This window comes from Ipomoea nil, unplaced genomic scaffold (genome assembly GCF_001879475.1).
Source record: "Ipomoea nil cultivar Tokyo-kokei standard unplaced genomic scaffold, Asagao_1.1 scaffold3192, whole genome shotgun sequence".
Classification (NCBI taxonomy): domain Eukaryota; kingdom Viridiplantae; phylum Streptophyta; class Magnoliopsida; order Solanales; family Convolvulaceae; genus Ipomoea; species Ipomoea nil.
Window position 1 is genome coordinate 119,656 of NW_017619620.1, and position 72,089 is coordinate 191,744.

At 40.9% G+C, this 72,089-nt stretch overlaps 1 long non-coding RNA gene across 1 annotated transcript; it reads right to left on the minus strand.

The window, feature by feature from the left end:
- Window positions 1-45,469: 45,469 nt before the first annotated feature.
- On the minus strand, window positions 45,470-47,717 carry LOC109168181. The gene is made up of 5 exons (XR_002052007.1): window positions 47,601-47,717; window positions 46,396-46,503; window positions 46,185-46,260; window positions 45,998-46,108; window positions 45,470-45,494 (listed from the first exon to the last, which is right to left on the minus strand). It is a non-coding gene; the product is annotated as an uncharacterized LOC109168181 (long non-coding RNA).
- Between the last annotated feature and the right edge of the window lie 24,372 nt (window positions 47,718-72,089).

A 72,089-nucleotide genomic window follows, 5' to 3' on the forward strand; every position in this document is an offset into this window, starting at 1 on the left:
TTATCTCTTAGCCTTAATTAATTCCTTGGCTATGAAGGGTCTTTCTTTAAGCTTTCTTGCTTTCTTGATTTCTTCTAAGGGAATTCTTGGAACTCTTTGGGTGGTGAGAGATTATTGTGGTGGGGATTCTAGGTGCCTTCTAGGTTCCCTATTTATATATCTAAGGGTCTTATTTAGGATCTAATCCTTTTAGGACTAGGGGTTGGGTTTAGAGATGAGGGCCCACGGACTATGGTGGGCCTTTTTCCCTAATTAATTATTGTAATTTATTCTTTCTCTTGGGCCATTGGTTACATAATTAATTGGTTTTAGGGGTCGTAACACTGGGTGTTACAGGAAGGCCTTGTGTCCTTCCTCCCCGCAGTTGAAGCATCGCCAGGGATTGCCCATGCAATCCTTGCCTCTATGGCTTTTGTTGCATTTCGGGCAAGGGAAGCTTCCTGTGTTAGCTCCTCCATTGTTCCCTAGGGGTGGCCTTTGGCCATCCAGGTTGCTCGGTCTTATGTTGGTGTCGTTTCTTGTCCTTTTTATGGGTGGTGTTCCACCCCCGGTGCTTCTTTTCCGTATCTGTTCTTGGACCTCGCGTTGTAGTAGTTGGATTCAATAGAGATTTGCGGAACTGGAGTAAGCCTCGTTGAGGGTCCGGGGTCTGCTTACCACTAGTGCTTTTCGAGCTTCGAAGTTGAGGCCCAATACGAATCTCTCTATTTTGGTCACCTCTGTGGGGACTAGTTCCGATGCGAAGTGCACTAGTTCTAGGAATCGTTTGTGGTATTCCATGACGGTGGTCGTTCCTTGTTTCAAATGGAGAAACTCTTCGTGCATAGATGTTTTTACATGTTTTGGATAGAATCGCTCTCGTAGGCGTGTTTTGAGGTTTTCCCAGTCGAACCCTGGTTCTTGTCGGTAAGCGGGTCCCTCGTGGATCCACCAAAGGTCTGCCTCGTGTCCGAAGTAGAACGAGGCGATCTCCACGCGACGTTCCTCTGGGCATTCTACTATCCCTAGAATTTTGTTGAGGGTCCGGATCCATTCCTCCAGGATTACGGGGTCTTCTTCCCCTAAAAACGTGGGGGGTCGATGCTTTGAAACTTGTTGGGCGACGTCCGAGTTTGTGTTTGATGGAGGTGGTGGGGGTCTGTTATTGCGAAGAGCCACGTCTCTTAGTGCTTAGGCGACTTGTGTCAGTTGCTGCAGGGTTTGGGTTAGGGGGTCGTGTACGTTGGGTTCTGGTGTCCTTGATTGCCTTTTGTTGGGTGCCATGTTGTCGTCCTTCTGGGTCAATGTTTATAGGGATGTTAGGTGAGAGTTTTGTATCCCCACTTTGGCGTGATAAGCGGAGAGAAAGTTCCCTTTTGATAAGTGAAGGGTAAGGTGAGGGAGAGTTATGTGTAGGTTTCACAGTCTCACCGCGCGTCCTAAGGTTCCTGAGTCCTATGTCCCTAAGTACCTAAAGTTCAAGCCTATTGTCTTAAAAGTCTGGTCTTAAGAGTCTTATCCAAGGGTCAAAATTAGGCTCTGATACCAACTGTAACACCCCGAAATTTTTAAACTTTTGAATCTTATATAATAAAGGTAAATTCTCATTAAATCCAAAAACATAATATAAAGAGTACGGGGTGCTATGCGACACCTGAGCTAGAGAACTCAGGTGCACAGGCTAACTAACTAGTATCCTCAATAATGTAAATGCATAAGCATGGCACGCAGCCCGAAAGGAAACTATCTACTACTATGCTCCAAGACTCTAGCGCGCTCCAGTGTCTACTCCTCTGTGCCTGAAAGCCAAATATATCTGTTTAGCGAGAGATGCTAGTAACCCACTCCAACGCGTTGAAATACAATACATATAGATATATGAAAAACCATTTCGAAGCATGAAGATATATCCTAAGAGACTCTAGCTTTCAAAACAGGGAATAGACTCGACAGATAGGGATAGGCGCAACCAACAGTCATAATCAAGCATACACAATTCACAAACGTAGGGAACAGACTCGACAGATAGAGATAAGCATAGTCAATAGTCATAACCAAGCATATGCGGTTTACTAGCATGTATCCTATGGTCACGATTCCATAGCGTTTATAACCTCAAACCATCCATATCTCATCACATAGCACACTTTGTTGGCGCCACAGGACCAATCGCATGCCCATACATGAGGGTCAGCGCATATAGCTCTGACACGGCCCCGCAGCACCCTGTCCCGTATCGCAACACGGAGGGGTCGATCGCAACCGACCGATGAACTGCAGCTCATCATAATGTTTGATCGCAACCAAACAGTGGACCGCAGCCCAAGAGTAGTCATCTAACCGCAGCCAGGAATATGAACCGCAGCTCATGTAAAACGTTTGATCGAAACCAACGGTGGACCGCAGCCCGAGAGTGTAAATCTGACCGCAGCTCAGGAATAACCAATTTGATCGCAACCAAATTGGGGTATCATGCACACATAACACATAGCAAACACATGCAACCCACATTGACACATTGGGAAGGGGGAGAAATTGTATAACGAAACCTATGCGTGATCATCCACATACTAAGAATAATCTTAAGGGATTCATACTTCTTACATCTAGGCCAACGGGATACCAATTCAACTAGCATGTAATATATAAGACTTATTCAACCTACGAATGGTACCCGAACATCAAACTAGACATAGGCACGATAGACGGAGTCCGTTGGGACACCACAGGGGTCGGGGGAACATCAAACGGGAAAGCCGGGATCTCGAAGTGGGAGAATTTCCAGCGGGTAGCCGGTGGGTGAAGGGTCACCCGCCGGCGACGTGATTCCGGGCAGCGGGTGCCCGGCGGGCAGTCGCCTGCCCACCGGCTGCCCGCTGCCGGTGATGTCCGAACTTGGCCGCGGGTAGGTGGCGGGTCCCCTACCCCCCCCCCCCCCCCCCACTGACTCTTTTTCACAACTAACGCCCTGGGAACCTTTGTGAAACCCCGAAACCATGCTTAGACACCTTCAAACGTTATTGACGATAACACGTAGACAGTTAACGGATCAAAAGCAAGAAACATACGGCACATATCCTATCATGCTTTCTAAACATAATTAACACCCAAACATTTGAATTCCCACCCAATATATCAAGAATAACACCATACGAGTTTTACGATACATCCTAGAGCTGTAATTATATTTAAATCATCAAGAACATAATTCATCTTTTAACACTAAGAAACAATACGATTTATCAAGAATATCACACAATCATTAGGAATCTAGGTTTATCAAGAATATCACCCAATCATCAAGAATCTCTTTCCATCATCAAGATTATCAAGATTACCCAAGAAAGCATAACATCAATTATCAAGATCACACCATCAATATCATAAACGAATCATCAATACACAAGGATATAGAGGGATGCCTAGAGGGAGATCATAGCTAAGAAAATAGGTTTTGTTGAGACATGGGTTACCTCTTAGCCTTAATTAATTTCCTTGGCTATGAAGGATCTTTCTCTAAGTCTTTCTTCTTTCTTGATTTCTCCTAGGGGAATTCTTGGAGCTCCTTGTGTGGTGAGAGATTATTGTGGTGTGGGTTCTAGGTGCCTCCTATGTCCCCTATTTATATATCTAAGAGTCCTAGTTAGGGCCCAATTACTATAGGCTTGCTAACTCTATTCCTTTTGGGACTAGGGGTTGGGTTTTAGGGGTGAGGCCCACGGACTATGGTGGGCCTTTTCCTAATTAATTATTGTAATTTAATTCTTTCTTTGGATAATTGGTTAAATGATTAATTGGTTTTAGGGGGCGTAACACGGGGTGTTACATTCCGGGTCAAAATCTTTACTTTCAAGAACGAGATAATGGGCATCCACTCATTCCGCTTACCTTGCCAAACTTGACCTCATAGGCATGATTGAAGATGACCCAAAGCTCAACAAAAAGGACCCAAGGATTTTCTCTTCTTTTTCTTCTTCACTATCGCTGTCTCTCACTCTCTCGCTGCTCTCTCGGCTTCGCGGCAACACAAAAGGTCGACGGCGAAGCTCTGGCGACGGCGGCGACGGGCGGTAGGTGGTGGCGACGGGTGGAGGGAGGGGGGTTGGTCGGCTGAGCTCCACGGGTAAAGAAGGGAGAGAAAAAGGGAAATTTAGGAATTTAGTGATTTGGGAAAAATTGGGGAAAAGAGATGATTTAATTTGGGGATTTGGGTAAAGTGAGAATTTATGGTTTTAGATGCAATTAAAATTGGATAGGTTTAAAGAAGTTTAATTAAATCACATGGTTAAAGGGTTGGTGTAACACCCCCATTTCTTAAACTACATAAACTGTCAAAAATACGTACAATTTTTTTTTTTTTTTTGAAAACATATATAATTGCGGAAGCAAAATAAAACCAAAAGCAACGGAGAGTGCTACCGCCACGTTCAGGAATATCTCTTATACCCAAACGCTAAGGCTAAAAACAGCTAACTAAAACAACTCAAGGTATGAACTAGTACATGAACAACTAACAATTCAACTGTCTAACTTATAAATGATATCTCTGGGTGGTTCGCTAATTCTCATGCCCAATGCTCATGCAAGAGTTCCTGCAAAAACAATTAAAGAATAGAAAACAAAGAAACACACAAATTCAGCATTAAGCTTGTAAGATCTACTTCACCCCGTAAAATATTTTGCACATAGCATGCAACACATAGGAGGAGATAGTTTGCATCTAGAATGACCCCTTAAACATTTTTATTCTCATCAACAAACCAATAATCTTTAACTTTAACCATTTAAAATACATATTGAGGAAATCACACATCCAAATACAAAAATATCCATAACAACTTCTAGTAAAACCACTAAGGCATTGCCTATCCATAATCCGAAAATCATTCAACCATTATTCTTTCCTCAAGATTCCCATATAACCTTTATCAACATTTCCATACACCCATAACCTCAAAACATTTCATAACATCCTCATTACTCAATTCCTTAAATCATAATCATAATATAATCACCAAAATAATTTCCAATAATAACCAAATAAAGTTTCCAAACTCTCAAAATAATAACCAAAGAGATCATTTCAATCTCTCAACATAATATCAAAATAGTATTACCAAAGAGAGAATTTCAATCTCTCAATTTATCTCTTTCCAAGAGAACATCTTCAAATAATACATTTAAATTTCTCAAAATCAATCACACTTGATATATATAAATTGCCAAGAAGAAATGGGTACCAAATGGAGGATTTTCAAATTCTCAAAAAAATAGATTTTCATAAACAGGGAGTTTTCACGGCTCCCTAGTGAGTCAGCTTTTACATCACTGCTCACTCCTCAAAACAACAGGGAAGTTAATATAAAACCCCCTAGTGAGTCAGTATATCTCAACTGCTCACTCCACTAAAACAGAGAGTTTTTAGGCTCCCTAGTGAGTCGATATATTCCAACCGCTCACTTCACAAAAACACCAGATGGCACTACTTTCCATTGAAAAAATATATATATATAAAACCTCAAAAGTTCACCACGTAAAGCAAAATCTTTCCACCCAAATAATACTTTCAACTTTACACCTGAATCTATAACCTTTGTACCAATATTTCCAAACATTCTATTAACCTCATAGGTATAACACAGATTAGCATATTCCACACCTAATTATTATGAACACAACTCTCCATATTTATAAGAATGATAACAGTAATGATATTTCACAAGCAAGCAACTTCTCAATATCTCAAATAAGAAACTGACAAAATTTCAGAAACTATGACCTGAATTGCAGAATTTACTGAGAAAAATTGGTAACATATTTTCATATGAAATTTTCCAGATAAGTGGTAAAAAGAGTCTAGATTACACACAAAAATTTTCAAGCTAATCCAAGGCATAGAATTACTTTTCCCGAAATATTTCCCAACACTGCGCCAAACAGAAATTAAACTGGCAGTACACTGCCTCAACTTTACGAAATTTTTCTGGAAAAACCAAAACGTATTTTTAACCAAAACTTTTTACAAACATCAATAATAGCAAGTCTAGGTTCTCCATAAAAACTTTCAAGCAAAAATAAGTTTAGGAAGCAATTTTCACGAATTTTTCTTTCCAGCTGCGCCAGTCAGAATTTTCACAGGCAATGATCAAATTGAGTAAAATTAATCATTTTTAATCACCACAAAATCACCATATAACATATGCAGAAATCTCAAAACATCTAAACTCATATATCTACTCACATAATATAATCAAATAAATTTCCACGTTAAGTATCACAAATTCATTAAAATCATGAATCACATAAACACATAGGAAAAGTGATTTTTGATTTGGGGAAAAAGAAATTTTAGTGAACATAAATCTTACCTGGATTCTAAAATCAACAAAGCTCTTTAATCTCTACGTGGAATCTGATGATGAGTGCGGGAAAAGACCAATGATAATTGAAGAAGAAAGCTACGTATATTTTTCCCTTTTGTGCTCGGTGATATTAGGGGAACGGGAAACGATGAAAGTGATATGGTTTAAGTTTAGGGAAATTGTTAGGATAAGGATTATAGTAATTAGTATATAATAGGACTCTACAGTAATATATATATCTGTTTCCAGCCACTAAGTTAGGAAGTAACATAGCTAATAATAACTAATTACTTTAGGTTTATTTAATATATATAATAAAAACATATTAGTTTTAGAATTTCAAGATTAGTTATTATATTATATTAGTAATTAGTAATATGAGTTTAGGAAAATATTTAAACTATCTTCATTATTAGGAAAAGTATATGCCTTTACATATTATATCAGGATTAGGAAGATATTAGGCTCAAAGAGTAATATTTCTACAATAATATGGATTAGGAGACTCTAAATAATTTAGCCACGTACGCACGTACGATCTTCGTACAGTGCCCATAAAATATGGGGTATCACAGTTGGGTTGGCAAAAGGTACACCCGGGTTTGAAACTCAAAGTTTATAATAATCTAAAAGCTACTTGTTCTTTTAGGCTTCACAAGGAAGGATTTTATGGATTTTCCATTCCAAATTCAAAGAATTGCTTGGGGGGTTTTAAGTGACTCACAAGAAGGAAAGGTTGCAATTTGTACATGTGCAAAGGTTAAGAAATTACTCGAACATGGCTCATTTCAGGGTAAACAACTATATCCAGGAAAAGCTTGCACTTATAACTAAAAAGAATTGTCCAACAAGAAAGGCTTGCATTAAAGTACGCAAGAATCATTCATCAAGGAGGAAAACATAACATCGATAACAAGGTAACTTTGAACAACAATGAAGGAACAAGACAGCACACAAAGGCAACAAAGAACAAGATGCGTTCTAGAGACAAGGGTAGGCTAGAAAAGATTACCTGCTAGCTCCTCCCCCACAAAGCCCTCGGTTTATGCTTGCTATCGCCCCATCACAAAGACTCTCCCCGATGGCCTGGCCCCGGCTACTCCACGGCTCGAGCTACCTCCTGCTCCTCCGACTCCTGGGGGTGGTGGCAACGCCCTTTGGTTGGCTTGTTGAGGGCACTCGGCGACCTTGTGACCCCTATCTCTACAACAAAAACATCGAAACGCAAAGCCATTGCAATCCTGGCCTACATGCACCTTCCCACACTTACGACAAGGAAACGTCTTGGCTTGATTTCCATGCTCCGCTCGATTGGGTCCTTGGGTTGGAGATGATGCATTCTTCGCTTGAAAACTCAGTCGCGGCTTCTTGTAGTTGGAAGAACCCCCACTCTCGGTCCTTTTTCTTGCAAGCTCATAAGACCCTCGCTGCAGCTGCTGAACACAGTACTAATCCGCGGCACTCAGGTAAGCTTCTTTCAAAGAACTTGGCCTACCCACGGTTAGAGCCTACCGTGCCTCGTAGTTCAAGCCAGCTACGAACTTCTCAACCTTGGCGAGCTCGGTGGGCACGATTATCCGGGCGAAACGCGCAAGCTCTAGAAACTTATTGTGGTACTCAACCACCGATAGAGATCCTTGCTGAAGATGAAGGAATTCCTCATACATATCAGCTCTAACATGCGCCGAATAAAACCTCTCGCGCATCCGATTCTTCAGGACAGTACAAGCAAACTCAGGTTCCTCAAGGCAAGCTGGGCCCTCATGTATCCACCATAAATCGGCCTCTTGACTAAAGTAGAACGTTGCAAGCTCTACTCTTCGCTCTTACGGACAACCAACAACCGAAAAGATCTTATCAAACGTTCTCATTCACTCTTCCAAGACAACCGGGTCTTCCTCACCCGCGAAGGTCGGTGGCCTGTGACCCGACACGAGACGCCCCATGTCCCTATGCCCGGCAGGCTGAGGAGGTGGCACGGGATGGTTGTTGTTCAGCAACGCCTCACTAAGAGTCTACATAGTCTGCGTCAACTACTGTAGGTTTTGGGCAAGCTGCTCATTCGTCGGGGTCTCCGGCGTACGCGCATGAGGACGAGGAGGCATCGCAAGCTTCTACAACAACAACACGGTTACCAACAAGACAACAGACAAGCAAACAACTATAAACAACGCTCAGCTCACCGCGCATCCTAAGAAATCCTAAGTCTACACACTTAGATTCTTATGGTCACCCTAAGGTCTCAAACCACACTTTGCCACTTAGAAGTCTAGACTCTATCATCCTAGGCTCAAACCTAGGCTCTGATACCAACTGTAACACCCCCGATTTCCATACCAATTTAAACCTTAGACGTGCAGATAATTCTAACCATAAAAGCATACACAACGGAAGACTTAAGCATGAAATATATGGAAAACGTAGAGTGCTATGTCACGCTCACTCAACAGTGAACGCACAGGCGTAAACATCTGCATCATAATCCAGCTATCTCAAAAACAAAGTCAAAGACAAGAAGTCTAAAGTCTAACATAGGCACGCAGGCCCAAACCATCATAAGGTTCAAGGGATCTACACTAACTGTCTCTAGACTGCGCCCTCGTCTACTCAGCACCTGAAAGAACACAAATATATATATGGGACGACGCCCGGTTAGCGAATGATGCTGGTAACCCACCAATACATGTGAAATATCATATGTAGATAGTATATATGTATACAAAATCATTTGTGAAACGGGATATAGTATATATTAATTTCAAAAGCCGAGATAGAGATCAACACAAGACTCTATGCACTCACAATAAAGATAAGGGAACACATCCCAATACGAAAAGAAGCAATAACGACTCACAAGAACGGCTCATGGCATAATCTACCATCACACTGTAGATTAACACCCGACGTGCATAACACAAGAGAATAAGGACACAACCATTGGCAACACATGCCTTTGTGACAACACTTGTCACAAATAGAGAATTACATAACAATGGCAACACATGCCTTCGTGACATCACCCATCACGAATTGAGATGCCTTCCTTATGCCCGGTTCCAACCTTATGGCTACCGCCCACCTTATGTCTAGTTCTAACCTTTACCTCCAGGACCCCTGTACACCAAGTCCAACCTTTTCCCTCCGAGGACCGTCGTCCCCATACACCAACAATTCACCAACGAAATTTCACCAATTCACAGTACACGAGGGTAACAATCACACACATGGCAACACATGCCTCTCCAGAACACGTGAACCCATCACTCGGGTCACATCCTCCATAATCACTTCATGGCCACCACGAGGACCACTACTGTACCTTGGTGACTAATGTCCCATACCATTAATCGTGCAATCCAGGTACAGCCACACACACCACACCATAATAGGAATCAATCAACGGATCACAACGAAGATATGAAACCATACTCAATCAAGGAATGGATCACAATCCGACAACAACGATGATTAACACAAGTCATCATCCACAATAGGAAGGGACAAACAACACACACGCGAGCATTTAAACACCGAACTAGCATGCTTATCAAACGGGTAAACCGAAAGTAGTTCTGAAGAACACACAAGACTCGTCATGGTTCAACGAAAAACAAGGTTGAACACTTAGCACGATTCAAGACATCAAAACCTACATGGAATCCTACCATATAGTTCTAGACATACAAAACTTCAAGAAGACACTCAAATAGTTCCACAAAAGAACATCGGGAAGTCAAAAGACCAAATACCGAGTCAAAAGAATCACGGGGAACAAATCCCCGAACAACAACACATATGTACCCCGTGGGTGGAGCCACGGGTGGACCGCCACCCGTCGTTCCGCCCGCGGGAACGACTCCCACGAGGCCTTATACCCCGCGGGTGGTGCTTCGCCCGCCGTTCCGCCCGCGGGTACACACCTTGCACCAAAAACAATCCCTTCGGGGATTTTCAACTCCAAGCTCAAATTCAAGTGCAAAACATGCCAAATCTCACCAAATACAACAAAATGACTTGAATCAAAGGAATAGCCAAGCAATGGCATACATGAACCCTAATAACAAGCTCTAGATATGCATTTTCACAAGACAATGCATCAACACTAACATTTCATAGCAAAATCACATGTAGAATTCAAGAAATCATTATATAGGTAAGCAAAATAGATTTTGTAAAGCATGGGTTACCTCTTGTAGACAAAAACCATCACTTAATACTTCACCAAGCTTCTAATAGGTTTCACCTTCCACACCCACTTCAAGAACACACCAAAAGATCATAAAGATTCTATCTTTAAGGAAAGACACCTTAGAAAACACTAAAAACACAAGACAAACATAGATCTTACCCTCCTAGATGCTCAAAGGTAGGAAAGGTGGAATCATGAAGACAAACTTTGAGGATTTGGTAAAGCTCCAACTTGGCTTGGAAGAAAAGCTATCTAACTTTTAGAGAGAAGGAGGAGCTCAAGTTTAGAAAGTGTAAGGGTAAAGAATGAGGAGTGTCCTCTAGGTTAGCTTGCAATTCTAACATAGGGTGAAATGTCTTTATTACCCTTACTAAAATGAAGAGGTGTAAGGGAACAAGGGAACTACTCACAAAGCTTTAGGTACAACACTTGACTTTGGGTTGACTAGTCAATTACTAGTCCCCGAATATTGAATTTTCAGGAATTTAAGGAATTATATTATCAATTGGATTAGGATTATTTACTCAATTAATCCCATCATTGAATTTGGATTACGGGGTGTCACATTTAACACTCACGCCTCTCTTGGCGAGAATCTAGCTCAAAACCATCCCATAAGGTTGGCTCTTCCGGTTGTTATCTCGACAGAAAACCATATGTTGCAACTTTACTTTGTTCTTCAGACAAAAAGCGAAGGTACACTCTAGCTTTCCCAACAACCGGCTTTTGTTGTTATTAGGCAACAAACAATCTGACACCAGCATCACCAAGATCCTTTGCTCGACAGACAACCACTTCTTCTCTGGTCTTGAGGCTTGAGTGAAACCACTCGTGCGACCCAACAAGTAACTCAAATAGTCCCGGTACCCCATGGTATCCGTACTAATCCAAGATTTACCACTGTATAGAGAAACTCCCGTGGCGGTTAAACTTAAGAGTTGAGCTAGCCTCTTTTCAGACTGAACCACTTTCATACCCATCACCTTAGAGGTGATTTCAAGCTTTCCTCCATCATTTGTGACAACCATATAACGGTAAAACTCTTTAACCAAGCTTGGGTATGTCTCGGCCCTTATGGCGAGAAACCCATCTAACAAGCCTTGATATCTAAGCATATCCAACAAAGAACTAGGAAAAGATTCTGGGTCGAAAGCTTTACCTTCAAGAACGAGATAATGGGCATCCACCCATTCCACTTTCCTTGCCAAAATTGATCTTCTAGGCATGGTTGAAAGGTGATCCAATGTTCAACAAAAAGACCAAGGCTTTCCTCCTCTTTTCTTCTTCTCTTCCTCACTCTCGCTGCTCTCTCTCTCCCTCTCACTGTACGGCTTCGACGAAACAGACCGGCGGCGACACGGTGGCTCCGATCGACGGCGGTAGCGGCAGGTCGGCGACGGGCAGGTGGTGGCAGGTGGCAGGGGGTGTTCTCGGCTATCTCACGGGTAGGGAGAGGGAGGGAAGGAAATAAGGGTTTTGGAATTTGGGGAAAAATTGGGGAAAGAAGATGATTTAATTTGGGGATTTTGGGTAAAGTGAGAAATTATGGGTTAGATAGAATTAAAATTGGATAAGTTGTAAGAAATATAATTAGTTCAAGTGGTTTAAGGGTTGGGTTGGTAAATGGCACACTCGAGTTCGAAACTCAAGGCTTGCAATTTAAAAGCTATTTGGTCTTTGGAGAAATTTAGGCAATTCATAAGAGGGAAAGGTTGCAAATTATACTTCATGTGCAAATATTATGAAATTATTTAAGTATTACTCATTTTAGGGTAAACAACTATCTAAACAGACAACGAAGGAGACAAGGCAACAAGGAACAAGATGTGTTCTAAAGACAAGGGTAGGCTATGAAAGGGATTACATGCTACCTCCTCCTCAACCAAGCCCTCGGTCTCCGCCTGCGACCGTTCCATCACGAACACCCTTCCTGACGGCCTAGCCCCGACTCGAGCTACCTCTTGCTGCTCCTCCGGATCCTGGGGGTGGTGCCAACGCCCTTTGGTTGGCTTGCTGAGGGCACTCGGAGATCTTGTGTCCTCTATCTCCGCAACGGAAACACCGGAATGCTTGACCAGGGCACTCCTTGTTCGCATGCTCTCTCCCACACCTACGGCACGGGAACATCCTGGCTTGATTTCCATACTCCGCTCGATTGGGCCCTTGGGTTGGAGATGATGCATTCTTGGCTTGGAAGCTCGGCTTGGGCCTCTTGAAGTTGGAAGAGCCTCCACTCTCGGTCCTCTTTCTTGCAAGCTCATAAGATCCACGTTGAAGCTGCTGAACACGATAAAAATCCGCAGCACTTAGGTATGCTTCCTTCAAAGAACTCGGCCTAGTTACGGTTCAAGCTTTTCGTGCCTCGTAGTTCAAGCCAGCTACGAACTTCTCAACTTTGGCGAGCTCGGTAGGGACAAGCATCCGGGCGAAGCGAGCAAGCTCAAGAAACTTCTTGTGGTACTCAACCACCGATGAAGAACCTTGTTGAAGGTGTAGGAATTCCTCGTACATTGCGGCTCGCACATGCGCTGGGTAGAACCTCTCACGCATTAAATCCTTCAAGGCAGTCCAATCAAAACCAGGCTCCTCAAGGCAAGCTGGGCCCTCGTGTACCCACCACAAGTCGGCCTCGTGGCTGAAGTAGAACGTCGCAAGCTCTAATCTCATCTCCTCTGGGCATCCAACAACCGAAAAGATCTTATCAAACGTCCTTACCCACTCTTCGAGAACAACGGCGTCTTCCTCGCCCGCGAACGTCGGAGGTCTAAGGCTCGACACCAAGCGCCCTATATCCATATGCCCGGCAGGCTGCGGAGGTGGCACGGGGGGGGGTTGTTGTGCAACACATGCCTCTCCAGAACACGTGAGCCCATCACTCGGGTCGCATCCTCCATAATCACGTCATGGCCACCACGAGGACCACTACCGTACCTTAGTGAATAATGTCCCATATCATTAATCGTGCAATCCTGGTACAGCCACACACACCACACCACAATAGGAATCAATCAACGGATCACAACGAAGATATGAAACCATACTCAATCAAGGAATGGATCACAATCCGACAACAACGATGATTAACACAAGTCATCATCCACAATAGGAAGGGACAAACAACACATACGCTAGCATTTAAACACCGAACTAGCATGCTTATCAAACGGGTAAACCGAAAGTAGTTCCGAAAAACACACAAGACTCATCATGGTTCAACGAATCACAAGGTTGAATACTTAGCACGATTCAAGACATCAAAACCTACATGGAATCCTACCATATAGTTCTAGACATACGAAACTTCAAGAAGACACTCAAATAGTTCCACAAAAGAACATCGGGAAGTCAAAAGACCAAATACCGAGTCAAAAGAAACACGAGGAACAAATCCCCGCACAAGCCAAATATGTTCCCCGCGGGTGGGCCCACGGGTGGACCCCCACCCGTGCTTCCGCCTGCGGGAACCCAAGCCCACCAACCATCGGCGGGTGGAGCTTTACTCGCCGTTTCGCCCGCGAGTACACAACCCTGTACCAAATAATCCCTTCGGGGATTTTCAACTCCAACCTCATATTCAAGTCCAAACCATGGCAAATCTCACCAAATATAACAAAATGACTTGAATCAAAGGAATAGCCCAACAATGGCATACAAGAACCCTAATAACAAGCTCTAGATATGCATTTTCACAAGACAATGCATCAACACCCACATTTCATAGCAAAATCACATGTAGAATCCAATAAATCATCATATAGGTAAGCAAAATAGATTTTGTAGAGCATGGGTTACCTCTTGTAGACAAAAACCTTCACTTAACACTTCTCAAAGCCCCTAACAAGGTTCACCTTCCACACCCACTTCAAGAACACACCAAAAGATCATAAAGATTTTCAACTTTAAGAAAAAACACCTTAGAAAATACTAAAAACACAAAAGGAACATAGATCTTACCCTCCTAGATGCTCAAAGGTAGGAAAGGTGGAATCTTGGAGACAAACTTTGAAGATCTTGGAAAGTCTAAACTTAGCTTGGAGAGAAAGTTAGCTAGGTTTTTAGAGAGGAGGAAGAGCTCTTTGCTTTGAAAGTGTAAGGAAAGAAATGAAAGATATCTTCTAGGTTAGCTTGGAATGCAATCGTAAAGGAAGTGTCCAATTTACCCTTACTAAAATGAAGAGGTGTAAGGGAACAAGGGAACTATTCACAAAGCTTTAGGTACTACACTTGACTTTGGGTTGACTAGTCAATTACTAGTCCCCGACTATTGAATTTTCAGGAATTTAAGGAATTAAATTATCAATTGGATTAGGGTTAATTACTTAATTAATCCCAAATTGAATTTGGATTACGAAGTGTCACAGCAATGGTCCTCGTGGTGGCCTTGACGCGAATATGGAGTTTGTGACCCGTGTGATGGGTTCACGTATTTCTTGGGAGGCATGTGTTGCCATGTGTGTGATCGATACCCTTGTGTACTATAAAATTGGTGGAAATTGTTGGTGGTTTGTTGGTGGATGGGGACGACGGTCCTCGGAGGAATAAGGTTGGACTTGTATGTACAGGGGTCCTGGAGGTAAAGGTTGGTACTAGCTATAAGGTTGGGGGTAGCCATAAGGTTAGAACCGAGTATAAGGAAGGATTATGATTCGTGATGTGTGATGTCACGAAGGCATGTGTTACCGTTGTGTGTTTCTCTATTCATGATGAGTGATGTCACGAAGGCATGTGTTGCCAATGTGTATCTTTATTCTCTTGTGTTGAGTATGTCGAGTGATATTCTACTGAGTGATGGTAGAATACGCCTTGAGCCTTACTCGGGTTGTCGTTGTTGCTTCTTGATGTCTTGGGATGTGTTCCCTTATTCTTGTTGTGAGTGATATAGAGTCTTGTGGTTAACTTTTATCTTTGGTTTTGAACTTATATATACAGTATTCCGTTTCTAAATGATTTTGTATATACTATCTATGTATGATACTTAACATGTATTGGTGGGTTACCAGCATTATTCGCTGACCGGGCGTCGTCCCATTTATTTATGTGCTTTTCAGGTCTCGAGTAGTGGCGAGCGCGATATAAACATGGGTAGTGTAGTTCCCCAAACTCTTTTAGTTATGTTTGGGCCTGTGTGCCTATTTTGATAGACTTCTTAGATTGATGTTGATGATGTTCTTGCCTGTGGGTTCACTATAGTATGGACGTGGCATAACACTCTTCATTTTCCAGTTTTATATAGTTAGACTTCCGATGTGTTTGCTTATATTGTGGAGATTATCTGCATATTTATGTTTAAATTGGCATGGAATCAGGGGTGTTACAGTTGGTATCAGAGCCTTGGTTTGAGCCTAGGATGTTAAGAGTTGGACTTTTATGACCTAAGTTGAGCTTAAGTTAGTGTTTGTAAGTTGGGACCTTAAGATGTTTAGTGGAGCCTCTAAGTGTTTAAGTACCTAATTGTAGGATTCTTAGGACGCGCGGTGAGGTTTTGCTGTGTAGTTCTTTTATCTTGTTCTGTTGTTAGCGTTAGTAGTTGTAGCTGTTGTTCTCGGATGGTGTGAACCTTCCCGGTAAGTCGCCTCGTTCTGGGTTCGTTGAAAACTTGACGAAGACGATGGCTAAGAGGAAGAAGACTCGAAGGCTTGCTGTTACAAGGTAGTCAAGTCGTGGTGATTGCAGCTGGGCACGTGGTCAACGCAAAGAAGATAGACCACTTTTCTCGCAACCAGGAGTTAGCTACAACAATCTCCGTTCAAGCAAGTGACGCCGTCTCTCGTAGGACATCGTCATCAGTTCTATGTTAATCCTAGAGTTGAAGTCTCAGTTTCGTGCAACCGTAGTCCGATAAGAAGCAAGACGTCGTTTAGAGTTCGAAGATCAAGTTTAGAAGACCCTCAATCGCGAGGGGAAGTCAAGAGCGGTCCCAGACGCTCTAAGAAGAAGTCAACTCATGCTAAGTGGCCGCCTTCGGATCAACGCGTTTGAAGTCCCCCAGAGTTAATGGGCTAAGAGTCAACCTTGAACCTTTCTAAAGCACGAAGAGTTGAAGTGTAAGATCGAAATGTTCAACATAGAAGTAGTCCTACCCACCTTCGAAGAAACCGGGAGTGGGCAAATCGAAGCAATGAACCTGGGAGTAGTAAAGACCAAGATGGCTATACAAGAAAGCTTAGACCTTTAAAGGTACACGGGGAAGATGAACATCGTTGTTGACAAGTCGCCTGATCCTGTGGAACGTGAAGAGGTTGAGTAGTAGTTGGTGAAAGAGGGTAACGTTTATCCTAGTCGGCGCGCCTAGAGAGTTATGATTAACATGAAGACTTTTGGTAAGAAGGTTTGGCAACAAGAAGAAAAGAAGACGTAACTGAGTTGCAATCAAACGTTGGGGCAGCCAGAAGACTCAAACCGACAAGAGCGAATCAAAAGACGGATTTGATCACCGAGTGCTCCTAAGTTGCAAATAAGACACTGTGCCGATGATTTCTGGTAAGAGACCTATCCGTGACTAAAACCAGGAAGGGACGAGAAGTAGTTAATCTTGTATGGGAAGTTTGAACAGTAAAAGGAAGGACAGACCGATTCTACCGTTGGACCTTCATAAGTAAGACAAGTTCGTGCGGCAACAAAGTTTTCATGGGAGACCTACCGTTAATCAAGACAAGAAAAGACCAAGTTGTTGTAACCGACTACCTTATGAAGATTGCAAGATTGTCAACGGTGAACAAGACTCGACCTTCTGAGCTTCTAGTAAGGACAGGAGCAAATCTTTGAGTAACGAACCATGTAAGGCCTCCAGATGTTGACTTTGGTAAAGACTACAGTTTACAAAAAGTTCTATCGTTTGTGTTTGGTTTAAGGTTGCAGTGAGCTCTACGATTCAACCAGCTTCAGATGGTTAACGGGAAAAGGATCATACAGATCAAGAAGGAAAGTCGGAGACTTGCGCTATGGATTTACGAAGGCCGTGGGTTGTGCTCTAACAATGGACCAAGTTTCCTTTCAGTGGTGGTTGTTGTCAAGCATTCAAAGGACTCCTTACAAGATTTTGTGAAATTTAGAGTGCCAACGGCCACGACGCTTAGGAAGGTGCGAGGAATACGTGGGTGCTTAGACCTCGATGATCGTCAGGTGCAATAAAGAAGGAAGTTTGGCTTGTAAATCACCGAAGTCTTGAGATGGCAAGAACAGACAACCGGGTGCACTCAAAGAAAGAGGAAAGAGATAGTCAACGCTCTAACCGATAATGGCCTAGCAAGAACGGACAACAAGCCGAATCTCTAAGAAGATCAAGGAAGGTTGCTAAGAGTTTCGTTTCTAATGCAATGATGAAGACCGATAAGGGAAGCAAGTCAACTCACAGTTGCCTGGTTCGTGTGGGTTTCGCTCGGCTATAACAAAGTTGAAGGGCAAACGGTGTTTGAAGAAGAGTTTGAGGTGAAAATGTTTGTGATCTCAGCTTATGAAGAAGGTCCGGTAAAGATCTTAGCGTCAGAACGAGTCAGCATCGCGGTAAGGCATCTTCAGCTCGTCAAAAGTGCAGTGATCAAAGCGTCAAGTCGAAGAAGTCGCCTGGAGCCGAGAATCCCTAACCCTTTTTAAGCCATTTTTCTCCTCTTCTTGTCAAACCAAATGTTGTTTCCCGAGAAATCCTTCCAATCTCTTCGAGCCTCGTTCCTGTTTCTTTCTTAATTTGATTCTATAACAGGGTGCCAACCTCGTTTTCCTAAGTTGTAACCTTGAAAATCTTGATTTCCTTTCTAATCTACGCTATCCTTGAGCCTAAATCTAGTACCCTTCCGTTAGGAAATCCTTTCAATTCTTTCAAACCTCGTTCTTGACCCTTCACTTCAAACGATTCTGTGCAAGGTGGCAACATTATTTCCTAAGTTGCAACTTTGATGACTTTGATCCTAATCCAAATTAACTTTGTCCTCAAGTTTGGAACCTAAAACTTTCATCCTCTTTTCCATACCAAACCGAACCTTTCCAAAACCTAGTATATATATATGCCCGTAAATATTTTCTCTATATATTATCGTATTTTTGTGACACTCTTATCCCCAAAATGATTTTTCAGCTTCGGGGACGAAGCTTCTTTTAAGGGGGTGAGGATGTGACACCCTGTATTTTCCTAAAATAAATTATAGTCCCGATATTAAATGTTTTTATTAAAAATATTTATATAGTTATTTATTTTGTAAAATGGGCTCGAGTCTATTTAGTATTATGAACTCATATTCTTGTATCCTAATGCCTTAAGCCCGAAAATTATTTTTTATCCTAAAGGCTTATTATTTATTCCTAAGCCCAAAATATATGATTACTTATTTTATAAGTCCTGAACCCAACTAGTCAAGCCCATATATATGTAAATATATATAGTGTAGTCTTGCACCTTAACCGAACCCATGCTTTTGATCTAATTTTATCCTAAGCCCAACCCAACCTATAATTAGATATCTACCCTATCCCAATATAGATGAACTATACATATTATTGTTGATTGCGGCACCCATTTTCAGACCTAGCATGAAAACACACCTCTGTCTCTCTCGTTCACCTTCACCTTCACCTTCAGCCAACAACAACGCATCACCTTCCTTCTAGACCAAACAATCCCCCTCTGTATCTCGATTTTCCCTCTCGCAGGGCTTTGTCTCTCCCTAAAGCTCAAAAGGAGATCAGCTACAGTTCTAATTCTCTCCGGCGCAGTAAGAGGCCGAGCGGTTCCACGACGGCAGCGGCGGATGGCATTCCGGCGAGTTCGGCAGCGATCTGCGGTGAGAGTCGGTGGACCAAGCAGCAGCTCCTCCTCTCTGTTTCGCAGTGGCAAGCCAAGTAACCCGTAGAATGAAGTTTAGAGTGTAGTTGGAGTGTAGTTTTGTTGAGCGTTGAAGTAGGTTTGGCAGTGGGCGGTGTTGGTTATGTTTGAAGCTGACGGTAGGCGGCAGTAGGTGTGAAGCTTCGTCAAACAACAACAAGGCCGTAGCTTTCTCCGGCTTAGGCTTCGATCTCAGTTCGACGGCGGCGAAGCGGCGGTGGTTTCCCTTCCCGGTGTCCTCCTTTGTGGTGGCGTCCCCTTTCCCCCCGGCGGTGGAGTCGTCTCCGGTGAAGCAGAGCTAGCCACAGGTGGTGGCGCGAGTGGGAGTGTTGCCGTGGCTGCACCCGCGGCCTCAAGTCGCCTGAAGAAGGAGAAGATGGTGAGTTGTTGGTTCCTTTTTGGTTGAGGTTGTTTAGTTTAGTATTAGATAGTTTGTTGTTGATTAAGATCACTATGTGGTTAATTAGTGTAGTGGTAAGAGGTGTTTTGGTTGGATGTTGGCTAGGGGTCGAATCCCATAAGTTTAAGTAGTTTGGTTTATTTATTAGTCTTTTAATGCTTAGTTATTTAGCTTAGCTTTTAGTTTAATATTTGTGATTAATTTATAATAGGATGCCTAGCTTAGATGGTTGAGTTTGTGGTTAATCTTGAGATAAGCTAGGGTTCAGATCCCCTTAGTGACATATATATATGTTTTTATAGCTTGTTTTAATAAGTGAAGGATCGGTTTGATTCACAGGTTCCCGGTAGCTTGGCTGTGACACCCCGTATTTTCCTAAAATAAATTACATTCCCGATAGTAAATATTTTGATTAAAAATATTTATATAGCATTTCTTTTAATGGGGCTCGAGTCTACCTATTACGGTGAGCCAATATTTCTATACCAAATATTCCTAGCCCCACAATGGTTTTAATCCCTAAAGCCTATTAACCATCCTTGAGCCCAAACGTATTTTTCTATATGAGTCTTGAACCCAAATAGTCAAGCCCAAAAGTAAAAATAAATAAATAAATATATATATATATATATATATATGTATATATATATATGTGTGTGTGTGTGTGTGTGTGTGTGTGTTATTATTTAATGAGTCCAAAATGTTTAACCCAAAACCAATATCTTGTCTAATTCCCAATCTTAAGCCCAAGAGTATCTAAGCTTGACCCATCTAGTCTATCCCACACCTCAAATATAACCCCTTTAGCCAAGATGTTAAATCCTATCCTCCATGAGATGAGTATATGATCATGCAGTAGTAAGGGAATCGGGTCACCGTCTCCGGCATTCTCCTTCCTCCGACGAGCTATGGTGATGATAGATGGTTGCGACGGCGGCAGAAGCATCTTCCCTCTCCGGCGTCCAAGTTGATCGGCGACAAAGTTTGAGTGTTAGGAAAACCGTCACCTTTAGCTAGGTAGGGGTGGGCGGTGGTTCCAGTGTGTTTTAGACGTCAACGAAAGGCCAAGCTGCGATCTTTTTCTCTGTTTCTGACGCGACGATGATCCGGGAAGAGCTCCGACGAATAAGCTACGGTGGTATCGTCTCCGGCGACCTTTTCCTTGGTTTTCTAGCACGAGTAGAGCGGCAGTGTTTCCTCTCCGGCAAGCCGCAACTCTGGCAAGTAGACGACAATGATGGGTTGAAGTTTTGCTGGGCAGTGGATGGCGAAAGTGGCGGTGGCGGTGGCGGTTTGGGCGAAGCTACGGCAAACAGGTCCTTCCCCGGCGAGGACGTGACGGTGAGGCTCCGGTGGTGATGGCGGTGCTCCCTGGTGATGCAAACCGCTGGTAGTGGCGCGGGTGGAGGTACTCACCGTGTTCCACCCACGGGTCCTGTTGCGTGAAGAGGAAGAAGATGGCAGAGGTGAGCCTTGGTTTGGGTTCTTGTTGTTGTTTAGATGTTAAATACTTTGTTGTTGATTAGGATCACCAAGTGGTTAATTAGTGTGGTGGTAAGGGGGTGTTTAATGTAGCAGTTTTGCCAAAGTTTGAATCCCACAAGCTTAAGTATTTTGGTTTATTAGTCTTTTAATGCTTAGTTGTCTAGCTTAGCTTTTGGTTTAATAATCAAACCCACTTCAAGAACACACCAATAGATCTTAAAGATTCATCTTTAAGGAAAGACACCTTAGAAAACACAAAAAACACAAGATAAACATAGATTTTACCCTCCTAGATGCTCAAATGTATGAAAGGTGGAATCTTGAAGACAAACTTTGAAGATTGGGTAAAGTTTCAACTTGGCTTGGAAGAAATGCTATCTAACTTTTAAAGAGAGGGAGGAGCTCAAGTTTCGAAAGTGTAAGGGAAAAAGTGAAGGGTGTCTTCTAGGTTAGCTTGCATTACTAACATAAGGTGAAATGTCTTGATTACCCTTACTAAAATGAAGAGAACACTAGACTTTGGGTTGACTAGTCAATTACTAGTCTCCGACTATTGAATTTTCAGGAATTTAAGGAATTAAATTATCAATTGGATTAGGATTAATTACTTAATTAATCCCATAATTGAATTTGGATTACGGGGTGTCACACCGGGCATAAGGAAGGATTATGATTCGTGATGTGTGATGTCACGAAGGCATGTCTTGACATTGTGTGTTTCTCTATTCGTGATGAGTGATGTCACGAAGGCATGTGTTGCTAATGTGTGTCTTTATTCTCTTGTGTTGAGTATATCGGGTGATATTCAACTGACTGATGGTAGAATACGCCTTGAGCCTTACTCGTGTTGTCGTTGTTGCTTCTTGATGTCTTGGGATGTGTTCCCTTATTCTTGTTGTGAGTTATATAGAATCTTGTGGTTGACTTCTATCTTTGGTTTTGAACTTATATGTAAAGTATTTTGTTTCAAAATGATTTTGTATATACTATCTATGTATGATACTTAACAAGTATTGGTGGGTTACCAGCATTATTCGCTGACCGGGCGTCATCCCATTTATTTATGTGTTTTTCAGGTCTCGAGTAGTGGCGAACGCAATATAGAGATGGCTAGTGTAGTTCCCCCCAGACTCTTTTAGATATGTTTGGGCATGTGTGCCTATTTTGATAGACTTCTTAGATTGATGTTGATGATGTTCTTGCATGTGCGTTCACTATAGTGTGGACGTGGCATAACACTCTTCGTTTTCCAGTTTTATATAGTTAGACTTCCGATGTGTTTGCTTATATTGTGGTTAGATTATCTGCATATTTAAGTTTAAATTGGCATGGAAATTGGGGGTGTTACACACGACTCCAACGTAGTGGCTTTATTTGACACAACTGGACAGGATTGTAAAACAACACGGCTTTGGTCGTTTACATGTGGATTGCCAAGCCTTCGGTGCCACACAGCAGAAGTTGCACGAGAAGTGAGATAGGCAAAGTGAGACTGTGACACCGGGAGTATATACAGGGCACCCGAAGTGGGCTCCTTAAGCAGCACTGCCCGAGTTGTTGAATCCTTCACAAAAAAACTGTTCTTGTGAAATTCAAAAAAGCAATTATTGTCGTTAGTAAACCGCTGAACAGAGAGCAATAAAACTGAAAATTCGGGAACAAACAAGACATTAGATAATTTCAATGATTTAGACGCAGATGGTATAGACGCGTGACCACCGGTGTCTGGGAACCATCCGGTAGTTGATCCCACCGCTACATCCTCGCTGGAGACGGCAACATGAGCCTGTGCCGGAGGCTGCCCCGTGTAACGTTGGTAGCAGTTCACGGCGATATGGCCTTGCGCCCGGTAAATTTGGAAGCGAGGAACACCATTCCGGCCACATCCTCGGCCCTATCCTCCTCGACCACGGTTCCGTCCTTGGCTATTGGAGCCACCCCGTCCTCCGTCGCCACTGTTCTGGTGACCACGACCAGCAAAATGTGTTGACGGAGCAGCCCCGAAACCGACATCCGATCTCGCCGGAAAATCTTCTGCATGGATAAATTCCTGGGCCTGCAAATAATTTGAGATTTGGGAGATGGTAACTGGGGTACCTGCCGTTGTGAGAGAGGATGCCATGGCACGGTACTTTGGATGTAACCCTCTGAAGACGAACAAGTTTTGCTCATCTAACGAAATTGGCCGGCCAGCCAACGCAATGTTCTCCACCAATAATTGGGCACGGCCCAGATACTCGGTGGTGGAGCTGTTCCCCTGACGGAGCAAGTGGAATTGTCCGAGGAGACTCAGACATGGGGCTCGGGTGGAACTGCTCAGCGCCGTCGTGATCGATACCCACACCTCCCGGGACGTAGACCTCCCGACAGCCAAGTGTATAACCTTATCAGAGAGGGATGAGATGAGCAAGGACAAGATTGATTGATCTTGCTTGATCCGTGCCTTGAACGCTGGGTTCGGGATCGGGGACGGTGTGGTGGTGGCGGAGGCAGACTCACCGGAGGCAGGAGCAGCATCGATAACCGGCAGCGGGCATGGTGTCTCGCCATCTACGTAGCCTAACAACTCTTGGCCACGGAGGAAGGGCGCCAGCTGAGTCCTCCAGAATAAGAAATTGCGCATCGTCAATTTTATGGACACAAAGTGATGTGCACTAGCTAGAGGATTGGGGGTGGCGGCCGGCGGAGCAACTGTAGCGGCGGTCATGGTCCTCTCAGACGAATTCATAGACATATCGGCAATGGGTGGTGGGGTGCGGTGGGGGTGGAAGGAAAATATTCAGGAGAGAGAATATAATCCTGGTTTGCTCATACCACATGAGATTTGTGATTATTCATTCAGTTGGAAAATGATAACTATTACAATAAAAAAGCAAATCATTCTACATAAACTATTCCTAAACAATAGGCTAGCCACAATACTAACCTATTGACTTTATCAAATGTTACAGGAATAACAATAATAACAATAATATGACTAAAACTATTGAGCGAGTGTTGACAAAAATCGTACTCACACCCATTGAAGTACAAGAATCAAGTTTGACCTACTTGGTCACCCCTTTCAAGGCTAGAACAAGAACACAATGTACGAAGAGTTCGACTGAGAGAGTGTTGACAAAAATCGTACTTCTAACCATTCAGGTATAAAAATCATGTTCCAGCCACTTGAATATTTGATTACTCTGATCCCTTGGGGCTAGAACACCTATTTTAATTGCTTTCTCATTTTTTTTATTATTTTTTTTCATTTTATTTTATTTAATAATAAATTTTGGTTCATAATGTTATAAATATGTATTTAGTGTGGCCATTATTAGTATTGATTATGTAACGGTCAGGAGATTTATGACTACATTATATCTTCCGTTACATTTGTGTATTATATATGTTGTGGTTGGATGTGATATGGAAGACACAGATATGAATGAATAAGAATATCCTCTTGGCCTTGTCTCTTACTTTCACTCTCTGCAGTTTCTTTGATCAATCAATCATGTTTGAGCTAATAGGTTACAACACGTTATCAGCAACTCAATACACCAAGTGAACGTAGCATATCTACGTAAATATATATGTATGTTTTCCCAAAATATCACCAAAACCTGTCTTTTGGATGTCAACGGCGTTTGGGTCATTGGAGGCAACGCCAATGCCGCGCTGGTTGTCGTCGACGGAAGACGGCAGGTGTAGCAGCGAATCATCCATCATCTAGTCCAAGCTTAGTGTATCATCCATCATCTAGTCCCCCACTTTCTTGAGATTTCGTGAAATCGATGTCTCATGAAAGTATCTTATACAAATCCATTGACCCACTAATTAATTAATTGATAATAATAATAATAATAATAATAATAATAATAATAATAATAATAATAATAATAATAATAATAATAATAATAATAATAATAATAATAATAACTAGAGCTAAAATGCAGCTGCCCAAACTTTATTTTTCTTTTTTTTTTTTCTTTCTCTTTTCCCCTTTCATTTTTTTTCAATACTTACGTTGGTGCATATGCTTATTCTTATAAGCCTCAAAGCCAAAATATTGAGAAACAAAGGCCTGAGTAATCCCTCCAACTCCATCTCTCTTCTTCTTCTAAGTTGCTGTTGAGACAAAACCATTTTCATAAACCATACTTTCTCTGTATCTCTCTTCTTCTTCCAAGATGCTGTGAAGACCATTTTCAAACACCCTACCTTCTCTGTATCTCTGTTCCTCTTCGAAGTTGTTGTTGAGACAAAACCATTTTCAAACACCGTACTCTCTCTGTATCTCTCCTCCTTTCCCAAGTTGCTGTTGAGACAAAACCATTTTCAAACACCATACTTTCTCTGTATCTCTCCTCCTCTTCTGACAGTGAAGCACGACCCTAGCAGCGACAACGGAGGCTTCCGGTGCGACTCATCTCCTCCAAGCTGGCCGGGGCGTCTCATCTCCTCCAATGTGTTCGTAACAATGCCGGTCGGCGACCGACCAGGCTTCGTCCATAACAACGTCGGTCGGTCGCGACCGACCAGGCTTCATCCGTAACAACGCCGGTCTTTTTGTTTTTCGTTAACCTCTCCGGTATTATATATATATATATATATATATATATATATATATATATATATATGTGGCCTCTGATCTATATATGGAAGTGAAAAGAAGGAAAATTGTAGGGTTAATTGCATGTGTTGTATACACAGTACACAAGTAAATAGAATTGATGCTTCACGCAGCCCCATACTCCCATATGCAAATAACCAGTGGACACTACATGTATCCCATAAACAAATAACCGGTGGACACTACATGTATATATATGTAAAGACAAGTTAGAGAGTTGTGTCATTTATGCGTCTACGTGTCTGGCATATGAGACACCTAGGACTGCAAGATGGTAGAGGAGATACATAAGGCTGTAATGAACATTGAGTACAACACCTAAAATATCCAGTAGGCTCAAAATATTAGCATATGGCTCACAATGGTCATTCTGAAAGTTGTCATGAGATTCTCATTTGCATCTAAAATATCCAGCTCTAATGCACGAACTGTATAGCCTCACGAGCGGCTTTCCCTTGATTCTCATCATTTTCTAAAGCTTTATCTTCATCTTCATCGCTAGTGCTGCTGCCTAGAACGTTTCGACCAAGATTTGCCTCACCAAGAGTGCGTAGTCGATGAATCTCCATGTCCTAATGCTCCGCACTAGCTTGCATATTCCCCATGATCAATACCATGGGCACCCTCACCGAGCTGCAACTCCTGGTAATTAGTAATCTCATGTTTTTTTTTTTTTTTTTTTTTTGGGTGGGGGGGGGGTTTATAAATACCCCTTCCAACCCTCTCATTTCTTCTTCACACACTCTCTCTACTTTTTCAATCTAGGCTCTCTACATTTGGCTTTGCTCTTTCGTTCCACTTTGCTCATCTTCCGGACACCATTAAATGCCACCGCTACAAGTAAGCCATTTTGTTTTCCTTTTGTTGTTGTTGTCTTGATATATAAAGTTCACTGGCGCTGACCGCTACTGGGTGGCTGGCTGTTCGCGGGGAGGGTGCAGTTGGCCAACCGGTTACAAATTTGACTGGTCGGTCAGCTGTCTGGGCTATCTTTCTCTCTTTTTCTTCTTCTTCTTCTTATTTTTTTTTTTAACGTTGGTCTGCGACCGACCGCTACTAGGCCGCTGGCCGGTCGCCAAGAGGGTGCAGCTGACCGATTGCTCGGTCAGCCCTCTTGGTTGTCCCTTTTTTTTTTCTTTTTCAAGCTATTTATTTGTTGCTTTTTTTTTTCAGGTCAATGCTACACCCAAGGTACATTGTTTGTCTTCTCGATTGTAATTTGCTCCTGACTCTTCGTCTCCGGTTTTGGATTGTCGCAGGGCTTAAGTGAGTAGTGCGAGATTCCACTGACCTTGATTATCTAGACTCGACCACCAACCTTCAAGCGCTGGCTGGTATTTCCAATGCTGATGTGTCTTCTAGGCAGCTGGATAGTGTAGGTCAAAGAGCGGATGGATTTTGTTGCCAAGACGAACCGAGCAAAGGGATGCTATTGCCTGCCTTCTAGATGACATGTAGCATTTTTTTTTTCTTTTTTGATTTCTTGGAGGTTGTAATGATGATTTCTAATATAATCCTTCTGTTTTCTTGTTTGTTGTTTGCTCCATTTCCGGGTTATGCGTTTGATAGCTCTTTCGTGATTCCCGAGAGCGTATCCAGTTCTCAGTTTAATCCCAAACGTCAAGTATTCCTCTCCACCATGATTTTTGAGAACGTCGCCCGTTCTCTGCCAGTATGTGCAATCGCCAAATGATTTTTGAGAATGTCCGCCGTTTTCTGTCAGTACTCCGCCAATAGCTTTTGAGAACGTTGCCCGTTCTCTGCCTATATGCCCAATCGCCGAATGATTTTTGAAAACGTCGGCCATTTTCTGTCAGTACTCCGCCAATGGCTTTTGAGAACGTTGCCCGTTCTCTGCCTATATGCCCAATCACCGAATGATTTTTGAGAACGTCGCCCGTTCTCTTTCAGTATGCCACTCCGCCAATGGCTTTTGAGAACGTCGCCCGTTCTCTGCTAGTATGCCCATCCATCAAATATTTCTTAGAACATCTCCCATGTTCTCATCCAGTATGCCCATCCGCCAAATATTATCTGAGAACGTCTCCCGTTCTCAGCTAGTATGCCCAACCACCGAATGATTTTTGAGAACGTCACCCGTTCTCTGCCAGTATGTCACTCCGCCAATGGCTTTTCTAAGAACGTCTCCCGTTCTCAGCTAGTATGCACATTCGCAAAATATTTCTGAGAATGTCTCCCATTCTCATCCAGTATGTCCATCCGCCAAATATTTCTAAGAATGTTTCTTGTTCTCAGTCAATATCCCATCCACCGAATATTTCTGAGAACGTCTCCCGTTCTCATCCAGTATGCCCATCCGCCAAATATTTATGAGAATATCTCCCGTTCTCATCCAGTATGCCCATCCGCCAAGTATATCTGAGAACGTCTCCCGTTCTCATCTAGCGTGCCCATCCGCCAAATATTTATGAGACTGTCTCCCATTCTCATCCAGTATGCCCATCCGCCAAATATTTCTGAGAACGTCTCCCGTTCTCATCCAGTATGCCCATCCGCCAAATATTTATGAGAACGTCTCCCGTTCTCATCCAGTATGCCCATCCGCCAAATATTATCTGAGAACATCTCCCGTTCCCAGCTAGTATGCCCAACCACCGAATGATTTTTGAGAACGTAGCCCGTTCTCTGCCAGTATGCCACTCCACCAATGGCTTTCCTGAGAACGTCTCCCGTTCTCAGCTAATATGCCCATCCGCCAAATATTATCTGAGAATGTCTCCCATTTTCAGATTTATGATATCCCATACTCCTTTTGACCACTTCTTGTCGATCATGCTTTATACCCTGATGACTCCTAGACTCTACACTAGACTTTACACCGACTAGACTTCTCTCCTATAACCCCTAGACTCTACACTAAACCCTTCACCCATAACTCCCCGTTATCTGTTAGATTCCCCGTTATCTGATGTTGTCAGGTTCTTTACTTCGGCAGTTATATGCATTCGTTTCACTATTATCTGATTACTGCTCCATGCGTGACGACCAGTGAGGGGTTTGAAGTCCGTTGACCACCGAGTCGTAGGAAGACGAGTCGATCACTGAGTAGTAGTAGGCCGATTCGACCATTGAGAGGTGGGAAGGTGTATCGACCACCGAGTGGTAGTAAGGTCTGTCGACCACTAAGTGGTGGGATGACCAGTCAGGATGACTGGTTCGTCTAGGTGACTAGTCGGGGTGACCAGCTAGGATGACTAGTCTGGATGACCAGTTGAGGTGACCAACCCACCCGCGTAGTTTGCCCAAACTAACTGCCAGAATTCAGAGGGCATTTGAGGTGGTTTGTTGATATTGGATGTAGGTTGTCTCTATTAGTTTGATTGTTTTACTCTGGTTGATTTTATGTATATTGGAGGTCATCATCGTGTGACGCTCCCTATTGTCTTTATGTGGTGACTGTCCTAGTGAGTGGTGGGACTAAAAGGGTGCGAGTGACCAGCGGTCTTTCCTCCTTGTCGTGGCTTTTGAATGCATTTACTTCATGTAAAGGGTGGGCGCGGGAATCCTTTCAGATGGAACTGATGACTTTATTAAAATTCTATAATATGATAGTCTATGGTACATAGTAACTAACCATGCGCGATTATTTTCCCAACCATTGATAGTGTTTCTTGAGCCGCCTTGAATTCCGAATGTGTCTTCTTGGTTTGATCTCCTAGTGAATTTTGGACATGTGTTTCCAATTTCGGTCTTCCTGTTCCTCATAGTCGTCGTCTTGCCAACTGAGACTTTCCGACGAGGGTTCTATTTTTTGTTCTGTAGGGATAATGTCCCCTGCTAGTTGCGTGGGTAGTACTGGTTATTGGTTGGGGCGAGTGACCGGTCTCCCTCTATGGCTGGGATCATCAGCTGGTTGCGTGGGTTGCCGTGACCACTGGTTGGGGCGAGTGGCCTGTCTTTCTCTATGGACAGGATCCTCGGCTGGTTCCGTCGGTTGTCGTGACCACTAGTTGTAGCGAGTGGCCTGTCTTTCTGTATGGACGGGATCCTCGGCTGGTTCCGTCGGTTGTCTTGACCACTGGTTGGGGCGAGTGGCCTGTCTTCCTCTATGGATGAGGTTTCCGATCTCCTTTTGTAGAGTGGTGCATTATTCGGTGGTGTGACCTGCCTTCCGGTGGTAGCGACAATATTTAGGTCCTCTAGCGGCAGGTTTCATATACAGCGACCGGTTGATTGGTTGTGAGAGGGGTGGTAGTGGTCGGCTCGTGGCCGATGTATGGCGAGGTAATTTTGCATTATACGCTGGTCGGGACCCTAGTTCGGGGACCGCTCTGTAACAGTGGTTGATGGGTTCCTTGTGGAAACTTGATTTATTTTTCTTTTCTAATGGTCGATCACCCAAATGTGTTCTTATATCTTCGTAAGGTCGTTCTTCTTTCTTCTTCCTTTTTTGTCACAAGGCTTCTTCTGCATCTGCGTATTTATGGGCCCACTGGATGGCTTGGGCATAGGTCTCGGGGTTTTTTCTTCGCAGGCTAGTGAGTAGATCCCTGGACCTTAATGCTTCCATGAACAATGTTAGCGCTGTTCGATCGTCCAAGTCCTCTGCTATATGCATTTTATCTTGCCATCGCTTTAGAAATTTTTTCAATGTCTCTGACTCTTCTTGTTGTACTGAATTTAAGGCCATAGTATTTTTTGTCTCTTATGTTTCTAGCGAAGTGCGTTAAAAATTGCTTTGCCAGGGTCTCAAAACAATTGATAGATTGGGGTGGTAGTGATGTGACCCATTGCTGCGCTACCCCACTTAGTGTTGAGAAGAAGGCATGGCAGTACATAGGACCATTCGCTCCTATCATCCTCATCCCTATTCGAAAGTCAATCAAGTGGTCATCGGGGTTGCCCGTCCCGTCAAACGTGGGCATCACAGGGCATTCAAAGTCTCTTGGTGCGCGATATTCTTGATTTTCTATAGTGAACGGGTTGGTGGACAGCGGAGACCGAGTGGCCGGCCGGTCCTTTCTACCCTTAGTCTCCATCTAGAGGTCGGGGGTCTCACCACAACTTTATAGCAGACTATCTAGAGAACCTTCTATATTACGCTCCTCCCCTTGTGATTCTTGCGTGCAGAGGAATTCCATTTGAGCGGCTCTCGCTCGTTGTTGAGGGTTGAGCCTTGTTTTCCGTCGCGATCGTTTAACTGTTGGGTTGTCCTGTCCCAGTCGTGGGGTGGGGGGTCGTTGGCTTGAATGTCCTTGGCGGTCGAGGATTGAAAACGTGAGGCGATGTTCTCTGGATGGGTCAGATCCCTGCATTCTCTCGAGTGATCTGTCCCTGTTGTTAGTTCTGTCCGAATGATATTCACGAGGGGGGTCCAGTGGGGACTCGCCTCTCAGTATGCAGTCACGCTGCAAGACTCCCAAGAGGTGTTCAGCGACCTCCACTACAGTGGGAGGAAGTTCGACCGGTTGGGTCTGTGAGACGCCAGCGACCGGTGAGCGTGTGCTCGGATGAATTGTCCCTCTTTTCGAGGATTTTCAAGGTTGACACCTCCCTTCGGGGGCACTGACTGACCGGACAACATGCAAGAGGTAGGCTGATTGAGGGTTTCTCGCAGATCCCGAACGGACCAGCCAGTGCGGGTGTTATGGTGAGTGCTCCCCATGATTAGAGTTTCGATCGTGTGCTTTAGGTTTGAGGGACGAACGTAAACTTTTCGTATCGGTCCCCACAGACGGCGCCAATGTTGGTTTTATGACTTTTTGGCAGTTAACGGCAGGCCAACACTACCGTTAGAATAACGAGAATATAGGCAAAATATATGGAGAAATTATAGGAACTTTGTATTGGAGAGTATTGTTGGTGAATCGTTGAAAGTTGTCCCTTCTCCTCCATGTGAGAGGTCTATTTATACATATTTTGGGCTTAGAGCCCTACAAGAAATAAGAATTCTAGACTACCTCATATTGGGAGTCTTAGTTACATAATAAGACCTAACTCTACCATATCAGAAATAATGAGTCCGATTCTAATTATATTAGGAATAACGTGTCCAATCCTTGACAAACTCTTGGGTTGCTCTGTACTGCGTGTCTTTCTTGGGCTTCCTTGGTCCAGTTGTTTTCTTGGGTCGGTCCATGTGGCCCAAGCTTAGTGTATCATCCAGTATTATTATATATATGTTTCCAAATCATGCTTATGGATGGAAGATTGCAATATCGATGTTTCCTTTTTGGTATTTCATTGTCAAAAAAATTAAAGTATTTATATCTACAGATGTAGTGTCAATTTTTTTTACCATGATTTGGATATGGATCAATATGAAATATGTATATGCCCTATAATATATATGTATATTAAATATATAGAAGTATAAATGCAATGAATATATGTACATTGTTAATAATTGTGTATATACATATTTTTTCCAATGATTATTTTGGTATATATAATTGGTGATTATTGGCATATTATCCGCAATTTGGTATAAAGATTATTGGCATATTTTGATTATAATTTGCTATGTTATCCACAATAATTAGCATTTTTGATGTGTATATACAATATGCTAGAAATCACACCATTCAAGATTTTCCATATATTATTTTGTATGGTGATGGATGGTGGATTATTATGGCTTGCAATTTAGTCATAATATTTTTCTATTAAGCATGCCCATATGCGGTTTCTATACTTTTTAGAAATTATATTGCGAAATTGGAGTCAGGTATTTTCACAGTGTACCTTCTTCACTATGTGCCAGTTTATACTCATCTCCTTACCATAATTTCTTTTATTTATGGTTAATTGGTTGTGCATTCATGGAAATTGGTCAAACATACCAAAAATTATATTTGATTATCCATATATAAATTGCCGTTAAAATCAATTATGGATAGCATTGCTATATTCATTGATTTTGAATTGCCAGCATTTTTAGGCATTGTGATTACAAGACTATGCCCAAACGAATTATTGTTTTCTATGCCATCCATGTTAATTATCCACGAAAGATTCGTACGCGTACCCATAATCTAAATTGCTTTTAATATTACAGCCAAGGCATTGTACAATGCTCTTGGCTTTATTCCATCAAAATTTTTAAATGATATGGAGCGGGATTATATTATGAGAGTTGGGGTTACTCTTTCACCAGAAGTGAAAATTTGACAAGTTTTTTGTTTGGTGTCTAATTTCATCAACATACTATGAGGTGTTAGCTCCATGCATGCAGGACATATTATTGCTCATATAATTTACGGCCTTTTTTTTTGGAAACCAAATTAAGTATTTTTTGAGGAAATATTCTTTTTGGGGACCTTCAAAAATTAAATATCCTGATCCACTACATATCACATACGCTAGTACATGATGCATTTCCCTTTCTGTGTTCAATTTTTTTTAGTATGCAACCCTTCTAGCTATATCTCATCATGAGAAATCAACAGTGATGTTGGTTGCGTTATAAGATCTTTTCTCGGCATTAGGGGGAGATTTGAAATTTCTAATTAATTAAATACCAAGAAATTGATAAAAATCTTCAAACCCATGTACTAGCCTTATAGAACCAGAAGTTCAGACATTGAACAAATTATCTGCTAGAAATCTCAAAGAGTGACTAAGTCCATAGAAAATATTTCATATATATTAAGAGTTGAAATCCCCAACTAGGACTAAATATTTCTACCATTATGCAGGAAGCATATATTGGTTTAAGAATTTACAAAACTAGATCTAGTATAGAAATTTCGTCACTCCAGAAATATAGAAATTTTATCCTGAAGATATTCGTCTAAAAGGCAAAAACCCCCAGTAAAATTGTAGGTGCACCAAAAAACTAAAATACTGGGGAAGCGGAACAACCAAATTCAAATAATCTTGGGAAATGCCATATTTTTGGTTGATACAAAATGGTCATGTGTATAAAAGATATTTACAAAGCTGTTATAGTTGTCGACAACATTTTTTGCCTCTATTGCTCATAAATACTTAAATCTGGATCCAGAAATGAAAACAGTAGCATAACGTGTGCAGCGTGCTAACTGTTTTGATAGAAAAGAGCAATTAAGGCATACAAATCAAAACTCGCTAATAAAAGGCGAGTTGAGGGTTTTCGCAGAGACCCAATATTAGTCATGGCTTTATATTCCGCTATTCAATAAAACTAGCAGTAAATAAATTAGATATGTAGCTAATAGTTATAGTTATCATATATTTATATTGGTAACTTGTTACTTATATTTAAAATCCTTGATGGATTTTCTCAAAGTGTGATGAATGAAAATCACAAAATAAGAAGTATAAAAGTTAGTAAGTTACTAATAACTATGATCTTTCTTATAGTCAATAAATTGACTAAAGGTATTTTCTCCCCCATAACAAAGTATGAAAATATATTATCATAAACATGCCTAGTAATGTTATATGTGATTGGGAAACTCAAATATCGTTTCCTCTTGAAAATATCCTAAATATATCCTCTAGTTTATCTTGAAAATCCCTAATGGATTTATAATTCCCGAAATGAGGATTTATTTAAGTGCCATTATTTACTTTTTAGAGAGTTGCTAATGGGGTTATTATCCTCATATAGAAGGAATAATATGTACCATTATGTGCTCAATAAAGAGTTGATAATGGACTTATTTATTATCTCAATCAATATTTATGGTGTAAACATCAATGGAATATATAAAGAGTTTGATGATGTTAAGTTATGAGATAAGATAACGAATAGCATATCAAGGTAAAAATACTCGTATTGGTGCTTTTTGGCATGAAGTCATCATACTTGTTACAGATAAAAATGTATATAGTTTTTCATGATATAAAATACCTTGATCCACATGAACTCCAGAAGAGTGATAAAATATTTGTTCAGAAGGTTTGCTCCAGTGACAAGTTAGCATATGTATACCTACAAAATATCCATAAGATTGATATGTGTAGGTAAAGAAAAATTATTATATTTAGCGGGAGCAACAAAATATAAACTATAAATAATTTTATTGGTCCAGATGATCATGAGAAAATATGATAAATTATCACTACAACAAACTGGGCGTTTAGCGACACATATTTAGCGGCGGTTATACATAACCGCCTCTAAATGACTATTTTGAGGCGGTTATAAAAACCGCCGCTAATTTTAATATAAAGGAGCTTAAATAATTACTTCGTAGTTGTTAGCGAGATTATAAATCTATATAATTAATTATTAGCGACAATTACTTGCGGCGGTTCATCAACCGCCACTAAATGTTTAAAAAAAAAGTGATTCCTAATATATATATTTCAAGTGACTATTCACCGCACTTCACCGTTTCATTATCCCTTCTCACTTCAAGTGACTCTTCGCCCTAACCCTCTCACTTCACTTCGCCCTAACACTTCTCATCACTCATTCCGCCATTTTAGCTCAAGGAAGTCTCTGAAAATTGCCCTAACCTCACTTCACCACTCCATTACGTCGATTTTAGGCTGCTGCGGTGAGAAGGAGACGTGTAATAGCATCTGAGAGGATTTCCATAAGGTAATATGTATGCATTTTTTTTCAAATTGTGTTGTATGGATGAACTGAGTGTGTTTATAGATGCGAAACTATGGTTGTGTTAGCCTAATTTTAGCTTATTCACTTGTATTTTGGAATTTAAGCTTATTGACTTGTTTCTTAACAAAATCTGATGGGAGTGCTTCTATAAGAAATGACATTTGAGGAGGTTGGTTCACTCAGTTTCATTTCTGATATTTTCCTGTACAAATGGTACCAAACACTGATGGGAGTGCTTCTATAAGAAACTGAAAACTGGTTATTGAGGGTAATGATGGATGGATGGGTCAGTTCAGTTTCACTGCTCAGCATGCAATCACTACAAGAAAAATGCACATAGACAACGGTTATTAACCGTTGTCGTAGGGGTATACTTTCTGTTGTTGAAGCCGGTGTTGTTGTAGGTCATGCGCATAGACAACGGTTTTTTAACCGTTGTCTTTTCTACCAACGACAACGGTTTTTTAACCGTTGTCTATTAAGTGTTGTTGAAGCCGGTGTTGTTGTAGGTCCTGCGCATAGACAACGGTTATTAACCGTTGTCTTTTCTACCAACGACAACGGTTTTTTAACCGTTGTCTATTAAGTGTTATTGAAGCCGGTGTTGTTGTAGGTCCTGCGCATAGACAACGGTTATTAACCGTTGTCTTTTCTACCAACGACAACGGTTTTTTAACCGTTGTCTATTAAGTGTTGTTGAAGCCGGTGTTGTTGTAGGTCCTGCGCATAGACAACGGTTATTAACCGTTGTCTTTTCTACCAACAACAACGGTTTTTTAACCGTTGTGTATTTAGTGTTGTTGAAACCGGTGTTGTTAAAAGTCACGCAATAGACAACGGTTATTAACCGTTGTCTTTTCTACCAACGACAACGGTTTTTTAACCGTTGTCTATTAAGTGTTGTTGAAACCGGTGTTGTTAAAAGTCACGCAATAGACAACGGTTATTAACCGTTGTCTTTCCTACCAACGACAACGGTTTTTTAACCGTTGTCTATTAAGTGTTGTTGAAACCGGTGTTGTTAAAAGTCACGCAATAGACAACGGTTATTAACCGTTGTCTTTTCTACCAACGACAACGGTTTTTTAAACGTTGTCTATTAAGTGTTGTTGAAACCGGTGTTGTTAAAAGTCACGCAATAGACAACGGTTATTAACTGTTGTCTTTTCTACCAACGACAACGGTTTTTTTACCGTTGTCTATTAAGCGTTGTTGAAACTAGTGTTGTTAAAAGTCACGTATATAGACAACGGTTTTTAACTGCTGTCTTTTCTTTAAAAGACAACAGTTATAAACCGTTGTCTATTGGGTGTTGTTGAAACACCCATAAACTGTTGTCTTTTGTAGAAAAGTCAACGGTTTCTAACTGTTGTCTATTGTAAAATTGTAACACCCCGTGTTACGGCCTTCAATCCCGGATTAATTATTAAATTAATCTCATTAATAATAATTAAATATGATTTAATTCGGTTAGGTTTCCGTTAATTAATTAATAAAGGTCCACCATGAACCGTGGACCCTTGCCTAAATTAGAGTCCTAAGCCTATTAGGAATAAAGAAAGTAAACCCTTTACTATTCAGATTCTAATTAGGAATCCTAGACCTAGTTATCTATTAGGAATAAAGGAAGTAGGCCTTTTACTATTCAGACTACGATTAGGATTCCCTTTAATTAATTAATATGGTCCACTATAGACCATGGACCCTTATCCCTAAACCCAATCCTTAGTTCCAAAAGGAATAGAATTTGCAAGCCTATAATATTAGTTCCTAACCAGGACTCCTAAATATATAAATAGGGGACTTAAGAGGCACCTAGAACCCCCCACCACAATAAACGTTCCACTACCCCAAAGTGCTCCAAGAATCCCCTTAGAAGAAATCAAGAAAGCAAGAAAGCTTAAAGAAAGACCCTTCATAGCCAAGGAATTAATTAAGGCTAAGAGGTAACCCATGTCTCAACAAAACCTATTTTTGTAGCTATGATTTCCCCTTAGGGTTTCCCCCATATGATTGTAAATGGCGAATTACTATGATTATTATTGATGTTGATTTAATGATTCCATGGGGAATCTTGATAATCTTGATATTGGGAGTTTCTTGATAATTATGATGTTCTTGATGATTAATTGGGATTTTGATGATTATGTGTTGTTCTTGATGATTATGATGTTCTTGATGATTAATTGGTATCCTTGATGATTATGTGTTGTTCCTACCGAATCTTGCAATTAGAAGACGAACCGTATTCTTGTTGATATAAAAGTGATTAGAACCCTAGGTTGTATCGTATGATCTTATTCTTGGACTATCGGGTGGGAAATCGCATGTTTGGGTGTGGATTATGTTTAGGAAAGCATGATAGGCCATGTGTCGTTCGTTTCCCGTATTTGATCCGTTAATTGTCTACTTGTTGTTGTTAATTGCGTTGTAAAGTGTCTAAGCATGGTTTCGGGTTCCACATCGGTTCCCGGGGCGAAAAGTGATGAAAAGAGTCAGTGGGGGGTAGGTGGGGGTAGGGGACCCGCCACCTACCCGCGGCATTCTCGGGCAGCTCCGGCAGCGGGCAGCCGTCGGCGGGCAGCTGCCCGCCGGGCACTCGCTGCCCGGAACAGTGACAGCCGGCGGGCAGCCGGCGGGTGGACCCCCACCCACCGGCTACCCGCTGGAATCTCACCCCACCCGGGACCTCGGCCTCCCCGTTTGATGTTTCCCCGACCCCCGTGGTGTCCCAACGGACCCCGTTTGTCGTGCCTATGTCTAGTTGATGTTTCGGGTACCGTTCGTAGGTTTATAAGTCTGTTATATCGCATGCTAGATGAATTGGTATCCTATTGACCTAGGTGAAGGAAGTATGAACCCCTTAGGACTACTCTTAGTATGTGATGGATCACGCATAGGTTTGTTATATGCTTTACCCCCTTCCCAATGTGTAAACGTGGGTTGCATGTGCTTGCTATGTGTTATGTGTGCGTGCCACCCCAATTCGGTTGCGATCGGATTGGTTATCCTGAGCTGCGGTCAGATTGGTATTCCTGGCTGCAGTCAGATGACATTCTCTTGGGCTGCGGTCCACCGTTTGGTTGCGATCAAACGTTTCTATACGAGCTGCGGTTCGTCCTTTATCCTGGCTGCGGTCAGATGACACTCTCTTGGGCTGCGGTCCACTGTTTGGTTGCGATCAAACATTATGATGAGCTGCGGTTCATCGGTCGGTTGCGATCGACCTCCCCGTGTTGCGATACGGGGCATGGTGCTGCGGGGCTGTGTCAGAGCTATATGCGCTGACCCTCATGTATGGGCATGCGATCGGTCCCGTGGCGCCAACAATGTGCATTATGTGTGTGATATGGACGAGTTGTGACTATGATGCCTTGGAATGTGACTATGGGTTTCATATTGGGGATTGTTTATGATGGGATTATGATTACCGTTTATGCCTTGTTGTAACTGCTTTATCTATTGTGAAATGCTTATGCTTGCTATGTCTACTGCTGGCGTCTAGCCTTAACTGTTGAGTCATTCCCGGTTTTAAAAGCTAGAGTTCGTAGGATATATCTTCATGCTCATAATGGTTTTCGTATATCTATATATATATCTCTATACGTATTGTATTTCAACGCGTTGGAGTGGGTTACCAGCATCTCTCGCTGAACAGATATATTTAGCTTTCAGGCACAGAAGAATAAGTCACTGGAGCGCGCTAGAACTCGGAACGTAGAAGTAGATAGTTCCCTTCTCGGCCTGCGTGCCATATTATGCATTTACATTATTGAGGATATTAGTTAGTTAGCCTATGCACCTGGGTTCTCCAGCTCAGGTGTGGCATAGCACCCCGTACACTTGTATTATGTTTTGGGATTTAATGAGATAATACCCTTATTTTATAAGTTTTAAATGTCTTGAAAATCTGGGGTGTTACAGTTGGTATCAGAGCTTAAGTTTGACCCTAGGATAAGACTCTTAAGACCGGACTTTAGGACGCTAGGCTTGAACTCTAGGTACTTAGGAACATAGGATCCAGGAATCTTAGGACGCGCAGTGAGATTGTGAAACCTACACATAACCTCCCCTCACTTCATCCCTCTCTAACTTAAAGGAACCTCCCCCTACGCTTACCACACCAGGTAAGGGTGCGAATAGATAAGTTTACTTCCACAACTGGGTAACGTACACTTACCCGATAAATCGCCTCGCCCTAACTCCCGTCAAAAGACTTGACAAGGACCCTGACCAAAGAAAAGGAAGATTTGGATGACTACTAAAAAGAGGCGTTACAGTCAGGACTGCTAAAAGGGACGGACTGCAATACGCACCAACCCAGGGTAACCACGATAACCCCCGAGTCAGACAAATGACATGCACCTTCCGACAAGTTGCCTTATCTCGGCAAACCCGGGTTGCGGCTACAACAAACAGGAAGGAGAACTAGGACACCTATTAAAGTAGCGAAGGAACGACACCATTAGTCGAATCCTTGGGTGCAAGGTAAGTATATCGCGACACCTTGCGACCCCACCATCCCAATTTAAAATATCATCCGCCCTGAAACCCCAGCATCTTGATACCCCTATTTGTTGAAAACTCCCACCCCGAATCCTTAATTACCTTAAGAGCAAATTCGCAACCGTCATGACCTTGCTCACCCTTTGTTACGCTTAACCCAAACCCTCGGAAACCCTAAATTGTTATTACCCTTACTCTAAGTTCATATCCCCACTCCGTTTGGAAACCCTGTTAAAAACCGTAGAGCAGCATAAGGCCCTTACCCTACCCAGGGGCGTGAAGAACCGACATTCATTGATTCAATATTAAAATAAGTTGTTAGATAGGAATCGGCGAAGTAGGTGGAGGTTACGAATACGTATCACCCCACCCTTGCACGAAAACCGTGAAGGCTTCACGAGAAACCATAGCCTGTACGTACGCCACCAAAGAACGCCATGCGTTGATAAGAGCGGGCAAAACAAATACGTTCAATGTGTCAGGGGCCCTCGCTACAGAAAACATCGTCAAATAGGTGCAACAGGCCGAACCTCGAGGAGGACATAAATCCTTGCTAAGAATTTCATCCACCAAGGAAGGGATGAAACCCAATAGAACAAGAAAGACTAACCCGAAACCCCCCTTACCCTTAAGAACCCTCGGCAAGGATTAGGAGTCAAGACCTAGGGGTTTGACCCACTAAACCGACTGGGTCCAGACTTCTGGACATCCGAGGGGAACGTGCACGGAAACTATCACGAGAATTCCCCTGGAAGCCATAGAAACGAAGGGGACTTCGACACGGGAAGAGAAGATCAAACGAAAATCTTAGAATCAAACAAAGCCAAGAAAAAGGGATCACCAGTTCGACTGCACGCCACAACCAAGCCCCAAACAGGCATAATCACTCGAAGCCAAGAGTCCTTAGCCCCTTTCCCTCCCCTTGCCAATCAAGTACCATTTCGTTAAAGAATCCGTCCTATCACTCCAAACCTCGCTCTTGATCCCTCATTACAGACAAACCCGTACAAGGTGGCAACCTTCCTTCCTGTATTACGACCTTGAGACATCGACCCTATCCGCCCCTCGACTTTGAAACCTAGCCCTTGCACTTCTTACACCCCTTTAAACCCAGACCAAGAAAACATAGATATATATATGTATGTATATCTGCCTCTAGAACTCGTGCTTAAGGATCAATGAACATTGTACGATGGGTCATCTTATGTATCCAAGTCCCTTTTATTGTGCACGAGGGCATGGGACTTGTCAGGACATGAATCTGTGCATTTTTGGGGTCTTTCCCGAAGGAATTGACTATTCCTAGTCACTTTCCCGCGGGTCCCCAACGGGTCCTTGACGGGACCTTGGCGGGTCCTTGGCAGGAGCTTGGCAGGCGGACGACCGCCCACCTCGCGCCCACTGGTACAATGTGCTGATTTCTTAACCCCTCATTTTATTGATTTGTGGCGCACTTGTGTGCCCCGATTGAGGAATGTGAGTCTTGGGTAAGGAACCATGGACCACCCAAACATAGTGTCCTACGTAAAAGACCTTGACGCACGAGACACCATCGGGGAATCACAATCAATTACATTGCACGAGTAATTGAAATCGGATCATACGATACAACCGACTAGGGATGTTTGGCGTAAAGGATTGCGCAAACCAAGGAGGCGAGTTGGGAACTCGTACTAAGAACCCACGAAAACCTTAAAAGTCAAAATGCTAAGGAGGGACCGGGACTCCTCCAAACCATGGACATCGTTCGAGCAAATCAGAGGACTCCTTACAAGTTGTATGGAATCAAGAACTACATAGCCCATGGTGCTAAGCAAAAGGGTGAAGAACACATTCGCGCCAAGACTTCAAGGGTCATTAAGGACCCACAAGGAAATGAGGTGACTCGTAAAGTCGACGAGTCATCCCACAACGAGATTTGGTAACCGACTGCGCTTTAAAAGAAAAAGGTCACGCAAGGTCACCTTCATCATTAAAAATAACACAAACAAGGCACAACAATGCCGAACCTCGGGTAAGACATGAAGTCTTACTAAGAATTTCATCCACTAAAGAGGAGATGAAATTCAATAAGAAGAGAAATTCAACCCAAAGTCCATCGACTCCCAAGAGACTTTGGGAAGAATTTGGGAAGTGCGCCCTAAGAGATTGGCTTGGTTGACCCAACTCGGTCAAGACCTTGGGCGCATTAAAGAAGTAAGTGTTGAATCACCACAGGAAATTCCCTCAAGAAAGAAGAGAAGGATGAAACCTCAGCCTGGGAAGCAAAGTCTAACAAGGATCTTAAAGATAAGCAAGCACCAACACCAAGGAAGGAGGATCATCAGCTCGTCGGCGCATCGTGATCAAAGCATCTAACCAGATTATTCACTTGGGATCGAGAAAACCTTAACCCATCCTAGCCGAATTCCTTTTCCTCCCTCGGAAAATCGGCCCCTTCCCTATTTCAAAACCCTTTCTACCCTTCAGACCCCATTCTCAATCCCATGTTTTAACGATTCCATACAAGTGGCAACCTCACAACCTAAGTTGCAACCTCGAAAACTTGATCCTAATTCCTGAATTCACCGTGTCCTCAAGTTTGAAACCCACTCTCTTAGCCCTGTAAAACCTAATCGCTCCCAAAAACCCAACACACATTGGCGTGCAAGTATACAATTTCCCCGTGGAATACCTTCTCTATAGGACCACGGTTCTTCTCTTGACTCGTTAACCCTGCAATGATTTCCAAGCTTCGGGGACGAAGCTTCTCGTAAGGGGGGGGGGGGAGAGTGTAACACCCCGTGTTACGGCCTTCAATCCCGGATTAATTATTATATTAATCCCATTAATAATAATTAAATATGATTTAATTCGGTTAGGTTTCCTTTAATTAATTAATAAAGGTCCACCATGAACCGTGGACCCTTGCCTAAATTAGAGTCCTGAGCCTATTAGGAATAAAGAAAGTAAACCCTTTACTATTTAGATTCTAATTAGGAATCCTAGACCTAGTTATCTATTAGGAATAAAGGAAGTAGGCCTTTTACTATTCAGACTACGATTAGGATTCCCTTTAATTAATTAATATGGTCCACTATAGACCATGGACCCTTATCCCTAAACCCAATCCTTAGTTCCAAAAGGAATAGAATTAGCAAGCCTATAATATTAGTTCCTAACCAGGACTCCTAAATATATAAATAGGGGACTTAAGAGGGACCTAGAACCCCCCACCACAATAAACGTTCCACTACCCCAAAGTGCTCCAAGAATCCACTTAGAAGAAATCAAGAAAGCAAGAAAGCTTAAAGAAAGACCCTTCATAGCCAAGGAATTAATTAAGGCTAAGAGGTAACCCATGTCTCAACAAAACCTATTTTTATAGCTATGATTTCCCCTTAGGGTTTCCCCCATATGATTGTAAATGGCGAATTACTATGATTATTATTGATGTTGATTTAATGATTCCATGGGGAATCTTGATAATCTTGATATTGGGAGTTTCTTGATAATTATGATGTTCTTGATGATTAATTGGGATTTTGATGATTATGTGTTGTTCTTGATGATTATGATGTTCTTGATGATTAATTGGTATCCTTGATGATTATGTGTTGTTCCTACCGAATCTTGCAATTAGAAGACGAACCGTATTCTTGTTGATATAAAAGTGATTAGAACCCTAGGTTGTATCGTATGATCTTATTCTTGGACTATCGGGTGGGAAATCGCATGTTTGGGTGTGGATTATGTTTAGGAAAGCATGATAGGCCATGTGTCGTTCGTTTCCCGTATTTGATCCATTAATTGTCTATTTGTTGTTGTTAATTGCGTTGTAAAGTGTCTAAGCATGGTTTCGGGTTCCACATCGGTTCCCGGGGCGAAAAGTGATGAAAAGAGTCAGTGGGGGGTAGGTGGGGGTAGGGGACCCGCCACCTACCCGCGGCATTCTCGGGCAGCTCCGGCAGCGGGCAGCTGCCCGCCGGGCACCCGCTGCCCGGAACAGTGACAGCCGGCGGGCAGCCGGCGGGTGGACCCCCACCCACCGGCTACCCGCTGGAATCTCACCCCACCCGGGACCTCGGCCTCCCCGTTTGATGTTTCCCCGACCCCCGTGGTGTCCCAACGGACCCCGTTTGTCGTGCCTATGTCTAGTTGATGTTTCGGGTACCGTTCGTAGGTTTATAAGTCTGTTATATCGCATGCTAGATGAATTGGTATCCTATTGACCTAGGTGAAGGAAGTATGAACCCCTTAGGACTACTCTTAGTATGTGATGGATCACGCATAGGTTTGTTATATGCTTTACCCCCTTCCCAATGTGTAAACGTGGGTTGCATGTGCTTGCTATGTGTTATGTGTGCGTGCCACCCCAATTCGGTTGCGATCGGATTGGTTATCCTGAGCTGCGGTTCAGAAGCTGGCTGCGGTCAGATGACATTCTCTTGGGCTGCGGTCCACCGTTTGGTTGCGATCAAACGTTTCTATACGAGCTGCGGTTCGTCCTTTATCCTGGCTGCGGTCAGATGACACTCTCTTGGGCTGCGGTCCACTGTTTGGTTGCGATCAAACATTATGATGAGCTGCGGTTCATCGGTCGGTTGCGATCGACCTCCCCGTGTTGCGATACGGGGCATGGTGCTGCGGGGCTGTGTCAGAGCTATATGCGCTGACCCTCATGTATGGGCATGCGATCGGTCCCGTGGCGCCAACAATGTGCATTATGTGTGTGATATGGACAAGTTGTGACTATGATGCCTTGGAATGTGACTATGGGTTTCATATTGGGGATTGTTTATGATGGGATTATGATTACTGTTTATGCCTTGTTGTAACTGCTTTATCTATTATGAAATGCTTATGCTTGCTATGTCTACTGCTGGCGTCTAGCTTTAACTGTTGAGTCATTCCCGGTTTTAAAAGCTAGAGTTCGTAGGATATATCTTCATGCTCATAATGGTTTTCGTATATCTATATATATATATATATCTCTATATGTATTGTATTTCAACGCGTTGGAGTGGGTTACCAGCATCTCTCGTTGAACAGATATATTTGGCTTTCAGGCACAGAAGAATAAGTCACTGGAGCGCGCTAGAACTCGGAACGTAGAAGTAGATAGTTCCCTTCTCGGCCTGCGTGCCATATTATGCATTTACATTATTGAGGATATTAGTTAGTTAGCCTGTGCACCTGGGTTCTCCAGCTCAGGTGTGGCATAGCACCCCGTACACTTGTATTATGTTTTGGGATTTAATGAGATAATACCCTTATTTTATAAGTTTTAAATGTCTTGAAAATCTGGGGTGTTACAAAAATAGACAACGGTTTTAAACCATTTTTCACCTGCTTAAATTATAATCGTATAAAAAAACAATTTATCCATTCACCATATGTTGCAAATGTAGTTACATAATTGTGCACAAACTAATAAGGTTCAAAATAACAAGTCAAAAGACAACACATGACCAATTCTAATTATCATCCAAGTCATAATACTACTACAACAATTCCCCGAACCAATTCAAGTCCAGATGATCACAACGTTCGAATGACCAAATCATACCTACTCTATATGACTTGATAGAATATCGGCCCATTCAGATCGCACCAGATCAATAACCTCTTTGTCATAATCAACTTGTTGAAACTACATGTAAAAAGTAAGAAAATAAATTAGTATAGATATAAATAATTTGCAATGAAATGAAACTGCCCTCTTACTCTCACCACATTCATACTCAAGCTGTTCATAACAAGATAATGAGTTCCCTAAAGAGAATCATAACAGCAAGTGTAGCCAACAACTAAAGAAACACACTTGAAAAAGCAATACAAATGCACTCCCCCCAAAAAATGCATGAAACTTAAACACAAACGACAAAGAAATCCCTTATTAATTACAAAACATCAAGCACTAAAATGCCCAAAATTTCGAGCTTTCACACGCATTCTACACCCAAATTTCAGAGCAACAAACTTATTCTAAAAAATAAAAAATAAAAATCAAATTTATCATCAATAACTGTCCAAATCAAGTGAAAAAGAGAGAGGATTAAACCCAAGCTAACAAAGCATTAAAAACCTAGAACCATTCTGCAATTAAATAACAGCGAGAAACAAGGAAGATAGAGTTTAAATGGAATGTAATACCAGTGCTTGAACAGAATTTTTATCATCGAAGTCTGGCATATTCTCAATTAAAGTTTTCATGTACGCCATGACAAAGAAACCGCATTGGTTACTATCCGGTTGACGAGGAGCCTACAAATGTTAAATAATATTTGCATTACAATTTAGCTATATACAAACACTTATATAGTTAAAAATATGAAATTACCTTGACAATTTCCCAAGCAGTTTTACTGCGTCCTTTCTTTGCATTCGTAGTGGATGCATGAACCATTTTAATAGCCCTTCATATATATATATATATATATATATATATATATATATATATATATATATATATATATATATTGTTGATTATTCAGATTATGTAATAATAATCGAAAGAATGAAAATAAAAAAAATAAAAAATAAAAACTTACATTTCTACAACACGCTTCCAATCATCATCGCGAATGCGATGATTAAGAGGGTCCCACACATAAACTAAGTCCTTAGTGATGTTGATAACTGTCAGAATCCAATGGAAACTATGCACACACAAACACATAATTATATATTACATCAACACAATATATGCAATTGACAAGAAAAATAAATTCATATCGCTTAAAAATAATCAAGTAACAACACAAATAATATATATCAGACATACCCATAGATTGAATACATGCTCATCAACTCGAATACAAAGAACCAAAAGAATCAGAAATCATAATAATGCTGTGAAAAATAATTAGTAGCAACTACCAAAACAAAAACCACTTGGATCCAAGTATCTAACATGTGGGTCTTGAGAACCACATAAGTGATAGTATTATGGATTTTAATGGACACTGAGTATTATATTTGACCTCAAAGACTTGTCTTGTTTTATTTAAACCTTAGATATCAACTTTCCATGTCATGTTTGAATGGAGCCTTGGGTTCAGGAAGCAACCTTACATGGTTTATATTTGTGTTGAAGTGTTACAGTGTTACTGTTGGCTTCTTGTTCTGTGAAATTGAGTTAACTGATCTACAATACAGCTAGAAATAAAGTGAAAGTATATTCAGTTTGGATTTTGGAAATTAATGGGATACCACTTGGTTGTGGGGAATATATGTACAGAGAACTCCTAGCGTTGCAAATTTCTGTTATCCTTTCAATGATGATCATATCATTAGAATTTACTAAAAAGAAAAATAAGGGTAATATTTGAATGTATTTAGCTGTAACATAGACATGGTGGAATGGCAAAAGAGAGAGATTTAAATACCACCATACATATTACAGACTTAAGAATACAGTAACTTCATTAATACCTTGAAGTAAATGTATACTCTATGTCATTCAACTGCAATGTGTAGTCAAAGGCTCAAATACTCATATAGCTACAAATTTACTTTCAACGACATGTGAATCCTTTCACAACAGATTAGGCAGAATAAATAAGAACACTTGAATTTCATTAAAAAGTATCAATCATAACCTAAATGTGGCAGTTACCTCAGAACAAATTAAGCAATATAATTCTGCAAAAACTAAGATTTCCTAGTGCCAATATCACATAGAATAGTTTGATTACCTCAACCTCAATAATAAACATGACATGACAAACTCTAACCATTACAAAAGATAACTGACCTATTGGAGCACTGGGTAACTGTCCGTCCTTCAAGGGAAGCAGCAACAACCTGCCAATTACTCTCACCAAAAGCTTCCACAGCAGCTCTGAGTTTATTATCCTCCTCCTCAGTCTTCCCAATTCTTCTTGATGCTCACTGTATTGCATATAAGCATATTGATTAATTGAATAAATATATAACCTATAGTTCATAGTGCATGCACACACAGAAACAACCCACATGATCACAAAAAGGAGGTAAATGCAATAAGTTTATATGAGGATACATGGTGGGGAAACAACAGTGTACTTGGCTGCTATAGCCAGGTGTAAAACTACTGAAACTGATAAGGGGAAAAATGTTGCATTTCATATGCACTTACAGGGTCTGACAACCTCTTGAGAATCATTATGTTCACTCTCTCTCTATGTGGGAAAATGAAAAACTGAATATCTTTTATCAGATTTGAGTATGAACTAAAATGTGCAAACTGCCATTGGAAAGATGATATAAATAGAAGTCCAGATATGGCAGTTGCAGACTTGCAGATTACAAAAACTGAGAAGAAAACTCAGTTCCCCTGAATTAAGGAGTTGAAAGTAGCTAGTCTTAAGCTTCTAAATCCACTCAAGGTTCTGTCTGATCAACTAGCACTTCCATCTCAAATCTATACTCCCCTTCTGTCTATGCCACCACCAATTTCACTATAGCCACAAACCGAGGCTGATTTTGAGATCGGGCATCGCGAATAAAGAAAACATGCTTCCCAAGTCCCTTCTACCCAATGATACGATTAAATTATTATTTGCATTCATTTTGAACTGAATATCGGTATTATTTAAAGTAATACTCTGTATCTGTAAATGGGTGGAAGGGATTTGGGAGGCACGTGAGAGAATTTACATTTCCAAGATTGAAAACATGCAACAAAATTTTTGAGCAAATTTATTATTTTCAATAACAACCTCGATGATGTGATTCTCTTCTCTCCCTTGATGAATCTGGAGCTACAGGTCAATGAACCCACTGAAAACCCAAGCAATACAGAAGATGAACTACCGGGAAAATTATTCTCAGAAGGAGATATAAGAGAATCTTAAATCCACACAATAGTAATTGATGCTTAAATCCAAAATTTTTCACAAATTAAACACACGCATTCATACAATCAGACCTAGCTTGGATGTATTTGACAGCTTTGCACATTAAAATAGAAAAGCTAACCTTAAAAGCTAAACCTCAGTTCTTCACGGCGGCAGCGGCTGGACCGACGGCGACACAGGATGGAGGCGGCGATGGCGGAAGAGGTTGGGTGCGGCGACGGCGTCGAAGCTTGGACGCGGCGGCGGTAGGCGGTCGGCGGAGATGGCTAGTAGCGGTCGGTGGAGAACACGGACGAGCAGTAACCTAGGTCGGCGGAGATATGTCTGAAGCAGAGGAAATTTTGGAATTGTTACTTGTCTCTTGCCCAATTTTGTCTTAGAGGGAAGACAAAAATTTCATTCCCAATTTTGTCTTAGAGAGAAATTTTAATTTGTCTTAGCTTAGAGGAAAATTTTGTAACAAAATATTATTTTAATTACCCGGGTCGCTACATTCGGTCAATTAAAATAGAACCGGGTATATAGGTACAGAACACGAGATTCATAGATTTCTATAATGTAGATTCAAAATTTCTATACAGTATATTTCTAATTTAAATACAGTTGTATAGATTAATAATTTCTCTATACAGTAAATTCATAATTTCTATACTGCAAATTCATAATTTCTGTATTGTTGATTCATAATTTCTAAAATGTATAGTTATCAACACTTGGGAATATGAACATCGCAAATTATAAACTCAAAGTTCTATAATTGTGAATATAGATCAGAGTTATTCAATCATTATGAATATGCATTTCAATTCAAAAATTATGAATATATAGTTTGGTAATTATGAACATAGAGCTAATTAAGATCGCGGCAAAATAAATGGGATATAGCAAACTGTACGGCATCGATCAACTACTCTTTCATATCCATTCTCAACGTGTCCCAGGCATGCCGGAGGGGTCGATTACCAACAATTTCAACCTAGCTTGTTAGTCATGCGCTAGCCGGAAGGGTCGATTACCAACATATAGCTAACTTTAGCTTGTTAGTCATACGCTAGCCGTAAGAGTCAATTACCAACATATAGCTAACCTTGTTAGTCATGCGCTAGCCGAAATAGTCGATTACCAACCTCGGCCCCTATCATATATACCGCCCTTAACCCTTACACACTATACTGCACCATTATGAACACCACCCCATATTGTTTTTTATACTTGATAATTATTATTATTTTTTTTGAATTCATAGATTGGTCTTAATTGTAATATAATTGAAAATAAAATTTTAATGAATTTACTTTGAAATTTTGGTGAATAATTTTATATTTAAATATGAACGAAAATAGAACTATTTTGGTAATATACTAGATGTTGCCCTTGAATATACAAGTGTTGTTGTGGCTTGGTGGGTTTAGCTTAGTTTATTGTGGTAAAGGTCTTAGATTCTATTCTTCTTGGGGGAATTCTTCAATTATTTTCTAAAATTGTTGTTTTGGTTTTCACAAACAACACAGAAGCAACCCAGATATATAACAGATGTTGCACCTTTAAACATAAGAGTTTGTGTTGCTTAGTTGGTTAGACCATTTATTTGTTAAGTTAGAGGTCATAGGTTTGACTCTTGTTGTTAACATCATTGTTTTTATTTTATATGCCTGTTAAATAATGATGCGCAACGACAACGGTTTTAAAACTGTTGTCTTTGTAGTGTTGTGTATTCAAATACACTAAAAGACAACATACCAAAGACAACGGTTAAATAAAACCGTTGTCTTAAACAAATAAAGAACATGCAAAGACAACGGTTATATAAAACCGTTGTCGTTTTAGTGTTGTGTATTCAAGTGCGCTTAACGACAACACACCAACGACAACGGTTAAATAAAACCGTTGTCTTTTTTTTAAAAAAGAGCGCACAAAGACAACGGTTTTAAACAACCGTTGTCTTTCTAGTGTTTTGTATTCCATTGCGCTTAAAGACAACACACCAATGACAACAGTTAAAAAAACCGTTGTCTTATATAAAAAAAAACGCACATAGACAACGGTTTTAAAAAACCGTTGTCATTGTGGTGTTGTCTTTTCACAAAATGCACAAAGACAACACACTTATAACAACGGTTAAGTAAAAACCGTTGTCTTTGACAAAAGTGTTGCATCAAAGACAACGTTTTTGGACGAAACTGTTGTCTTTTATACAAAAGACAACACTTTTCTTAAAAACTGTTGTCTTTCTAGTGTTGTCTATGTGCATTTTTCTTGTAGTGAATTGTTAGATCTTTTGATCTCAAAATAACAAAGAGAGATGTTTGCACCTCTGATAAGCAAAGTGGTCCTTGGCTTGAGTTCTGTGCATATGTGACATGTAATTTTTAGAAGTGAGGATTTAGAATAGCAATGGCCTCTTACTTCTTTCTTCCATGTTTTGTTTTTTTTTTGTTTTTTTTTTGTTTTTTTGTTTTTTTGTTTTTTTGTTTTTTTTGATTTGGCAAGTTTGAAATCTTCATTTATAGCTAGTGGTTATAACTCACTGTTTTTTTGCTGTGTGAAATACCACTATCTCTCTATCAAGTAGAAAACTGAAACTAATATCTTAATCTCATATTGCTGGGTAACTTTGTTTATCTGGATTTCCTAAGATTAGTTAATAAACAAGGGCAGTGTTTATTTCGATTTCCTAAGAAAGATTAGTTAATAAACAAGGGCAGTTTCACATCCAAAGCATATAATCATCTCTTCTATTAGTTGAGCACTTAAAACTTTTTACTTAATATAGTCTCTCATTGTTTTAGTCGAAGAAAAAGATGCAGGGAACTTACAAACATGTCGTTTCTATGTATGTTTGTATGCGTGTGTATAGTCCTTGCATACATACCCGCCTTTCATTTTATTTGGCAAATTAGCCGCATTAATATGTTAAAGTATTTGAAACAGGAACAGAATTTGGTCCATCTGCCATTGAGCTCAAGAGATTTTCACTTTGATGCAACTATTTGTTACTCTTGTTTTCATATTAAATGCTTGTCATGTACTCATGTGAATTTCTGAACATTAGGCTAGATTTTGAACATCATAGACTCATAGTTAATATTAACCATGCTAAGCTGGCTATTGTCCATACTTTAACATAATTGGTCACTTATAGATTTCTTTGTTCAATACTAACTGAACCTTACATTGCAGCGAGATCACCTGGCCTCTGAAGGACGGCGAATAACGAAGCTTGATAAAGTAGTAACTTCGTCGTCACTACTTGATTGATTATTGTTCCACTTTTTATCACTAATCCTAAACCAAACATAGGAATTTCTAGGAGTATGCAGTTCTGTTTTTTATAATCCCTGTCTAATTCTTGAGTATGCAGTTCTGTTTTTTATAATCCCTGTCTTATGAGTCCAGATTGTACCTGTTCTGCAATATTCAATCCAGCTAATTCTTGATGTTACTGTGTTTGCTGGGTGTGAACTGTCAGTTTAGGACAACCTAGTATTTTTAGATGAGATTAGAACTTTTTAACCTTTCTATCAACATTGGTTAAATATTTCATTCTTCTTGCATTTCTGCAAATAAAGATTCAGTAAATTGTTTTACATACTGTACAATTTTGAGGGTTCATTTATGCTTCTGAGCTAGCAGACCTTAAGTTGTGTTCTTGAACTGAAAATGTAAGCAGTATTTGTGTTTCCTCAAGGAGGTGACATGCTGACATCCAATTATAATCCTTAATTTTTCATTTAATGTGTAGGTATGCCAAGATCAAAAAGGTTCATGGATATGAGTCGGTCAATGTCTCATCAACAACCTTCTTCATCAACACACGAGCAATTGTTGAATGACGCACAACTTGAAGAACAAACTCAGGATAATGAAACACCTCAAGAGCAAACTCAAGATACTGAAACACGACAAGAGCAAAATGAAGATGCACCATCTTCGTTTAAAAGGAAAACAAGGACTTCGTGGGAAGTTGATGTGATTAGTAAGTTTACATTATTATATTTATTGATTGATATGTACAAAAAGTCTGAATAAATCAATACATTAATTTAGTTCCATTTATTGACAGATGAAGAAGGATTTGTGAAGAAAAAAAAACTGAAAGTTAAAGAAGTTTGGACACTTCCCTTGGGTGAAAAAGTCATAGTCCTATTTGACAAGTTTGATACACCATTCACTGAAGCAGCAGGATTATATACTGGAACACTTTCAGGGTTGGCACAGGAAAGTAGCTCATTTCCAATCAATTTTACTGATTAGAGATTGATGCCAAAGCAATATAAAGAAGATACCTTTGCCAAAATAATCAAGGTAACAAAATACTTTCAATCATTTGCTACATTCAAAAAAATAAATGTGTATTCTTCTCTATGATTGATGATTGTGAAATATAATTTATCTATTAAGGGCGGCTGCCTATTCAGATTTACGTTCCTTTATAATCATCCCTGATATGATATGTGCATTTGTATTATCTGCCTCTTCATTTCATTTTCTTTTATTTTCCATCAATTAATGTGTATTCTTCTCTTCTCTGCGGCTCTGCCTATTCAGGTTTACTTTTTTTTTTCTTAATTTGTATTCTCAATTTTTTAAATTCAACTATAATTGATCCCTTAACTATAATTTTATTCTAATTTTTTATGATAAAAAAATTTGTTTAGAGGCATCAATTAATCAAATATGGAATAAAAATGTAAAACTTATACATTTCATGTCTTTCAACTATAGAACTATAGATGGATTCAATGCTTTCATGTGGTATTGCAGTTGTCAAATCTGCAGGTTAGCCTTGCAAATGTATATTAGATAGTGGCATAGAGAAGATACAAATGGCAAAACTTGTAAGGAGGAAATTAATTCGAAAGGTATTGGTGAGGATACTTAGGTGGTCTGATCTGATGACAATCATACCATGTGCCTTAAATTATCAACATTAAATTCACAAGAGGTGTAACTTACATAGAATAAAATATTTTTAGAAAAAAAAAAGTCTTTCTTTTTCCAGGATTTTGGAGGACCTAGCAGAACAGTAAATTTCCCATTTTTGGTAATAAATAATCATCAAAATTCTATAGTATATTATTGTCCATAAGATTAGGTGAAGTTTTGATTTTTATTCCTCTACAAAGTATTGTGCGTATAAATGATAAGTCTACTTGCACCAAATTTTGTACCATAAAGTGATTCTATTTGCACTAAATTTTATAACTATTGATAAATGCTAGTAATTACATTTGCCATGATTTGAAGCCAAAATTTCACTTCCAAAATCATGTGATTGCAAAATATTGGACACTTCAAAATATTGGGAGGAAATGGAAGGACTTCAAATCTTGGTTGTGGATAGAGTTCTATGATTCTTCCTTAAACCGAGATGAACTGATTAGTAAGTGTCCAATTGGAATTCATAGAGACCAGTGGTCAAGTTTTGTCAACTATCGTTTATCTGACAAATCTAAGGTAATGTTTCTAATATCTGTTTGCTTATTATTGTTGTCATATTTGCCTAATGTATTAGTATTATACTCTATTATTAGGGGATGTGCCAAAAAAATGCTGAAAGTAGGAAACACCAAAAAATTGCACATACTTCTGGATCAAAGAGCTTTGCTAGGAGAAGGGCTGAGATGGTATTTCAATTTTTTTTTTTTTTTTGCAATTAACTAAGTTGAATGTTTATTTTTTTTCTTAACTACTAACAATTTAATTTTCATGCAAGGAAATTGAGCTCGGGCACACTGTTAATCGCTCAGAACTATGGATGGATACCCACAAAGTAAAAAGAGGGTCATCTGTTAATGAAGAATGTAGAATGATCACTTTAAGTATGTTTTAATTTATTTTTAAGGGTTAGATGTTACACTGCAAATTTATATTTGTTTAATGCAGGAAAAGAACAGAAATGAAATGGATCAATGCTCGCCTTCTCAATCACAATTTGTTTCACAAGATGATCCTGTTGGCAAAACCTTTGGAAAACAACACAATGGACGTGTTCGTGGGTTAGGTTTTGGACCATGCCCATCTAAGGTATTTAACAATACATCAAGGATGAATGAGGATAATCAAATGAAGGAGTATGTGTCCACTTTGGAGAAAGAGTTAGCTGCAACTAAAGCTCAATTGCAAGTTCAAAGTGATAAGTTGCAAGTTCAAAGTGATATGCAAAAGGCCATGGGAGGGGCTCTTGTTGCTATTTTGGAAAGAACTTTTGGCAAAGTTCCTGAAGAATTTGCTACCTTCCTTAACCAAACATCTAAACCAGTAAGTGCATACTTTTTTTTTTTCAAATACTGATTTATACATTAAGAAAAACGGATTGTATGCATTTCTATATTGTTGTGCAAACACCATTGATTTCATTTAACTATTTAGAGTCGAGTATTGAAATTTATACTATGAAATGTAGGTACCCGATGAAAGAAGCAAGCTACAATCTTCACAAGGGAGTGGAAAGCAAAATTCATCCCCTAGTCATCATGTTAATGGACAATCTTCTACATGATATGCAACTGTAAGTAGTTTCATACAATCTTCTATATGAACTTTCTGCTTTAGAAGATTAAAGAATCTAAATTTGTAGCACCAAGTTAATGTTGAAGCTAGGAAATCCTTTACATTCTTAATCTGTCCTGGGGTTCATTGTTAAGGTTCTGCAGTTTCTGGGCAATGTAGGACTGCAGATTGGTCATTGGTTGTTGTTAAGGCAACTCTCTTCATTGTGACTTACCTTGTCTGCAACTGCTTATACACTCTCTATAGTCATCACTTACAAAAATGGAAAAAGACCGCGATGTCCAGTTGACTGTGAAGGCTGGAATTATATAACTAATAAAACGGCAAACAATTGCACATTTTCTATTTACATGGACTTCTTAGTAAAAATTCTCAGTAAGAATGACAACATTGTGAAGGTAGTTATTCTTTTTTTTGTAATATATTCATCGTCTATCTTTTTTGGAGATATGATCGACGAAATGTGTTGTTTCATGGTTGAGCAGTTCATTCGGTTCAGCCTGGAACCAGCCATGACATTAATTTATTAACCATCCATCCAATCAAATCCATATTAAGATGTATGTATGTGTCTACCTACATCATATATATATATATATATATATATCTATATATATATATGTTCTCTGAATGTCGTAATTGTTAGCAATCTAATTTGGATTTTGAATCCTACGATGAATAGTTTATTTATTTGTCTTCTGTTATCAGTTGCAGGATTATGCAAACAAATAGAGGGGCTGACTAATGATGTTGAAATATCAAATGAAATGGTTGCAGGTCTTTATGTTGCAAGAGAAGCTGGAAGAGAAGGATATGAAAGAGCCACATGAGGAATCCATCACTGCAGAGGAGATGAATTAGCTCTCTTTTGATGATAAAATTGCCACCAATGAGCTTGGATGTTGAATTGATTTTCTTTTAATATGTAAACTTCTTTGAATATTGTTAAACATTAGTATTTGGCAATACAAGTTACATTTGATTTTCATCTAAATTAAATGTGTATTTATTTGTGTTTGCAATGCACATATGAAAGTAGATGTTTACAGCAAAAAAAAGTAATTTAATGACAATTATAAATTTTAGTAGCAATCCCTATTAGATGAGAAAATACAAAAAAAAAAATATTAAATAAACATTAGCGGCGGTTTAAAAACCGCCGCTAACATTTACGAAAAAAAAATTAAATAAACATTACCGGCGGTTTATAAACCGCCGCTAAAATTTAAAGTAAATTTTAAAGAAAATTTAGCGGCGGTTTGAAAACCGCCGCTAAATGCATTTAAAACCGTAAATATTAAATAAATATTAGCGGCGGTTGTAAACCGCCGCTAAATGCATTCAAAACCGCCGCTAAATAAATTTTTCATGAATTCCCGCGGTTGTAGAAAACCGCCACTAAATGCTTCGCGACACACTATTTAGACACGGTTGAATAACCGCCGCTAAACACACTAGTGGCGGTTTTGAACCGCCGCTAAACATAAATAAAACCGCCGCTAAATGCCTGATTTGGTGTAGTGTATAATGACAATCTTGAAGATTGTACCATATCCCTTCTCTACACCCTTTAGAAACAATGATTATACAGGCAATATAGAATTTGAAGATTGTTATCTTCAGGGGGAGACAGGAAGTACATTCACTCGAGTCAATCCTGTAGATTGGTCATTCATGTAGATTGGGTCTTAAAAGGACTAATAGTTATACATTTTACAGCATATACATACCATGTAATATTTTCCTCACTAGGTTTTTCCCAATGGGTTTTCTAGTGTGGTTTTTAACGAGGCATGAGTATGATATAGTAATGAAAATGGGGAAAAGTTGAAAAATAATTGGTTAATAAATGAACAAACTCCAAAATCCTGAAGATTATGCAGATTATTCCCTGAAGGCTTATGGTGTACTCTTTTTCCCTTAACTAAGTTTTTCCCACAGGGTTTTCTTAAGTTAAGGTTTTTAATGAGGCGACCAATACAATATATGTTTTTACATATATCATGTTCTCTTTTCTTCAACTCGGTTTTTTTCCCACATGGTTTTCCTTGTGAAGTTTTTAATGAGGCATGAATATATTTTCTATTGTACTCTCTTATTGTCTAGGTTTTTCCCACAGGGTTTTCCTAGCAAGTTTTTAATGAGGCAAGATCGTGGCCAAATAATGTCCAAGGGGGAGTGTTATAAATATGTATTTAGTGTGGCCATTGTTAGTATTGATTATGTAACGGTCAGGAGATTTATGACTACATTATATCTTCCGTTACATTTGTGTATTATATATGTTGTGGTTGGATGTAATATGGAAGACACAGATATGAATGAATAAGAATATCCTCTTGGCCTTGTCTCTTTCTTTGATCAATCAATCATGTTTGAGCTAATAGGTTATGGCCTTGTCTCTTTCTATGGCCTTGTCTCTTTCTTTGATCAATCAATCATGTTTGAGCTAATAGGTTACAACAGATAAAAATTAAACAACTTTAGTTGAAGTGTTTGAGTTGTAGCTTGGATGTATAATCTTAACGTGGAAGTTTGACATCTTTATTATAAATTTCTTTATTTTTTTCTTTGATCAATCAATCATGTTTGAGCTAATAGGTTACAACAGATAAAAATTAAACAACTTTAGTTGAAGTGTTTGAGTTGTAGCTTGGATGTATAATCTTAACGTGGAAGTTTGACATCTTTATTATAAATTTCTTTATTTTTTTTGAAAGTTACTGGCTCTATTACATTGTAGTATCTGTTCATATACTTTCTCAACCTACTGAAACACAAAGAACCAATAACGCCTCTACTGAGGCTCGAACTCATAATCTTCGAAATGGAAGTCCAACCCGGGTACCATTGGACCACATAGTCCTGGTTTTAAATTTCTTTATTTAAACTTGGGTAATTTCAACTTCGTCAGACTAATTCTAAGCCCACATAACTTCGCCTTTAGAGTCATTGCGGAGGTAAATCACAAGTCGCGCAATCAATCTATTGGTCAAATCTTAGTCTTCATGTACGCACAATGAATCCAATCCAAACCTTCCGGCATCGTCCTTAGACATTTTTCTTATATATGCATACTTCCAATGAGAGTCGAACACCCACACTGTCGACTCCGGTCATTTCTTTATTATATAACAATCCTTCACATAATCTAATATCATTTGTGCATTATGCTCAATCTTATTTGGCAAGCTGGGGCGCTTTCAGAGGCGCAATAGCTCATGTACAGCCAAGCAATATTGAGACAATTACCAAGTTGGTTGATATTAGGTTTGTGTTTAACAAATAGGCATTCTTTTGTAATATAATAATTTAATTTATATTTTTGTTTGTATAACTAAATAGTGAACGTGTACAAGAGTTGAAAGACCCTACATTTGTCAATTGGTTAAAGGTTGGCAATAGGCATTTGTTGTTCGTCAGCTTGAAGGATAAAGTGTTTCATTCTGCTATCAAAACACAGAAGTGACTTTTACGCACATATAATAAGGAGATAAAATAACATATTGATGACTACTGACTATAGCTTTTTCGCATAATAATAAGTGTTTAATTCTGGCAGCATTTAACAAATTAAATACCATTGATAAGAAATTGAGCCATGGTGGTATGTTGTTGGGCGGAGGCTTGGAGGGTTGAGTCCAACATCTTTTCATTAAACGTGATGATGAATGTTATGTAAGTATAAGAAAATAAAGTTATGATTTCCTTACTAGTTATAGCTTTTGGCATAGTAATAAGCTAAGTGTTTGATCTAAAAGCACATTGAAAGCGTGTTGTGTAGTTGAGACTAATAGGCGCTCGAAAGGGATTGTTGGTATGTACCCCATAATGTGAAGTGTTTCAGGGATTGATATTTGAAGCACTGACAGCCTGGCTTGATATAACCAACTCCAACCAACTTTGTTATTCCGTTATCTTTCCCGCTTCCTTTTCCTCGTGTATGTATATAAACAGTCTGTACTCCTCCTTGTTTGATGATGAAATACATTCCTCCTTTCCAGTTTTGCATTCTACTTTTGCCTTGTTGTTAATCCGCAACATGGTATCAGAGCTCCTGTAAGGAGACTTCGTTTTTCAGAAGAACCACCACCATGGCAGCGTGGCCGCCGATCAGCACGCGAACAACTCTGATCGATAGTGCAACAGGAGGACCGGCATCTGGAACTCTAGCACCAACAATACCTGCTCCGCCTCCTCTCACGACTGAGGCATCTTTAGATTCACAATCACAATTGAATCCCTACTTTATGCATGCAAGTGAGAATCCGGCATTGGAGCTGGTGTCCATGCCTTTAGAAGGTCCGAACTACCATCCCTGGGCTAGGGCTATGTCCATGGCGCTGTCGTGCAAGAATAAGCTTGTGTCTGTAACAACATGGTTGTTACTTGGCTGGTTCGTTCCTTGTCCCCAACGATCGGTCTGAGCGTCCTCTGGATCGATACAGCGTATGGAGTATGGAACGATCTTAAGAAAAGGTTCATTCAACAAGATCTGTTCCGGATTGCCGAAATCAAATGCGAAATATATCAATCCAAGCAGGGAGACAATTCGTTGAATGAGTATTTCACTCAACAAAAGCTACTATGGGATGAATTACACATATTTCGACCTTCTGTGTTCTGTAATTGTAACACTAGGTGTGAATGTGGATGGAAAATTGATACAATAAACGAGCAAATGGAGAAGGACAAGTTGTCTATCTTCTTGATCGGATTGCATGACAGGTATACAGGTGCAAGAAACCAAATTATGTTGATGAAACCATTGCCAGAAGTCAGTGAAGCATACTCTATGATAGCACAGCAGGAGAGGAAATTCCACATTACTTCATCTGGTTTTCGCAATCAGATGTTTCAATCCGGAGAAACCAGTGCAGCTGGTAGTGTATTGATGACCAGAACCAACACTGGGCAGCAGAACTATAAGAAATTCACAGGAGGGAACAAGAAGGCTGTGTGCACATTCTGTGGATTCACAGGACATACAGAGGATAGGTGTTATAAAAAACATAGCTATCCACCTGGGTGGAAGCCAAGGCCTAAGAACCAGAGTTATGTGAACAACACTCAAGGTCCAGTGACACTCCAGCAGCCAAGTTTTGAAGGGAACATATCATTTACTCATGATGACTTCAAGAAATTTTTAGAGTTTGTGCAGGACCAAAAGACACATGGGGACAAGGGATTACTGAATAATACTCCTCTTGATCAAGCCATCCACACTGCACATGCTAACACAGTCTCAGTTAATCAGATGGAAGGTACTACCATTTCCCTTAAATCTACTAGCCATAACAAAGACATGTGGATACTAGATAGTGGTGCCACCCATCATATCGTGTGTCATAAGGATCTATTAGCCAATCCCAGAGAAATATACAATATGCATGTTAAACTCCCTAATGGACAGCAAGTTGCCATCTCTTGCATTGGAACTGTCCATCTTTCTAATGAATTCATCTTGTATAATGTGTTTTTTATTCCTGGATTCTGCTATAACTTGATATCTGTGGGGGAATTCATTAAGAGCTCTAACTGCACCATGAAGTTGCATACTAACCAGTGCATAATATAGGATGCTGTCCATGGCAAGATGATTGGATTGGCTGAACTTCAGAATAGATTGTACTATTTGAGTTTTCCTGATACTTTTTCTTCTGTACACAGTGTTACTTCAAATATGAATAAGCGTACTTTGTGGCATTCTATACTAGGACATGCCTCCTATTCTAAACTACAGTGTTTGAATAAGATGGACTCCACAATTCATATGAATAAAGACTTGACATGTGACTGTTGTCACTTTGCTAAGCCAAAAAGAATGCCCTTCTCTCCCAGTGATTCTATTTCTGTTGCTTACTTTGATTTGTTGCATATGGACATTTGGGGTCCCTACAAGGTACCCACCCTCCATGGTCATCAATTTTTTCTTACTATATTGGATGACCATAGTAGGGCAGTATGGATATACTTGATGAAGAAAAAGTCTGAAGTTAGAAGCCTAGTCATAAATTTCTGCAATATGGTTAAGAATCAATTTGAAACTCAAGTGAAGTGCATTAGAACATACAATGGCCTAGAGTTTGATATGAATGAGTTCTTCAGTCAAAAAGGAATCCTACATCAGACTTCTTGTACTTATACTCCACAACAAAACAGTAGGGTTGAAAGGAAACATGGACATCTCTTGTCAACTGCTAGGGCATTGAGATTCCAAGCAAGTTTACCTGAGGATTTTTGGGGAGAGTGTGACACCCCGAAAATCCACACTCTAATCCATGAATTAATTGAGTAATTAATTCTATTTCTCTTGAGGAATTGATTCCTAAAATCCTGATTTTTAATACTCAAGGACTAGTATTTGACTAGTCAATCTTTAAGTTGTGTTGTACCTTGTGCTTTGAGAGGAGTTCCCTTGTTCCTTACACTTTCTAAGAGTTAGTAAGGGTATCCTTGTCTTTTCACCAAGAGCTAGTGTTGTAATCTAAACCTAGAAGACTTCTTCATTTCATTCCTTACAATTCCTAGAAAAATATCTCTACCTTCTTCTAGAAAAGAAGAGTAGCTTGTTTTTCAAGCCAAGTGAGACCTTTGTCAAGATTCCAAGTTTTGCTTCCAAGATTCAATCTTTCAACTATTTGGGCATCTAGAAGGGTAAGATCTAAGCTTGTTTAGTCTTTTTGGTTCCATCTTAGTTGTCTTTTTCTTAAAGGTAGGATCATTATGATCTTTTTGTTTGATCTTGAAGTGGGTTTGGCTAGTGAGCTTAGTGGAGAGCTTGTTGTGGTGTAAGAGAAGTCTTTTGGTCTTCAAGAGGTAACCCATGCTCTACAAAACCTATTTTGCTTATCTATATATGATTTCTTGGACTCTACTTCTGCTTTGCTTTGAATGTGAGTGTTTATGCATTTATCTTGTGATATTGCATATCTAGAGCTTGTGTTTAGGGCTCCTTTGTGCCATTGCTTGGCATGTTCCTTGGTTCAAGTCATTTTGTTGTGTTTGGTGAGATTTGGTGTGTTTTGGACTTGAATTTGTGTTTGGAGGAGAAAATCCCCGAAGGGATTTGTGGTGATATCGGGACGTTCCCGCGGGCACCACCCGCCGGCCTACCCGCGGGTACAGCCTCGTGGGATATTGTTCCCGCGGGCGGGACCACGGGTGGGGCACTACCCGTGGGTCCACCCGCGGGTACATAGTTGTGGCGATGTCGGGATTTGTTCCCCGTGATTCGGTTGTCGTGGTGTTGATCTTTTGACTTCCCGTTGTTCTTTTGTGGAACTATTTGAGTGTCTTCATGATGTTTCGTAGGTCTAGAGCTTTATGGTAGGTATCCATGTAGGATCTTTGGTGTCTTGATTCGTGCTAAGTGTTCAACATTGTGTTTCGTTGAACCAAGAGGTGTCTTGTGTGTTCCTCGGAACTATCTTGAGTTTCCCCGTTGATAAGCATGCTAGTTTGTTGTTTTAATGCTAGCGTGTGTGTTGTTCGTACCTTCCGTTTGGTTGATGATAACTTGCGTTATTCATCGTTATTGTCATTGGGTGGTGACCCGTTCCTTGATTGAGTAAGTTTCAAACCTTCGTTGTGATCCGTTGTTTGATTCGTGTGAGTGGTGGTGCGTGTGTGGCTCTACCTGGATTGCACGATTAGTGGTATGGGACGCTAGTTACCAAGGTATTGCAGCGGTCCTCGTGGTGACCGTGACGTGATTATGGAGTTGTGTTCCTTCGAGAAAGGTTCACGTGATTGGGGGATAACATTGTGTTATCTGGGCATGTGTTGCCGTGATTGGTGGTGGTTCATTGGTGGCCTGTTGGTGGGGGACGACGGTCCCGGAGGAATAAGGTTGGACTTGGCTGTACAGGGGATTCTCGAGGTAATGGTTGGCTTGAATGTACAAGGTTGGGGGTAGCGATAAGGTTGGAACAGGGAATAAGGAAGGCATATCAACTCGTGATGGGTGATGTCACGAGGGCTTTTAAAGCCGTTGTTGTGTGATCTTCTCTCATGACGTGTGTAGTCACGGAGGCTTGTGTTGTTTGGCATGTGTTGCCGTTTGTTGAGTCTTTATCCTTGTGTGTGGTTAAACTTTGTGGTTGGGATGTGTTCCCGGTGTTATCTTTGTGAGTGGTGAGTCTTGTGTTGTCTTTTGATCTTGGCTTTTGACTTATATATATGTATTCCGTTTCGAAAATGGTTTTTATATCTTATATCTACCTATTTATGATACTTAACGGTATTGGTGGGTTACCAGCATCTTTCGCTGACCGGGCGTCACCCCGATGTTTATCTTTGTGTTCTTTCAGGTGTTGAGTAGTCGAGCACGATGTCTAGAGCCTGGTAGCTTAGCACCTGTATCTTTAGACTGTGTTTTTGTGGCCTGCGAGCCAATGGTTTTAGATTGTTTTAGACTGATGTTTTGGGATAGTGTGATACACTTGCAGATTGTCACCTTAGAGTTACCTAGTGTGGTGTACGTGGCATAACACCCCGATTTGGATTTCTTTTATCCAGTTTCCGTTTATCTTCCGCTGTGCTAGTTTTGTTGTTAATATGCATGTGTTAAGACTTGTTTGTTGGGTCTTGTTGTTTTGGGGGTGTTACAGTTGGTATCAGAGCCTAGGTTTTGAGCCTTGGTTTAGAGCCTAGGAAGAGTTAAGTCTAGACTTTCTAAGTGTTTAAGTGTGTTTTGAGACCTCTAAGCGACCATAAGGAGCTAAGTGTTAGGCTTAGGATTCTAGGTTGCGCGGTGAGCTGTGTGTTGCTTTTTGTCTTGCTTGCTCTTTTGGTAACCTTGTTGTTGTAGCAGAAGTGCGATGCCTCCTCGTCCACGCGCTCGCTCCCCAGAGACCCCGACCAACGAGCAGCTCGCCCAGAATCTCCATCAGCTGACGCAGACGATGTTGTCGCTCAGTGAAGCTCTGTTGAACAACAATCAAGCTGCGCCGCCTCCGCCTCCGGTTGGGCACCGCGATGTGGGTCGTTTAGTGTCCGGGCATCGGCCGCCTTCCTTTGCTGGTGAAGAAGACCCTGTAGTCCTTGAAGAGTGGCTACAGGTGTTTGATAAGATTTTTACCGTGGTGGGCTGTCCCGAAGAAAGGAGAGTAGAACTGGCAACGTTCTACTTCTGCCAGGAAGCTGATTTGTGGTGGGTTCATGAGAGTCCGACCTTCCTTGAAGAGCCTGGGTTTGATTGGACCGCGCTCAAGGACAGAATGCGCGAAAGGTTCTACCCAGCGCATGTGCGAGGCGCCATGTTTGATGAGTTCCTTCATCTGCAGCAAGGACCTCTATCTGTGGTGGAGTACCACAAGAAGTGCCTAGAGCTGGCGCACTTCGCGAGGGTGTTGGTGCCTACAGAGCTTGCCAAGGTTGAGCGTTTCGTTGCCGGTCTGAATTATGAGGCACGAAAAGCGTTGACGGTGAGTAGACCCAGTTCCCTCAAGGATGCGTATCTGTGTGCCGCGGATCTATTTCGTGTTCAGCAACTTCAGAAGAGTTCGCTTGAGTTGGCTAGGAAGAGAGTTGAGAGTGGAGGTTCTTTTGATTTCAAGAAGCCCCGACCGAGTTTTCCGGCTAGAGTTGTGTCATCTTCTTCTCAAGGACCAGTTAGGATAGAGCCTCCGGTTCAAGCTAAGTCGGTTGGTTGTCGCAAGTGTGGGAAGGTGCATCCGGGTCAAGTTTGCTATGGCCAGGCGTTTAAGTGTTTTCGCTGTGGGGTTGCTGGTCATAGAGTCGTGGAGTGTCCCCAGCTTGCCGGTCAGAGAGCGTTGCCGCCACCCCCGGAAGCCGGAGGAGCACCAGGAGGGAGTTCAGGTCGCGGAGCTGTCGGAGCTAGGCCGCCTGGGAGAGTTTTCGTGATGGCGCGTTCGCAGGCGGAGTCGGAGGGTCTGGTGGAGGAGGAGTTAGCAGGTAACCCTTGTTTTTGAGCCTATCCTTGTGTCCCCGAGAGCGTTGTGTTCTTTGTTGCCTTGGGTGCTATCTTGTGTTTCGTAGTTGTCCTTGTTTGGCAATCCTTGGCATGCTTTCCTTGTTAGTTTTTCGTTGGATGCTTAGTATAGACTCTTTTCTTGCTAAGTGTTTTTCTTTAGTTGGTATCTTGTTTGTGGTAGCCATCTATCCTTGAGTTATCTTGTGTGTAGCCCCAATTCTTTCACCTTTGGACTTGGTTGTTCTAACAACAATTCCTTGTGCTCTTCCCTAAATTTTCCAAGTATTTCTTTGATTTGGAAAATAGCAAATCCCTACCCAAAGTCTTTCCTTGTGAAGCCTAAAAGTCAAACCTAATGTTTGATTGTAACCTTTGAGTTTCAAACCTTAGCCTATTTCTTTTCTACCCAACCTCTAAACCACTTGAGCCAAATATCTTTCTTGAAACCTAACCAATTTTAATTCCACCTAAACCTTAAAATTCCACTTTGTTCAAAATCCCCAAATTTAATCATCTTTTTCCCCAATCTCACCCAAATCCCTAATTTCTTTTCCCAAATTCTCTTCTCCTTTTTCCTTCTCCCTACCCGTGAGCTACCCAATACCACCCCACCCCGTCGCTCCTTCGCAACCCGCCACCACCAACCCGTCCGTCGCTATACGCCGCCGCCGCCGTTCTGCTATGCCGTGTCGCCGAGCAGCGCGAGAGAGAGAGAGAGAAAGAGGCAGCGTGAGTGGAGAAGAAGAAGAAGAAGTTGTGCGCTTTGTTTGTTGAGCTTTGGATCATCTCCTACCATGCCTAGAAGGTCAAGTTTGGCAAGGAAAGCGGAATGGGTGGATACCCATTACCTTGTGCTTCAAGGTAAAGCTTTTGATCCGGAATCTTTTTCAAGTTCCTTGTTGGATTTGCTTAAGTGTCAAGGTTTGTTGGATGGGTTTCTCGCCATAAGGGCCGAGACTTACCCGAGTTTGGTGAAGGAGTTTTACCGTCACATGGTTGTGACGAAGGAAGGTGAAAGGCTTGAGATCACCTCTAAGGTGAGAGGTGTGAAGGTTGTGTTGTCTGAGAAGAGGTTGGCTCAGTTGTTGAGTTTGTCTGCTACCGGAGTGGCTCAGTACAGTGGTCATTCTTGGGTTAGTACGGATACCATGGGGTACCGTGACTATTTGAGTTATCTGTTTGGCCGTACGAGTGGTTTCACTCAAGCTTCGAGGCAGGAAAGGAAGTGGTTGTCTGCGGAACAAAGGATCTTGGTGATGTTGGTGTCAGATTGTTTGTTGCCTAACAACAACAAGAGCAGTTTGTTGGGTAAGTTGGAGTGTACCTTTGCTTTCTGTCTGAAGAATATGGTTAAGTTCAACCTGCCTGCTTTGATGATGCAACACATGGTGTTTTGTCGGGATCACAATCAGAAGAGTTTTCCGTATGGAATGGTGCTAAGTTGGATTTTAGTTAAGAAAGGTGTTAGTGAGGATGGTTGTCTCCCGAAGGCTGTTGGAAAGATGGTGTTGGATACCGCCAATCTCCGGAGTTGTAATCTGTTTCAGTTGGATAGTGGTGAGTACATCACGCTTGAAGAGGTTGCAAGGAAAGCACCTGTTGAGAATGCAGAGTTAGCTGCCGGGCTTGGGATTCATGCCAGGAAGTTGAGCCTTGCAGTCCAGAGTTTGGGTGGTGACGAAGAAGTTGAGGAGGAAACAGATCAGGAAGAAGGGGCACCGGAGACCGCCGAAGCTGAAGTAAGTGAATCAAACAGTGAGGAAAGCCGAAGAAGGAAAGAAGTTCGCACCAAGAGAGAGCAGGACGTCGTCTCTTTGCTTCGCCAGCAGAACAGTTTGATCACCGAGGGCTTTGCGTTTGTGAAGTCTCAGTTTGTCGCAGTGCATCAGAGGCTGGATCAGATTGAAGCTAGTTCAAGTCACAGAGATGAAGCAGAAGAAGAGTCTGAAGAGGCCGAAGAGTCGGAGAGTGAGGAGTTCTAGTGGTGTTGTGGTAACCCCGTTCGCTTCTTCCTTGTTGTTTCTTAGCCGTTGTAGCTTGGTGTTAGGTTGTTGTGTGCTTTGTGTGCTTGCTTGTTTTGTTTGTTGCCTTGTTGTTTAGCTAGTTTGTTAGTTGGTGTTTGGGTTAATTGTTGAGTTCTTGGTTGTTGGCTAGAAGTTGGTTGTTGTGTTGACGGTAGAGTTCTTGATGCTCAATCTATCCGTTTGTTGACCCCTTGCCAATCCTTGAATCCGTAATGTCTTCTTCTTTGCATTGGAACCCTTGTGAGAACTTTTGGAGTTTTGACCAAAAGGGATATTCTTGAAATTTCTTGTCACAATTTTGTTTCCTTGTTATCTTCGTTTTAACTCGTTGTACCCAAGTTTCAGGGACGAAACTTCTTTGAAGGGGGAGAGGATGTGACACCCCGAAAATCCACACTCTAATCCATGAATTAATTGAGTAATTAATTCTATTTCTCTTGAGAAATTGATTCCTAAAATCCTGATTTTTAATACTCAAGGACTAGTATTTGACTAGTCAATCTTTAAGTTGTGTTGTACCTTGTGCTTTGAGAGGAGTTCCCTTGTTCCTTACACTTTCTAAGAGTTAGTAAGGGTATCCTTGTCTTTTCACCAAGAGCTAGTGTTGTAATCTAAACCTAGAAGATTTCTTCATTTCATTCCTTACAATTCCTAGAAAAATATCTCTACCTTCTCTCTAGAAAAGAAGAGTAGCTTATTCTTCAAGCCAAGTGAGACCTTTATCAAGATTCTAAGTTTTTCTTCCAAGATTCAATCTTTCACCTATTTGGGCATCTAGAAGGGTAAGATCTAAGCTTGTTTAGTCTTTTTGGTTCCATCTTAGTTGTCTTTTTCTTAAAGGTAGGATCTTTATGATCTTTTGGTTTGATCTTGAAGTGGGTTTGGCTAGTGAGCTTAGTGGAGAGCTTGTTGTGGTGTAAGAGAAGTCTTTTGGTCTTCAAGAGGTAACCCAAGCTCTACAAAACCTATTTTGCTTACCTATATATGATTTCTTGGACTCTACTTGTGCTTTGCTTTGAATGTGAGTGTTTATGCATTTATCTTGTGATATTGCATATCTAGAGCTTGTGTTTAGGGCTCCTTTGTCATTGCTTGGCATGTTCCTTGGTTCAAGTCATTTTGTTGTGTTTGGTGAGATTTGGTGTGTTTTGGACTTGAATTTGTGTTTGGAGGAGAAAATCCCCGAAGGGATTTGTGGTGATATCGGGACGTTCCCGAGGGCGGAACGGCGGGCGAGGCACCACCCGTCGGCCTACCCGCGGGTACAGCCTCGTGGGATATTGTTCCCGCGGGCGGGACCACGGGTGGGGCACTACCCGTGGGTCCAACCGCGGGTACATAGTTGTGGCGATGTCGGGATTTGTTCCCCGTAATTCGGTTGTCGTGGTGTTGATCTTTTGACTTCCCGTTGTTCTTTTGTGGAACTATTTGAGTGTCTTCTTGATGTTTCGTAGGTCTAGAGCTTTACGGTAGGTATCCATGTAGGATCTTTGGTGTCTTGATTCGTGCTAAGTGTTCAACATTGTGTTTCGTTGAACCAAGAGGTGTCTTGTGTGTTCCTCGGAACTATCTTGAGTTTCCCCGTTGATAAGCATGCTAGTTTGTTATCTTAATGCTAGCGTGTGTGTTGTTCGTACCTTCCGTTTGGTTGATGATAACTTGTGTTATTCATCGTTGTTGTCGTTGGGTGGTGACCCGTTCCTTGATTGAGTAAGTTTCATACCTTCGTAGTGATCCGTTGTTTGATTCGTGTGAGTGGTGGTGCGTGTGTGGCTCTACCTGGATTGCACGATTAGTGGTATGGGACGCTAGTCACCAAGGTATTGCAGCGGTCCTCGTGGTGGCCGTGACGTGATTATGGAGTTGTGTTCCTTCGAGAAAGGTTCACGTGATTGGGGGATAACATTGTGTTATCCGGGCATGTGTTGCCGTGATTGGTGGTGGTTCATTGGTGGTCTGTTGGTGGGGGACGACGGTCCTGGAGGAATAAGGTTGGACTTGGCTGTACAGGGGATTCTGGAGGTAATGGTTGGCTTGAAGGTACAAGGTTGGGGGTAGCGATAAGGTTGGAACAGGGCATAAGGAAGGCATATCAACTCGTGATGGGTGATGTCACGAGGGCTTTTAAAGCCATTGTTGTGTGATCTTCTCTCGTGACGTGTGTAGTCACGGAGGCTTGCGTTGTTTGGCATGTGTTGCCGTTGGGTGAGTCTTTATCCTTGTGTGTGGTTAACCTTTGTGGTTGGGATGTGTTCCCGGTGTTATCTTTGTGAGTGGTGAGTCTTGTGTTGTCTTTTGATCTTGGCTTTTGACTTATATATATGTATTCCGTTTCGAAAATGGTTTTTATATCTTATATCTACCTATTTATGATACTTAACGGTATTGGTGGTTTACCAGCATCTTTCGCTGACCGGGCGTCACCCCGATGTTTATCTTTGTGTTCTTTCAGGTGTTGAGTAGTCGAGCGCGATGTCTAGAGCCTGGTAGCTTAGCACCTGTATCTTTAGACTGTGTTTTTGTTGCCTGCACGCCAATGGTTTTAGATTGTTTTAGACTGATGTTTTGGGATAGTGTGATACACTTGCAGATTGTCTCCTTAGCGTTACCTAGTGTGGTATACGTGGCATAACACCCCGTTTTGGATTTCTTTTATCCAGTTTCCGTTTATCTTCCGATGTGCTAGTTTTGTTGTTAATCTGCATGTGTTAAGACTTGTTTTTAGGTCTTGTTGTTTTGGGGGTGTTACAGAGAGTGTGTACTACATGCAGCTTACATCATTAATAGGTTGCCATCTGCTGCCATCAATAATCAGATCCCTTACCAAATCCTACTTCACAAGGTGCCACAATATCAGCATCTGAGAGTGTTTGGCTGCCTAGCTTATGCTGCCACCTTAGGTCCCAGGTTGAAGTTTGATCTAAGAGCCCAGAAGTGTGTTTTTCTTGGTTACACCAATGGTACTAAAGGTTATAAGCTGTATGATCTACACACAAAAAGGATAATTGTATCCATAGATGTGTCCTTCTATGAGCACATATTCCCTTTTCAGCCCATTGCTACTCAAGAAAAGAACAAATTCTTTGAGATTATACTTCCTGTTATAAATGACACTGCAATAAGGTTTTCTGATGACTCACATCTTTGCTGCCAACATGATAACAGTTCTGAGCACTTACTTGAACAGGTTCACAGCCACAATCATGTTCCTAAGGAATCAGACATCAACATACCACCTGAACAAACAGACAATTCTCCTCCCCAAGAGCCAATAGAGCCTACTAGAAAATCCTCAAGACAAAAACAGATTCCAACTTACCTGAAGGACTATGTTTGTCATAATTCTGTGGTAAAGACATCTCCTCATGACATCTCTACAGTTGTGAGCTACACTAAACTCTCCTCTCCTTTCCAGTCATTCCTTATGAATGTTGCATGTCATACTGAGATCAAAAATTACAAGGAAGCAGTAAATCATGAATGTTGGAAAGTGGCTATGCATGAAGAAATTGCTGCTTTAGAAAGGAATCAGACTTGGACCCTAGTGGACTTGTCACCATCAAAGAAGCCTATAGGTTGCAGATGGGTGTATAAAATCAAGCACAAGGCTGATGGGACTGTTGACAGATATAAAGTAAGGCTGGTGGCCAAAGGGTATACTCAAACCCTTGGTATTGATTATCTTGACACTTTCAGTCTAGTGGCCAAGATGACCACTATTAGGACTCTCCTGGCTATATCAGCTGCAAAAGATTGGCACATTCACCAATTGGATGTGAATAATGCTTTCCTAAATGGGGATCTAGAAGAAGTTTATATGGAACTTCCTCTTGGAATTACAGGGCAGAAAAGTGGTCAGGTTTGCAGATTAAATAAGTCTCTTGTAATTTTGAAATTTCTCATTTTAGATAGATTAACAAAATTAGTCGACTGACCGAGATTACTGATTGATTCAGTTACGAAGCCAATCAGTAATAATAAATCATGGAGAGGATGTAAGAGAAAGATAACAGCACAAATCCAACGACACAGAATATTTACCCAGTTCGATACAGTGTGTATCTACGTCTGGGGGACGATCACATAGGCGTCCAATCCACTAAATCATAATCCAATGTACAAAGGTAGATATACAATAATCTTACCCAAGTGCCCCACACAAGGTACAAACCCAGTCTACACAGGTTTAGTGGATTGTTGAAGATGGAGAGCCATGCATACAGAAGTCCAATGAAATCCCTTCACTTGGAGAGCCCACTCTGATGCAGTCCACTTCAATGACGCTCTTTAAGGTTGTTCCCACAACAGTGTGATCACAGTGTCCTTTCGTTTAAGCAGCAGTGATTCTTCTCAAGTTCATCATCTTAATCACCATGAACATATTGTATTGAGAAGATGCATGACAATCAAAGATGTAGTCTCATATAGCACATAGGGAGTGTTTCTTCTTACTTTAGGCGTAACCCTAATTCTCTTCGAGTACGGGTACTTATAGATTCTCCAATAAACACTCTCCATAGATGACTTTGATTGTAGAAGGTAGGACAATAAAAACGGAATGCAATCTCAGAAGAATAGGTCCATACCTTTCTTGAAAATATACGCTGATCTTCTTTCCAAACAAGTCTGATAATACCGCGTAAGACATTTAGAAATCAGCTTCCTAAATCAGATATTCAGTGTCAGTCCTTCTGTTGTTGCTTCTGATTGATCAGTCATCTGTAGAGCTGGACGGACAAACTCTAAACCTATCTTAGTATGCCATAATAATATTGCCAATTATAATATGGGGTTTTTGAACATTTAAAAACACTAACAAACTCCCCCTTTGGCTATTATTTGGCAAAACAACTCGATTATATAGATAGACAAAACATAAAGAACTAAGATAAGTTGTTATAAAGAAGCAACCCATGAGTCTGATCTGATTA